The sequence below is a fragment of the Salmo salar genome, chromosome ssa04 (assembly GCF_905237065.1).
Source record: "Salmo salar chromosome ssa04, Ssal_v3.1, whole genome shotgun sequence".
Classification (NCBI taxonomy): domain Eukaryota; kingdom Metazoa; phylum Chordata; class Actinopteri; order Salmoniformes; family Salmonidae; genus Salmo; species Salmo salar.
In genome coordinates, this window is record NC_059445.1 from 53,261,048 (window position 1) to 53,325,416 (window position 64,369).

General features: G+C 41.9%; 1 protein-coding gene across 1 annotated transcript; it reads left to right on the forward strand.

Moving 5' to 3' along the window:
* Positions 1-18,025: 18,025 nt before the first annotated feature.
* Positions 18,026-58,391, forward strand: LOC106603560 (calmodulin regulator protein PCP4). Its single transcript, XM_014197412.2, has 3 exons — positions 18,026-18,292; positions 46,482-46,530; positions 57,217-58,391. Exons 1-3 carry the CDS (start codon positions 18,284-18,286, stop codon positions 57,354-57,356), a joined length of 198 nt encoding a protein of 65 aa, XP_014052887.2. The 5' UTR covers positions 18,026-18,283; the 3' UTR covers positions 57,357-58,391.
* Positions 58,392-64,369: the final 5,978 nt, after the last annotated feature.

The window sequence follows — 64,369 nt, forward strand, 5'->3', positions numbered from 1 at the left end:
TTCCCCCTCTGTGTCTAAAGATGAAAATCATATTAATAACCACTCGTGAATGCAAATGAATTCATCTCTGAAACATCATTTATGACATATTTTACGTACTACTTACAAAGCCGTCAGGGCTATGATTAAACATTCAGACTGTGCTTGACTGAGTATCATCAAGTCTACATTTTCTGCAATGCTGTTTAATACATAAATATAGCTGTTGTTTTCTCTAATGTTAATGCTCGGCGAGGGAAATAGAGGGTCTACAGAGTACGATTCATCATCAGCCACCAGGGACACTGGGACAACCAGGTCAACTTTTAAGAACATTTTACAAGTATTGTTTTTGATTGAAACGGTTTGATTTGAATTCGTAGTTGGACTTTTGTTGTTATTTTATCATGCCTCCGGGACACTCTGAACCTGCAAAATGATCCAAGTTATGACCTATTACTGTGGGCCAAGTACCAACTAGGCTTCTAATAAAAAGCTGATGTCTGTGCAAGATACTGTACAATATCCATCACTGGATCACACTGTGTAATATCTCCAGAGTATTCTGACTATACTTTAGCAAGTAATATTTTTCCCAGGAACATTTCCTTATGATGTGTGCACTCAGAACACCTCCCCATCCCTGTGGTGTGATTGGCAGGAGCAACAGGAGCATCTATAGTTCCGCATCTTAATTGTTCACTCTGTCATTACTCTGAAAGGCTGCATCAGGACACGTATCATGTGATGGACTGCAGTTCACTTTGGTGCAGTGTTGTCTTGACACAAGGAACATCTGACAGGACAGATTAGAGAACACATCCCACAATAGGTCACAGCCAGAAAGAGTCTAGTCAGCTTCATCTAGTAATGTTTTACTGGTGAATACATACAACCCTGTACAACATTGTAAGATAGATGTATAGCACTGAATTAGTTTTAGTATAATTAGCCTAATAGCCTCTAATAAGGATTGTTTTTATGAGCTTTCATGCGGTCTTATAAAATGAGAAGACCTATTTGACTTAAAAGCTTTGCACATATGTTGTAGCCTATGACTTAACTGCTCTCCTAGGAGATCTATAAGCACTAGTTAAAGATTTAGAGTCTAGGGGTCAAGCCATTTATAACCATAAATAGTGACTAGCCAATAGACACATGGAGATAGATTGGGGGTAAGGCCCTGCAATAGACTAGCGTCCTGTACAGGGGGTGTACTTGTACATCAAGCTGCCTCACGCTACAGAAACTGGAGATAGGCTACTGCTCTTTTGAGACGTTCTGGCTTCAACAAGCCAAGTCAAGACTTGTGCAAGGCTACAAATAGACACTCAATCTAGTGTTGTCATCACAAATACAAGTGTAACGGTTGTCGTCTGGAAAGGAGGACCAAAACGCAGCGGGTTGTATACTCATCTTCTTTTAATAGGATTAAGAAGGAAAACCAAACAAACACGTATACAAGAATAAAAAAATGATGAACAACGAAAATACAGTCTTGTCATGCATAGACACGCAAAACAAGAAACAATCTCCCACAAACACTAAACCAAACACATACCCATATATAGGACTCCCAATTAGAGGCAACGAGAAAACACCTGCCTCCAATTGAGAGTCCAACCCCAATAAACCAGACATAGAAATACAAAAGACCAGAGACCACATAGAAATACAAACATAGAACATTACCCAAAAACCCGGAAATAATAAATCAAACGCCCCACTAAATAAACCACCACCCCGAACCACATAAAACAAATACCCTCTGCCACGTCCTGACCAAACTACTATAACAAATAACCCTTATACTGGTCAGGACGTGACAACAAGTGTATCGTAATAATCCTGGATGATCTTTTGTTAGGTATAAGTCTGCAAAGATCTACACTTCTGTAATGTCCTCTGTTGTGACCCTTTCCCCTGTTTCTGAACTGCGTGTGAGCTCGGTGTGATATTTGTTCTCTGTTCTAACAAATAGGCCTATGTCCCACATGCTGTTTGTCCTCTAGAGGTTACAGAATGTTGTATAATCTTTCATTTTCTCCAGACGACACAGTTTTACAACTAATGACTTCAGACATTGATCGGTCTACAAAAAATGTTAGGGACAAACATTGATGATGAGAAACGCATAGGTACAGTGCATTCGGAAATTATTCAGACCCCTTGACTTTTTCTACATTTTGTTATGTTACAGCCTTATTCTGAAATTGATTTCATTTTTTTCCCCCTCATCAATTTACACACAATACCCCATAATGACACAGGATTTTTTTTTTTTTGAAAACATTTACATAAATATTCAGACCCTTTACTCAGTAGTTTGTTGAAGCACCTTTGGCAGAGATTACAGCATCGAGTCTTCTTGGGTATGACGCTACAAGCTTGGCACACCTATATTTGGGGAGTTTCTCCCATTCTTCTCTGCAGATCCTCTCAAGCTCTGTCAAATTGGATGGGGAGTGTCACAGCACAGCTATTTTCAGGTCTCTCCAGAGATGTTCGATTGGGTTCAAGTCCGGGCTCTGGCTGGGCCACTCAAGGACATTCAGAGACTTGTCCCGAAGCCACTCCTGTGTTGTCTTGGATGTGTGCTTAGGGCCGTTGTCCTGTTGGAAGGTGAACCTTCGCCCCAGTCTGAGGTCCGGAGCGCTCTGGATCAGATTTTCATCAAGGACCTCACTGTACTTTGCTCTGTTCATCTTTCCCTCAACCCTGACTAGTCTCCCAGTCCCTGCCTCTGAAAAACATCCCCACAGCATGATGCTGCCACCAACATGCTTCACCGTGATGGTGCCATGTTTCCTCCAGATGTGGTGCTTGACATTCAGGCCAAAGAGTTCAATCTTGATTTCATCAGACCAGAGAATCTTGTTTTCATGGTCTGAGAGTCCTTTAGGTTCCTTTTGGCAAACTCCAAGTGGGCTGTCATGTGCCTTTCTACCATAAAGCCCTGATTGGTGGAGTGCTGCAGAGATGGTTGTCCTTCTGAAAGGTTCTCCCATCTCCACAGAGGAACTCTCACAGTGACCTCTCTGACCAAGGAACTTCTCCCCTGATTGCTCAGTTTGGCCAAGCAGCCAACTCTAGGAAGAGTCTTGGTGGTTCCAAACTTCTTCCATATAAGAATGATGGAGGCCACTGTGTTCTTGGGGACCCTCAATGCTTCAGAAATGTTTTGGCACCCTTCCCCAGATCTGTGCCTCGACATAATCCTGTCTTGGAGCTCTACAGGCAATTCTTTCAACCTCATGGCTTGGTTTTTGCTCTGACATGCACTGTCAACTGTGTGACCTTGTATAGACAGGTCTGTGCCTTTCCAAATCATATCTAATATATTGAATTTACCACAGGTGGACTCCAATCAAGTTGTAGAAACATCTCAAAGATGATCAGTGTAAATAGGATGCATCTGTACTCAATTTCGAATCTCATAGCAAAGGTCTGAATAATTATGTAAATAAGATATTTCTGGTTTTATTTGTAATACATTTGCTAAAATGTCTAAAAACCTGTTTTCACTTTGTCATTATGGAGTATTGTGTGTAGATTGATCTGGATTTTTTAATTTATTTAATCAATTTTAGAATAAGGCTGTAATGTAACAAAATGTGGGAGAAGTCGAGGGGTCTGAATACTTTCCGAATGCACTGTATTTACTAGCCCTGCTTTCCCCAGCATAGGCAATCACAGGGAGAGTCGGAGCGATGGGAAATAATGAAAAGTGCTTTGGTAATGGGTATTGATAGGCCATCAGTAATGTGGCCTCTCAACTCCTCCAGGCTCTCAAAGCCCGGACTGGACTGCCTTGTGAGTGGGTCTGCTTCCCTAAGCAGTTCAGTTCCACCACATAAGGAATGGCCCTGAAAGTAATGATTAAGCAGACTTAATCATGAAATTGACTGCCTGGAGGAGGGAGTTGAGACTGTGTGCCTTGTGCTGGGAGAGATAATAGAACCCATGTTAGTTTGAGTCTTCATTGTGATAGTGCTCTACATGAAGCCATTTTGTATCTGCATGCAATTATTATATTGACAGTGAAATATAACTGCTTATCAGTCGGTGTATGTCCTGCACAGGAGGTTAGTAACACCTTTATTGGGGAGGATGGGCTTGTGGTAGTGACTGGAGCAGAATCAGTGAAATGGTATCAAATACATCAAACGCATGGTTTCCAGGTGTTTGATGCCATTCCATTTGCTCTGTACATTATTATGAGCCGTTCTCCCCTCAGCAGTGTCTACTGATGTCCTGATATATGTTGCAAAAGACTACCACAACTGAGAACACCACAAACGTTCACCATGAGATGGGTCTTGCATATACATACCTGACCTTAGCAATGGGAGACCAACATTGCTTTTGGGCTTGGTTTCTAATTTGTCAGACTGTTGGTGGATTGCTTGGGGAGACTGGATTGCACAGTGCAGCAGAAGGCATAGCTTGGGGAAATGTATAGGCTCGAGGGTCACCTCCAAGCATACCATCTAACAGGGTAGAACTGGTTGCCTTAGTTTGACGTGTCACACAATTAGTATTTATCAAAAGGAAGTACAGTCTGGTAAATTGATTGCAAAAACTGTGGTGTGTTGTCCCAGTCTCATATTCACTAGGCTATTGTATTTCTGTTCAGCTTACATGTGTGTGTAAATTCTGCGGCAACCCAAGGGCCAGCAGGGAGTTACCAAGGAAGGAGCAGGACCTTGGTCAGCTCCAGAGGGCTAGAGAGGCCAAGGAGAGTCAGCACCATGGACAGCTCTACAGGCACCAACTGGGGCTCGTGATTCAAAACCAACCAACTACCCAGTCCAGGTTCTACCACCAATTGGCACCTTGAATTGGTTCCACCTTTCCCGACTGCCGCCACCTGGGGCAAGTAGAGTGCATGTATTGAAACCCCAGACTCATCGCTCTCTCTCTCTGTTCTGTTCATTAACACAGGCGGTCCGAGGAGCCACCACGCCGGACACAGAGTGACCCATCCATTATCTGAGAGGCCTTTCAGTTGTATTTCTCCCCTCCCTGTTCTCCCCAACCTTTATTAAAGAACAACATTTGTTTGAGCACTGCAAAACGGTCTCCCACTGTCTTATTTTATTGTGACTTTTATTTCTGACTCACCTGGGCTGCCACAATACCAATAGCCACTATATTTTTTAAGTCGTTGTAGTAAATCTACCAATAATTACAGATTATCAAATATGAAATACTGTAGATAGTATAACAAATAATTTATTTGTTAGAACAACTCACTACAAAAATGAACCTTTGGACTAGTTGCTTCAACCCGTGGATAAAGGCCAATTAAACAGGCTGGTGAATCAGAAGAATTCATTTATTCGACAAATAGATTTACAGGAATTTGACTCTGAAATGGTGCTGCTATTGAGTTACAGACAGACAATAACAGACAGACAAACATGTATTTATTTATTTAAACAGACAGGTGATAGACAGAAAAGACAGACACAGTATATAGACACAGAATTTATACACTATGAGCTAAAAACAACTGACTATACTATCAACACTATAAGCAACATTACAACTGTATGTGTAGAGATGGATGAATAAAAAACAAATTAAGAGAACCAATTTAACAGGATGATATGCAATGGGGTAAATATATACAGTTGAAGTCGGAAGTTTACATACACCTTAGCCAAATACATTTAAACTCAGTTTTTCACAATTCCTGACATTTAATCCTAGTAAAAAATCTGTGTCTTAGGTCAGTTAGGATCACCACTTTATTTTAAGAATGTGAAATGTCAGAATAATAGTAGAGAGAATGATTTATTTCAGCTTTCATTTCTTTCATCACATTCCCAGTGGGTCAGAAGTTTACATACACTCAATTAGTATTTGGTAGCATTGTCTTTAAGTTGTTTAACTTGGGTCAAACGTTTCGGGAAGCCTTCCACAAGCTTCCCACAATAAGTTGGGTGAATTTTGGCCCCTTCCTGACAGAGCTGGTGTAACTGAGTCAGCTTCGTAGGCCTCCTTGCTCGCACACGCTTTTTCAGTTCTGCCCACACATTTTCTATAGGATTGAGATCAGGGCTTTGTGATGGCCACTCCAATACCTTGACTTTGTTGTCCTTAAGCCATTTTGCCACAAATTTGGAAGTATGCTTGGGGTCATTGTCCATTTAGAAGACCCATATGCGACCAAACTTTAACTTCCTGACTGATGTCTTGAGATGTTGCTTTAATACATCCACATAATTTTCCTCCTTCATGATGCCATCTATTTTGTGAAGTGCACCAGTCCCTCCTGCAGCAAAGCATCCCACAACATGATGCTGCCACCCTGTGTTTCACGGTTGGGATGGTGTTCTTCGGCTTGCAAGCCTCCCCCTTTTTCCTCCAAACATAGTGAAGGTCATTATGGCCAAACAGTTCTATTTTTGTTTCATCAGACCAGGGGATATTTCTCCAAAAAGTACGATTTTTTTTGTCCCCATGTGCAGTTGCAAACCATAGTCTGGCTTTTTTATGGCGGTTTTGGAGCAGTGGCTTCTTCCTCGCTAAGCAGCCTTTCAGGTTATGGCGATATAGGACTCGTTTTACTATGGATGTAGATACTTATGTACCTGTTTCCTCCAGCATCTTCACAAGGTAATTTGCTGATGTTCTGGGATTGATTTGCACTTTTCACACCAAAGTATGTTCATCTCTAGGAGACAGAACGCGTCTCCTTCCTGAGCGGTATGATGGCTACGTGGTCTCATGGTGTTTATACTTGTGTACTATTGTTTGTACAGATGAATGTGGTACCTTCAGGCGTTTGGAAATTGCTCCCAAGGATGAACCAGACTTGTGGAGGTCTATAATTTTTTTTCTGAGGTCTTGACTGATTTCTTTTGATTTTCCTGTGATGTCAAGCAAAGAGGCACTGAGTTTGAAGGTAGGCCTTGAAATACATCCAATGATGTCAATTAGCCTATCAGAAGCTTCTAAAGCCATGACATAATTTTCTGGAATTTTCCAAACTGTTTAAAGGCACAGTCAAGTTAGTGTATGTAAAGTTCTGACCCACTGGAATTGTGATACAGTGAATTATAAGTGAAATAATCTGTCTGTAAACAATTGTTGGAAAAATTACTTGTGTCATGCACAAAGTAGACGTCCTAACCGACTTGCCAAAAGTATAGTTTGTTAACAAAAAATTTGTGGAGTGGTTGAAAAACGAGTTTTAAAATGACTTCAACCTAAGTGTACATAAACTTCCTTCTTCAACTGTATGTGGGAGTCGGTCCGTGGCAGAGTGCAGTACAAAGCAATGTGCAGTCTGGGATGAAAGTGCAGGGTACGTAGTTCTTGGATTAATAATGTGGAGTTTAACGAACACATTATTACATTATTTGGTAAGGGCCAAAGCTGTTCAGGTGGCAGGAGATTTTGGTTGTGATTGACCTGAACCGTTTGCCAGTCTTTTGAAGAGGATGCAAGGGGTCGTGATGATCTTTCCTGCACGCTTCCTTGTCCTGGAGTCGTGCAGGACCTCAAACAACCAGCAGTGCCTGAAATAGGAACCTCTCACATTCTGTCAACAGCCTAACACTCCGTAAAACGCAGGGCTGGCTGGAGAACTTTCCCCGTTTAGGCAGGCAGCCATGCAGGCAGGCAGGCTGTCAACAGGCAGCTGTCTCTGTCTCTGCACACTGGCCACAGGCAGAGGAGAGACTACCAGGATTAGATGCCAGTCGCCAGCCTGACACACAAAAACACACAGAGGATCTTTCAGACCTTTCCCTTACTGCAATTTACAGAATGCATTACAGAGGGGAAGGGAAGGAAGAGAGAGGGGGAGGGAGAGAGAGGGAGAGAGGGGAGAGAGAGGGAGAGAAGGGAGAGCGAGAGGAGAGAGGGGAGAGGGGAGGGAGAGGGGAGAGAGAGGGAGAGAGAGAGGAGAGAGGGGAGAAAGAGGGAGAGAGGAGAGAGAGGATGGATATTATGAGTCTGATATGTAGGGAATGAGACAGGGACAGACAGAAATAGCTGTTTCTGTTATAGGTAGAATAAGAGTGTGTTTGTGTGTGTGCATGAGTATCAGGGTGTGTTTGTATGAGTGCGATAGGAGACTCAGTGTGTGAGTAAGTGTGGAGAATGAACACAGTAGAGAGAGAGAGAGAGTAGAGAGCCAGATGACCTGGAGCTGAATGGAAGGCCAAGTGTTGGTAATATGGGCAGGGACTCAGACACACTAACCCAGCAGTGTCTCTCTCAGGTGAGGTGAGCGGAGTCATAGGAGAGGGCCAGTGCTTGGCAGAGTATAATAGCCTTTAATTAAGGATCTGCACCTTTTTTTCAATTTTCGCCTAACATGACATACCCAAATCTAACTGCCTGTAGCTCAGGACCTTGTCATGACGTTGCCCTCTTTGTGTTTTCTATGCACCATCCCCCTACCTCTGTCTCCCACACCCAGGCTGCTGTGGTCAGAAGAGGTCGTAAATTCCTATGAGAAGATCCTGCCTCATGGCCCCAGTATAGAGAGAGAGTGAGTTTTCATAGACCAAACAAAGGAATTCTTCTACCTCACAGAACTTGACAACCGAACAATATTCAGGTTCTGGAGAAGGTCTAAAAGATCGGTGAAGAATCCAGCTACGAACTGGTCCATTTGGTACAATTTTGTGAAACTCATGAGAGACAATACGACCATATTACCATTGTGCTGTTTATATAATAGCCTCAGTTATGAGACTTACATCTAATGCTTGTATAAAATGAATGAATAAGGATGTAGCTATTTGGGATATGATGGGATGCTATGTAATGATGTTAATGTGAGAGAATTGTATTTCTGTTTAAAGTTTCACTAAGTCATTCGCGTGCCCCCATGAACAGACAGGACCTGGCGTCATGAGACAGCCTTTTTCTATGTCCCGAATAAAACCCCCACCTTGGTTTTCTATCACCAGACCGAGCTTACCTCAATTACGAGATGGCTAAAGGTTGGAGACCGAGCTTACCTCGATAACGAGAGGGCCAAGGTTTGAGACCATGCATTTCTCTGGCTGAACTTTTAACCTCTCTAGGGTATGTGGGACGAAATCGTCCCACCTACTCAACAGCCAGTGGAATCCCGTGGCGCGTTATTCAAATACCTTAGAAATGCTATTACTTCAATTTCTCAAACATATGACTATTTTACACCATTTTAAAGACAAGACTCTCGTTAATCTAACCACACTGTCCGATTTCAAAAAGGCTTTACAACGAAAGAAAAACATTAGATTATGTCAGCAGAGTACCCAGCCAGAAATAATCAGACACCCATTTTTCAAGCTAGCATATAATGTAACATAAACCCAAACCACAGCTAAATGCAGCACTAACCTTTGATGATCTTCATTAGATGACAATCCTAGGACATTATGTTATACAATACATGCATGTTTTGTTCAATCAAGTTCATATTTATATCAAAAACCAGCTTTTTACATTAGCATGTGACGTTCAGAACTAGCATACCCCCCGCAAACTTCCGGTGAATTTACTAAATTACTCACAATAAACGTTCACAAAAAACATAACAATTATTTTAAGAATTATAGATACAGACCTCCTTTATTAAATCGTTATGTCCGATTTTAAAATAGCTTTTCGGTGAAAGCACATTTTGCAATATTCTGAGTAGATAGCCCAGCCATCACGGGCTAGCTATTTAGACACCCACCAAGTTTAGCCCTCACCAAAGTCAGATTTACTATAAGAAAAATTTGATTACCTTTGCTGTTCTTCGTCAGAATGCACTCCCAGGACTTCTACTTCAATAACAAATGTTGGTTTGGTTCAAAATAATCCATAGTTATATTCAAATATCCTCTGTTTTGTTCGTGCGTTCAAGACACTATCCGAAGGGTGACGAAGGGTGACGCGCCCGACGCGTTTCGTGACAAAAAAATTCGAAATATTCCATTACCGTACTTCAAAGCATGTCAACCGCTGTTTAAAATCAATTTTTATGCTATTTTTCTCGTAAAAAAGCGATAATATTCCGACCGGGAAACCCTGTTTACGTTCAAAGACAGAGAAAATAAAAACATGGTGTCGCCTCGTGCACCTTGTGCGCCTCGTGCACCAATCTTCTCAGTCTCATTGTCCTCTGATCGACCACTTACCAAATGCGCTAATGTTTTTCAGCCAGGGGCTGCAAAGACATCATTCAGCTTTTTGCCGCCTTCTGAGAGCCTATGGGAGCCGTAGGAAGTGTCACATTACAGCAGAGATCCTCAGTTTTCAATAAAGAGAATGTAGAGCCCAAGAAATGGTCAGACAGGCCACTTCCTGTAAGGAATCTTCTCAGGTTTTTGCCTGCCATTTGAGTTCTGTTATACTCACAGACACCATTCAAACAGTTTTAGAAACTTTAGGGTGTTTTCTATCCAAAGCCAATAATTATATGCATATTCTAGTTTCTGGGCAGTAGTAATAACCAGATTAAATCGGGTACGTTTTTTTATCCGGCCGTGCAAATACTGCCCCCTACCCTAGAGAGGTTAACCATACCACGTGGTTAAACTCTTAGACTAACGATACCAACAGAATAAGAACAAGTCTTTGATATTAATTACTAGTCTGCAGCTAGGAATTCGGTATCATTGAACGCGAAGACCGACAACCGCCATTCTATAACGACATGAATGAATGTCACTCTGAACTATCCATCCTAACCACGAGAGAGAGAGAGAGAGAGAGAGAGACAGAGAGATAGAGAGAGAGATAGAGCGCGTGGACAAACTCTCCAACAGAAACAAACTTTTCAACAAAGATCCCGACGACACACTGAGCGTAAATATATATATTGATTACAATTATTCCCGAATGAGTGAGCGTTCATGTGCAAAGGATTAGCATTTCAATTGTTATAATTGTCAACTCTGTAGTGTCTTCTCAGCCTCCCCCACTCCCCTTTTGTCTAACAAGCCGCCATGCCAGTTTAGCCCACTAGGGCACATTCCTCTATCATTTCTTGTAACGATATCTACTGTTTGTTATGCATTTCTGTGAATTACTTAGTTAGTAAATAAATTATTTTAAGACAATTGATGTATGGATGACTCATAGTGAAGACTGGGTTCGTGCAGATAACCAACAATTTACGACGTTTAGAATGAGACTGACGTGAGGTAACTAATACGTCATTAATCAGAAGACTAATAGATCAGATATTATAATATCTGAAAGTTATATTAGGAAAATTATAACTTTGTAATCTGAATATTTTCCTTGGTGCCCGACCTCCTAGTTAATTACAGTTACACGATTAATCAGTTTAATCGCGTAATAATAATTACAGAGAGTTATTTGATAAATATGTCTTCAGTTTTAATGATGCCAAAGACACGACAACCTGAAGCAAGGATATTCATATTCTTGAAACCATTTGAAACGAAACACTTTGAAGTTTGTGGAAATTTGAAATGAATGTAGGAGAATATAACACATTAGATATGGTTAAAGATAATACAAACAAAAAAACATGTTGTTTTTTTTGTACCGTCATCTTTGAAATGCAAGAGAAAGGCCATAATGTATTATTCTAGCCCAGGTGCAATTTAGACTTTGGCCACTCAATGGCAGCAGTGTATGTGCAAAGTATTACACTGATCCAATGAACCATTGCATATCTGTTCAAAATATTGTATCAACACTGCCCAAATGTGCCTAATTGGTTTATTAATACATTTTCAGGTTCATAATTGTGCACTCTCCTCAAACAATAGCATGGTATTCAATAGCATGGTATTCTGTAATAGCTACTGTAAATCGGAGAGTGCAGTTAGATTAATAAGAATTTAAGCTTTCTGCCCATATCAGATATGTCTATGTCCTGGGAAATGTTCATGTTACTTACAACCTCATGCTAATCACATTAGCCTACGTTAGCTTAACCGTCCTGTGGGGGGGGATGGGACGGGACTGATCCTGTAGAGGTTAAAACAAGGCTGAGGTGAGGTTAGCTGGCATTTGGCTACACATACAAAGCCATGCATGTACATGCTGAATACTAAGCCTTCATTAACAGTGTCCTGATAACAGAATAACAGACAGACATTCTAGACAGCACCACGGTCTACCCTCCCCTGCACTGCCAGACCAAGAGTCACTAGCCTGGGCTGGGAGGTGGTTAGGAGTAGGGGGTGTCACAGAGTGCTATTTAATTGCCAGCTCCAATTAAGACACCTCTATTAAAAGCAATAATGTGACATGAAAAAGGAGAGCAGAGCGGTGACTCACAGCCTGACTTTAGCTGTCTGTGCTATTCCAAAGGCCAGAGCCACCATGAGACAGACAGACAGACAGGACAGTACAATGAAACAGCCAATCAGGCGGAAATCCTCCCTCTGTTTACACCACTGTTTTTAGGCGGCTATTTTAGTGCCTTGTTTCATCAGAGTCTATTCAAATATTCCCCACATCAAAGAGGTTTATTTTGCAGCATCTTGCTGGTCGGGGAGCGAATGTAACTCAATGACAGGGCTATTCACGTGTTGCCTCTTACCTCACACTAAGATATTTAGAGGTTATCAATTCGGGCTGTTTCAAGAGCACAATGATGGCATCCTGCCTGCATATGTAGTTTTGCAGAGTAAATGTTGTTCTTTTTTTTTTTTTTTTTCTCCCCAATTGGTAGTTACAGTCTTGTCCCATCGCTGCAACTCCGCTATGGACTCGGGAGAGGTGAAGGTCAAGAGCCATGCGTCGTCCAAAACATGACCCTGCCAAACTGCACTGCTTCTTGACACCACGCTGCTCGCTTAACCCGGACACCAGCCACAACAATGTAACGGAGGAAACACCGTCCAGCTGGCGACCGAAGTCAGCTTGCAGGTGCCCGGCCCGGCACAAGGAGTTGCTAGAGTGCTAAGGAAATCCCGACCGACCAAACACTCCCCAAACCCGGACGACGCTGGGCCAATTGTGCACCGCCTCATGGGTCTCCCGGTCACGGCCAGCTGTAACACAGCCTGGGATCGAACCCAGGTGTGTAGTTACAACTCAAACACTGCGGTGCAGTGCCTTAGACTGCTGCTCCACTCTTGAGGCCCCATAGATGTTGTTCTTGAATTAACTTCTACAGTATGCAGGCCTGCACCACTTCTTCCCACCAAACACCATTGGAGCTACTTCATCACCAGGAACTCACATTGTAAATTGTAACATTAATTAATCTCACATCGATTGCTCGTCATCTTGCTCTCCTAGTTTTAACTGTGTACGTGTGTGTGTGTGTGTGTGTGTGTGTGTGTGTGTGTGTGTGTGTGTGTGTGTGTGTGTGTGTGTGTGTGTGTGTGTGTGTGTGTGTGTGTGTGTGTGTGTGTGTGTATAATAGTAGAGTAGCAGGGCTTACTAATTTAATTCCTGGAGCTAGGAAGATTGGGTATGCTGTGTCCATAAGCAATCCAGTTAAATCTATGAGCAGAGTGACTGATGATCAATGGAAGGTAAAGCATATAGTGCTATTCCCCAATTCCCCCTGCCTGGCCCAGAAGGAGAAGGTGGGTCTGCTGGTTCTGATGCAGCTGGGTGCTCCAACTGGCTGTGATGGGGAACAGTGACTGATTGAGAGTTGCCAGTCATACCCTGATTAATTTATAGTACAAACACATACACACACGTGAGATGGCTTTTAATCAGAATAATTGATTATGGACTGAGCTACTATGCAAAGAAAAACATTAATCCTGGTAGCTCTCAAGGAAAAATAAATTCTGTATCCCATTTTACAGATAAGGACAACCAAAGTTGCCAAAATGGCTGCACTATGGAAGCTATATACCTCTAGACCTCAACAAACAACAAAGCAGGTCAGGGGACTTCAACCCCCTCAGAGACAGGAATCGTCCACAATACTATTCCATGCTGCACAGACAGGAAAACCCATTCATTTGTGGTAGTGGGTGATCCGGTACTACTGCAGTGAATCAGTTCGACTGTGTTTCTTGAAACAGGAAAAAATATGGACGTCTGGCTAATACTCTAACAGTGGACCAGCTTCACTCTGCTCTTGTATTAAAGATGAGATTGATTTCAAACTGCACTTAAATATGCTCCAAGAGCAGCTGCAGTCAGTGGACTCTCTTGAGAGAGAGAGAGAGAGAGAGAGAGAGAGAGAGAGAGAGAGAGAGAGAGAGCCCTACTCATTTAATCAAAACTCATCAATCTACACACAATACCTCATAATTAAAAAGTGAGAACAGGTTTTAGAAACTTTTGCAAATTTATTAAAAAAGAAAAACAGAAATACCTTATTCACATAAGTATTCAGACCCTTTGCTATGAGACTCGAAATTGAGCTCAGGTACATCCTGTTTCCATTGATCATCCTTGAGATGTTTCTACAACTTGTTTGTAGTCCACCTGTGGTAAATTCAAATGATTGGGCATGATTTGGAAAGATACACACCTGTCTATGTAAGCTCCCACAGCTCAGTGCATGTCAGAGCAAAATCCAAGACATGAGGTCGAAGTAATTGTCCGTAGAGCTCCGAGACATGATTGTTTCGAGGCACAGATCTAGGCAAGGGTACCAAACATTTCTGCAGCCTTGAAGGTCCCCGAGAACACAGTGGCCTCCATTTTTAAATGGAGGAAGTTTGGAACGCACCAAGACTCTTCCTAGAGCTGGCCCCCCGGCCCAAATGAGCAATCGGGGGAGAAGGGCCTTGGTCAGGGAGGTGACCAACAACCCGATGGTCACTCTGACAGAGCTCCAGAGTTCCTCTGTGAAGATGAGAGAACCTTCCAGAAGGACAACCATCTCTTCAATGGTCCATCAATCAGCCCTTTATGGTAGAGTCGCCAGACAGAAGCCACTCCTCAGTAAAAGGTACATGACAGCCCACTTGGAGTTTGCCAAAAGGCACCTAAAGGACTCTCAGACCATGAGAAATAAGATTCTCTGGTCTGATGAAACCAAGATTGAACTCTTTTGCCTGAATGCCAAGCGTCACATCTGGAGGCAACCTGGCACAATCCCTACAGTGAAGCATGGTGGTGGCAGCATCATGCTGAGTGGAGTTTTTCAGTGTCTGGGAGACTAGTCAGGATCGAGGAAAAGAAGAACGGAGCAAAGTACAGAGAGATCCTTGATGAAAACCTTCTCCAGAGTGCTCAGGATCTCAGACTGGGGAGACAGTTCACCTTCCAACAGGACAATGACCCTAAGCACATAGCCAAGACAAAGCAGGAGTGGCTTTGGGACAAATCTCTGAATGTCCTTGAGTGGGCCAGCCAGAGCCCGGACTTGAACCAGATCCAACTTCTCTGGAGAGACCTGAAAATAGCTGTACAGCGACGCTCCCCATCCAACCTGACAGAGCTTGAGAGGATCTGCAGAGAATGGGAGAAACTCCCCAAATACAGGTGTGCCAAGCTTGTAACGTCATTCCCAAGAAGACTCAAGGCTGTAATCTCTGCCAAAGGTGCTTCAACAAAGTACTGAGTAAAGGGTCTGAATACTTATGTAAATGTTATTTTTCTGGTATTGTTTTTTTGTTGTTGTAAAAATGTCTTAAAACCTGTTTTCCTTTGTCATTATGGGTTATTGTGTGTAGATTGACGAGGGAAAAAAACTATTTAATTCATTTCAGAATAAGGCTGTAACGTAACACAATGTCGAAAAAGTCAAGGTGTCTGAATTCTTTCCGAATTCACTGTATACTGTACATTGTCTAGTCATCTTGCAGTGCCAAATAACATTGGATGACATTATCCACTGGGCACACCACGTCATTTCAATGTGGATAATTGGGTAATATTTGGATAATTGGGTAATATTTGGTTGGGATGTTGATAAATGAGATTACAATCTATAGTATGTTCACCTACTCAAAAAGACAGCCAAAATGTTCATTGAATTTCCAAAGTGTTATCACTTTGCTTTCAACCTTTTAAAAGCACAACCATATTCCAATGTAAAAACAATGTCTGATTTTTGTTTAGTTGTCACCCAAATGTCTATGACTGCGCTTTCAACCATTTAAAAGTACAGCAAAGTTAAAATGGGAATACAAATTTTACATTTTAGCAAAGGTGTAAAGTACTTAAGTAACAATTCTTTAAAGTACTACATAAGTCGTTTTTTTACTTTTACTTCACTACATTCCTAAAGAAAATAAGGTACTTTTTACTCTATACATTTTCCCTGACACCCAAAAGTACTCGTTATATTTTGACAGGAAAATGGTCCAATTTACACACTTATCAAGAGAACATCCCTGGTCATCCCTACTGCCTCTGATCTGGTGGACTCACTAAACACAAATGCTTCGTTTGTAAATTATGTCTGAGTGTTGGAGTGTGCCCCTGGCTATCCGTCAATAAAAAATAAACAAGAAAATTGTGCTGTCTGGTTTGCTTAATATAAGGAATTTGGACTGGTTTATACTTGTACTTTTACTTTTTAAGTACATTTTAGGAATTCCATTGACTTTTAATACTTAAGTATATTTAAAACCAAACACTTTTACTCAAGTATTATTTTACTGGGTGACTTTCACTTTTCTCTGAAGGTATCTTTACTTTTACTCAAGCATGACAATTTAGTTATTTTCCACCACTGCATGTTAGTCATTTAGCAGACTCTATTATCCAGAGTGACTTACAGTAAAGTAATGAGTGCATAAATGTTCATACTGGTCCCCCATGGGAATCAAACCCACAACCCTGATGTTGCACACACCATGCACTACCAACTGAGATGTTGTGGCTTAGTACTACATTAAGAATAGACAAGTATCCACTCATCCCAGCTCAGCCATGCATTTGGTGTGGGCTAGTAGGTGAAGGGAAGGTCTTGATTGAATGGATTAGTTTACACACAGTTTTTTTGGGGATTGTTGTCAGAAGTGTTCTCCCTGGTATGAACAGCAGGGGGCTGTACTACAATAAATGAATGATTTATCACTGCACTTCATCTAATAGCAAAACCAGATGACCTGTATTACAGTTCAGTTTACATTATAAGTACATTGTGCTTTCAATGTAGTTCGAGATTCTGCAAAGATTATTATAGCAATTGTGAACGTATATGTTAAAGAGTAGGACTAAATCAAATCAAACTTTAAATGCACTTTAAATAAAGTTTGATTTGATTTAGTCCTATTCTTTAAACAACATTTTTTGGTTGAGATGGAGACGTGAATCCCACATATCAATTATTAAATTGTAGACAAGCTGGAATTAAAGCCAGACTAAGTCAGTGGTACCGATAGAACTATTCAAGCAGAAGATATCTCCTTCAAATGTTGATAATTGGTTGTGTTGACAATCAAACACAATTCAATATCACATAATTCAATTTGAAATCAACCACAGTTTAAAACCCTAGGTATTGTCTATTTTTAGTTTAATTATGGTTTAAATTGAAACAATTGCTGATCATGACCTTGCAAATGCTATATCATCATCATTGATGATATATGAGTGATGAAGTATGGTCACATTTCATTTGCTCTGGTAAACCTACCCTTTGGAATGACTTCAATAGCAACAGTGAATCTATTTAATTTATAAGTGGAGATCACTCAACAATCATTCTCACAATATTACATTGGTTATGGTCAGTGACAAATATCATAGCTAAGCAGGGCTTCGTTAAAACCATGGATGGGCGTCCAAATGGTACCTGTAGATACATCAATTATCCTGTAGAATGTCCTGCCCAGCCTAAAAAAAAATTCTGATAGTGGATATAACATGGAAGATCTGACCTTGTTGTAAAGGTACAAATTCAACATATTTTATACTAGGTTTGTTTATGTTGAAATGTGGTTACCACGGTGACAATCATGTGGTTGAAATTTCACACTCAAAACAACAGTTTACATTGATAACTTTTTTCACATCCATTTTAGGCTATTTTCCATGTAGATTCCAAATGGCGTTGAAACAACGTTGATTCAACCAGTTTGTGCCCAGTGGGGAGCTGCTTTGCATTACATAAAGCACACGTTGATGTGTAGTCTACACTGTGCTGTAGCAAAATAAGTTCTATTGGTTGGTTTAATATAACAATGAGCTGTGGCTATAACTTGATAAGTCTGTCTGCCTATATGTACGACTAGAATGAATATTTGAGCTCTTGAGTGGTGACTTGAGATAGGGATATACCGAAGACATTCCTATTGGTTTAATGGAAACGTGAGGAAATGAAAGGGTTACTCCACATACTATAAAACCTCCCCTCTATAACGGACCAAGGCATCGTGGACGGGAGGACTGCTTACGAGTGACAAGTGTACATCAAGTACTGGAATCATCGTAACTACAACACTTATAAATCATGAGTGAGGTAGGTGTACTTTATTTTTAAAAGCTTTCCTTTGATGTATAATTGTCGCTCACATCATACGGTAGGCTAATAAGTGTATCCATGGATAGTCTGCTGCTGCAACACTGCTAATTCCAGCGTTCAAGCGGAGCGCAACCAAATTGTTTCAAATGAGCCCATTAAAGCGTGAAATAAATTACATTTTTTGTAGTTTCGCCGATGGCAACGATATGAAACGATTTGCTACAATATAAGAAAGTGTCACTGACGTCCAGCAGGTCAACATTATTTATTAGGCTATCCAACTACCGGGCAACGAACCCCAAACGGTCCTCTCTGACCCCCCATTCGTGATTGTTGTCCTTAGATGTTTTTTTTTTGTAGAGATGGTTTGTACAATAATGTATGCTGCTGGTATGGACGGGAAGTAGCCTATAGAGAGCATAGCTTTGGAAATGTAGCCTGCATGCTTATTTGTGTAGCCTAGACATGGGCTATTGTGCAACCCTTACCCGCTGAGCACAGACTTAATTTCAAGATCTAGTTTTGACTAATATTTGGTTGAGTTGTCAACTAACGTGAAATCAACAACAAAAAAAGTCACCGTGTTATTGGATGTAGGTTAAAAGATGGGTGGAAAAAAATAAGAAATTCCCATAAGTTGATTTATTTTTTCAAATCCAAATACTTTTCCAAGTTGATTCAACGTGATCACACTGACTTATTTGTTTGAAATGACGTGGAAACAACGTTGATTCAACCAGGTTTTGCCCAGTGGGTAAAGTTATGTTAAAATAAACACAATTCCACATTGTTTTCTGGTGCGTTATGATTTTAACGTATTGCAACAAGGAATGTGCTAGAAAAACCATAAATCATCTGTCTAACTTTACACTTAAAAGTGAAGACATTAATTTATGTGGTTGCATAATAACTGAAGACTTTTGTTGAATGGATACAGTTTTGTGTGTCCTCTAATCTTCGGTTAAATCGGGCAGCAATCACAGGAGCAGTGGGGTTCTAGCTTGTATGGCTCCCTGGGCGAACCCCACCCCTTCAGCGCCCCCCGCCAAAATAAAAAAAAGCACCATTCTGCACTAACTGTAATTTTTATTCAGACATTTGGAACAACACAAATAAATAATCATAACATTTAAAACTATATAAATATAAAAATGTACATAAAAACAAGACTCAAATATCAAAAAGAAGTAACACAGACAAATAGAAACACATTTGTGTTGATTTGGCACTCGAGCATCAATACATTACCCATCCCCCAACACTGTCAACCAAGTGTCAAGACTAAACCAATTCACCTTGGTGGTGTGCAGACTGGTTTTATATTATTCTTAACGATTTCGCACAAACCAGAAAAAAATGCAACAATATGTCTGTGAAACTATATATTCACAGTATTATGAATGAATTGGGGTTTATTTGGTAACATTTCGTAGTGTGACTGATTTTACTAATTGCATTAGTACTGTACAAAGTAAGAGTCAAAGTGCGCTATTTGATAGATTCCCCCACTCCCCTTACCTCAGGCTTCCAGTGGGGAGACCTGAGGTCAACCTACCCCCGCCCCCCTCCCCATCTCATACTTCTGTGTGGGAGACCTTTCCAGGCAGTAGCCTGCCTAGCTCACAAACTAGAATCAGGGCACCCACTACAACAAGGTTAATTGACCCACAGTCCCACACGATGACATGGTATCATTGACGTGATGTGCAAATGAGCGATAGAAAACCGATCGGGCAAATGTCACCATTCCAAAAAATGTTGTGTGGGCACCCTGTGCCGCCCTCTGCCCATGTCGTCTATTAGAGGTCGACCGATTATGATTTTTCAACGCCGATACCGATTATTGGGGGCCCAAAACAGCTGATACCGATTAATCTGCCGATTATTTTATTTATTTATATGTATATATATACACACACACACACACACAGCTCTGAAGTGACAACGATACTGAAGAGTCTGCTTAGGAGACAAATACTCTCAACTGTTTGAATAATAAAAATAGAGTTTAAGTTACCTGTGATGAATGCTGAAAACAAAAACTGTAATTTCTATATGCAGGAAATCCTATTTTAATAATGGGCATGGTAAGAATTGACTACCAAAGTGCGAGTCATAATTCCCATGACACCTTCTAGCAAAATCTGAAAAGCAGTTCCTTCATTTATTCCATAGGATATTTTTAGATTAACTTAAAATAAGGTCTGTGTTTGGTTTAGGCTTACACCACCTTGCCAATTTTATAACTGTGTAGATATCCATAGGATATAACTCTGATCAATATAAGCGAAGATAATTTTTTTGTAGAGTGGATTTCTGAAAATATGTTGACAAACGTTACCTAGTGAGATTTACACGGGTATCAAAACGCCGAGGCGGTTTCAGCACAAAACACAGACCTTATTTGAAGTAGATCAAGACATTCTCTATGGAAGACATGAACGGTAAAATAACGAAGGAACCCCTTTCAAGTTCAGCCGCAAGTTATTACAGGAATTATGACGCGTCGACTATTTCTCTCTAGACCATATACCTTTGACTATTACGAGCCTGCTGCTGCCTACCACCACTTAGTCAGACTGCTCTATCAAATATCAAATCATAGACTTAACTATAATATAATAAACCTTAGGTCATTAATATGAAACTATCATCTCGAAAACATTATTCTTTCAGTGACATACGGAACCGTTCCGTATTCTATCTAACGGGTGGCATCCATAAGTCTAAATATTCCTGTTACATCGCACAACCTACAATGTTATTTCACAGTTCCATAAAATTCTGGCAAATTGGTTCGCATCGAGCCAGATTCTGTATACCCTGATTCTGCGTACAACGAACGCAAGAGAACTGACACAATTTCACCTGGTTAATATTGCCTGCTAACCTGGATTTCTTTTAGCTAAATATGCAGTTTTAAAAATATATACTTCTGTGTATTGATTTTAAGAAAGGCATTGATGTTTATGGTTAGGTACAGTCATGCAACGATTGTGCTTTTTTTCGCAAATGCGCTTTTGTTAACTCATCCCCGTTTGGCGAAGTCTGCTGTCTTTGTCTGGAAGAAATAGTCTTCACAGTTCGCAACAAGCCAGGCGGCCCAAACTGCTGCATATACCGTGACTCTGTTTGCAAGAGAAGTGACACATTTTCCCTAGTTAAAAGAAATTCATGTTAGCAGGCAATATTAACTAAATATGCAGGTTTCAAAATATATACTTGTGTATTGATTTTAAGAAAGACATTGATGTTTATGGTTAGGTACACGTCGGAGCAAAGACAGTCCTTTTTCGCAAATGCGCACCACATCGATTATATGCAAAGCAGGACAGGCTAGATAAACTAGTAATATCATCAACCATGTGTAGTTAACTAGTGTTTATGATTGATAGATTTTTTTTTCATAAGATAAGTTTAATGCTAGCTAGCAACTTACCTTGGCAACGTAAAGCAAGTGGTTGGAGCGTTGGGCTAGTTAACGTAAGGTTGCATCCCCAAGCTGACAAGGTAAAAATCTGTCGTTCTGCCCCTGAACAAGGCAGTTAACCCACCGTTCCTAAGCCGTCATTGAAAATAAGAATGTGTTCTTTAACTGACTTGCCTAGTTAAATAAAGGTTTAAAAAAAAAAAATCGGCAAATCGGTGGGCAAAAATACCGATTACCGATTTATGAAAACTTGAAATCGGCCCGAATTAATCGGCCATTCCGATTAATCGGTCGACCTCTATCGTCTATACCTAAATCCGCTACTGCACAGGAGAACACAAAATACAAATATTCTGGGAAATTGGAAACAAGTGGACTAATGGCGGTACATACATGTTTTATGCAGTCTTTATTTAACGGTTGTTGTCATACTGCAATGGCCTACTTGTTTTCATGTTTCAATTAAGTCGCCTGTGCATGTAGTCTTCTCATTTCACTATAAGAAGCAAACGTATTTTGCACATGATTTAGGCAGAACTACTTTATCAATTAAAAGTAACTACAGTGAATACGTTCGATTTTAGGCTTGAGTAATGATCTGGGCAGTATAGAGGGAGAAATGGAGAAAGAGAGAGAAAACAAGTGATAAGGAGAAAGGTGTGTGTGTGTGTGTGTGTGTGTGTGTGTGTGTGTGTGTGTGTGTGTGTGTGTGTGTGTGTGTGTGTGTGTGAGAGAGAGAGAGAGAGTATAGGTCTACATACAGGAATAGTCTACGTCCTTTGATAAACAAGATTGTTGAGCCATGACATTTGTAAGTTAATGTTTATTCCAGCATGAGCAGTTTATGTGTTAGCTGAAGCGGGGGTGATATTGACCTAGAGACACAAAGTCTGCCAATCAACTGAATGCACCAGTCAATTCAGTTAAGCCATAATAGCCATGTTTATAATCATCATGTCTTAGCTGAAGGCATTTGGGTTTCTGTGCTTATTACACTGCTAGAGAAAAACAGCACCAGCATCCCAGAATTCGCTATATGCAAACACTGCACTGAGTGTTGGCTGTCACTGAATAATTCAAGGCTGACCCACTGAAATAACACATTCTGTTCTGTCACTGCATGCATAGCGCAGGTGGGAATGGAAATAAATGAGGCCCCCAATCGGAGACCTTATCACTGTCTCTTTCCCTCAAAACAATGGGCCAATCTTGGAAACAATTGAGCTGCATTCTTTTCTGGTTGCTTGCCTGATGTATAGGCTAGTACAGTTGGGCCTTTCCATCAAAGTCAATGGATTCCAGCAGCAGTTGTTGTATGTTAGGCCGGTACAGGCAGAGAGAGAGACGGAGAATGAGAGAGGGAGAGAGAGAGAGACAGACAGACAGAGAAGCAGAGAGATAGACAGACTGGGCTGGCTGTGGTAGTGACAGATGGGGCCAGTCCTCTTAGCTCTACAGCAGTGCCCCCTCCCTTCTTCACAGCTGCCCCCTCTCTCTCCTAGCACGTCACTCTGCCTGGATAGGTGGTCCAATGGAGAGGCTTGGTCAGTGGCTGCCTCGGTGTATGGCTGAGGGAAACCTGCCCAGCCAACCCTACCCACTAAAACACATTACACACTATTTTAGGCTGTGTAGCTAAGTGTTACCTGTATTTAGTTAGTGCAACATTTTCCAACATCAACCAACATGTACTTGTGGAGGTTTGAGATCATACTGTATGTCACAGCGCACACATCTGACAATGATTTTCTCTGTTCATGGTTTATATAGGTTTCTACAGTACTGCATAAACAGGATTTTACAAGACAAATGTCCTGTGTGCTCTAGGATACAAAGTGGTATCTTACAGCACACAGGACATTAATTAGCTTCCCATCTCCATGATGCAGTTACAGTGCCTTCAGAAAGTATTCACACCCCTTGACTTTTTTCACATTTTGTTGCGTTACAGCCAGAACTTAAAATGAATAAAAAACATATTTTTCACTGGCCTACATACAATACCCTATAATGTTAAAGTGGAAGTATGTTTTTAGAAGTTTTACAACTTAATCAAAAATAAAAAGCTGAAATGTTTAAGTATTCAACCCCTTTCTTATGGCAAGCCTAAATAAATTCAGGACAAAAAATGTGCTTAACAACTCACAAAATAAGTTGCATAAGTTTTGTGCAATAATAGTTTTTAACATAATTTTTGAATGACTACCTCATCTCTGAGGTAGTCATTCGAGCAGTGAATTTCAAACACAGATTCAACCACAAAGACCAAGGAGGTTTTCCAATGCCTCGCAAAGAAGGGCACCTATTGGTAGATGGGAAAACGTAAAAGAAAGTAGACATTGAATATCCCTTTGAGCATGGTGAAGTTATTAATTACACTTTGGATTGTGTATCGATGCAGCTATTCACTACAACGATACAGGCGCCCTTCCTAACTAATTTGCTGGAGAGGAAGGAAACCACTCAGGGATTTCACTATGTGGCTAATGGCGACTTTAAAACAGTTACAGAGTCTGTGGTCTTGAAAAGAATCTCAGTAATATCTTAAGTATATGCCAGTGTATTATTGGTAAGCACATCTGTGTCAGGACAGCATTAGAACCAGGGCACAAAATCCACATATCTCCACATTTAGAGACAGCCACCGTCCCTCTGTCGGCAGGCTAGATTAGAATGCTCTCGTCAAACACGCAAATATTAAGCAGATTTGTTCAATACTTTTGTTGCTATGCAGGATTATGTAACTGCTCGAGTGGATATTTGGATCTGTCTGTAGTGCGATGTATCTATCCCCTGCTATCACTTACAGATTGAGATAGGTCAGACACATTCAACAGCTATGACATCTGTCTTCTTGATGAGACACTTGGGTTCAATTGAATTTGTCCTCTTCACAATGGCTGCAACACAACACTGTTTGTTCTCTTGCCTCCAAGTTTATCTTGGGGGGGAAATAAGCGTTTTAGTACCTGAAGCGTGATGTTATGTCAGTATGAAACATGATGTGATTCGACACTGCCTCCACAGTGATGGTGCAGTGTGGTTAAGATGATGGGTAGATGATGCGGAAGGCTCTATCCCTGTTCTGTAGAGCCTCGAGGGACCCAACCAACAGACGCTTAACCCTAACGTGCTGTAAATTAACCTAACCAATGTCTCTGAGTTAGTTGTCGATTGTGATCAGGCAGGCATATAGACAAGTAGATGTAGAGAGATGGGAATGGAAGGGAAGCAGGCAGATAGATAGACAGACAGACAGCAGTACAGTCAGTGTCGCCTCCAGGCTTTAAAACAGGGTGCAGTCAGCCTTGTCTGATTAGCATTGAGAGCATGGTCCAGTGGTTTGTTGTTTTCCATGTGGATAGAGATGGAAACAGAAACGCCTGAGTTTCAAAACAGGGAACATATATGACATAGAAGAACATAAAGTGTGAACAAACAAATAAACAATCACAACCATGTCCACATTGTGTGAACGTTGTGGTGATGAGCTGGAATGTCAGTCACTGTAGGTTAAGATGACAAGTACTGTAGTGTGCCATTCAAATGGAAATGCTTACAGTAAATGCAGAAGAATAAGGAAATGGTTCAATGTTTCAAAAACCACCAATCATGCATGCTTTGCTCAACTAACAGTGGTGCATTGCTGTGACTTGATATTTTTCACATTTTATTACATTGCTATGATATAAAACGTTAATCCATTCCATTCCATCCTTTTTCTGAAATTAGTATTTTTCAAATCTTAACATGCTCTGTTTAAGTAAAAGCACTGCATCAGATGAAGAGTCCAATATGGTGTTGCTACCACTAACTTATCATGGGACTTCACAGTGGCTTTGGTGTCTACTTAGCAGAGCCCTCTGTTTCACTCCAGCGTTTCTCTCTAGTATACATCAAATGGACAAGGAGAACTAGAGAGGGTTGCTACCAATTAGTGTAAAAAGGTCAGAGTAGTAGAAGGATGAGCAGTGTCTCTGTCTTTTTTTACCCTGTGTATCTACTGATTAAAGTCAGTGTGAGTAAATTATATTCAGCTCAGAAGTGCCTGTTGGACAGATTTGGAGATTAACTCAGTCAATGGAAGTCTGAGGAAATTAGCTAAACTAACTTTTTTGTTGTTTTAGCGTTTCTATTTTGAGTTGTTTTGCCTCGTCTCTGACCTGAACAAAGAATCTTTCACGGTTAATCTGTTAGTGGAAATGTCATATTAATTGGTGTGATCTCTTCTGAGTGACCAACTGATAGTGCATAAAGATTTATTTTTTTAAATCTTTGAATTGGCTTAAAATCCTCTCAAAATCAAATAAAAGTGTATTGGTTGCATACACATATTTGCAGGTGTTATTAGCAGGTGCAGCAAAATTATTACGTTAGTATCTCCAATAGTGCAGTAGAATGTCTAGCAAATGCAATACAAATATACAAATAATAATAACAAAATTTAAAAAAATCAAGAAATGTCAGAATGAGTCCACAATCCAAAGTAGATATGAAGTAGATATATTAGAGTGAGTAGTTTCATATTCCTGAACATTAATATGTGGTGTGTGTGTAGACAGTATACTGTATTTTTTGCAAAGAAAATGGTATGTACAGTAGAAGGTATATATTATTTACATAACCTTTATTTAACTAGGCAAATCAGTTAAGAACAAATTCTTATTTACAATTACAGCCTATCCCGGTCAAACCCTCTCCTAACCCAGACAACGCTGGGCCAATTGTGCACCGTCTTATGGGACTCCAGATCGCTACTGGTTGTGATACAGCCCGGGATCGAACCAGGGTCTGTATTGGTGCCTCTAGCACTGTGATGCAGTGCCTAAGACCGCTGTGCCATTCGGGAGCCCTCTTAGTTAGGATGGGCTATGTTGAGAATAAAGTATACAGTTGGGTCCAAAATTATTGACACCCTTGATAAAGATGAGCAATAATGACTGTATAAAATACATTATTCAAATACTGAGCTACACTGAGTGTACAAAACATTAGAAACACCTGCTCTTTCCATGACATAGACTGGCCAGGTGAATCCAGGTGAAAGCTATGATCCCTTATTGATGTCACTTGTTAAATCCACTTCAATCAGTGTAGATGAAGGGGAGGAGACAGGTTAAAGAATGATTTTTAGTATATGAACTGACCAGTGTTCAATGTCTTTATATACATGGGGCTTTATTCTCAAGGTGCAGGGCAGAGTACCGGGCAGGTAGCTGGATAGTGATGGCTGTTCAACAGTCTGATGGTTTGGGACCCTTTTTTCAAAAGTTATCTACAGTTGAAGTCGGAAATTTACATACACTTAGGTTGGAGTCATTAAAACTCGTTTTTCAACCACTCCACAAATTTCTTGTTAACAAACTATAGTTTTGGCAAGTCAGTTAGGACATCTACTTTGTGCATGACACAAGTCATTTTTCCAAGAATTGTTTACAGACAGATTATTTCACTTATAATTCACTGTATCACAATTCCAGTGGGTCAGAAGTTTACATGCACTAAGTTGACTGTGCCTTTAAACAGCTTGGAAAATTCCAGAAAATGATGTCATGACTTTGGAAGCTTCTGTTAGGCTAATTGACGTAATTTTAGTTATTTGGAGGTGTACCTGCGGATGTATTGCAAGGCCTACTTTCAAACTCAGTGCCTCTTTGTTTGACATCATGGGAAAATCAAAAGAAATTAGCCAAGACCTCAGAAAAAATATTGTAGATCATCACAAGTCTGGTTCATCCTTGGGAGCAATTTCCAAACGCCTGAAGGTACCACGTTCATCTGTACAAACAATAGTACGCAAGTATAAACACCATGGGACCACGCAGCCGTTATACCGCTCAAGAAGGAGACGCGTTCTATCTCCTAGAGTTGAATGTACTTTGGTGTGAAAAGTGCAAATCAATCCCAGAACAAGAGCAAAGGACCTTGTGAAGATGCTGGAGGAAGCAGGTACAAAACTATCTATATCCACAGTAAAACGAGTCCTATATCGACATAACCTGAAAGGCTGCTCAGCAAGGAAGAAGCCACTGCTCCAAAACCGTGCAGTAGTATCTAAAAAAGCCAGACTACGGTTTGCAACTGCACATGGGGACAAAGATGGTACTTTTTGGAGAAATGTCCTCTGGTCTGATGTAACAAAAATAGAACTGTTTGGCCATAATGACAATCGTTATGTTTGGAGGAAAAAGGGGGAGGCTTGCAAGCCGAAGAACACCATCCCAACCGTGAAGCACGGGGGTGGCAGCATCATGTTGTGGGGGTGCTTTGCTGCAGGAGGGACTGGTGCACTTCACAAAATAGATGGAATCATGAGGGAGGGAAATTATGTGGATATATTTAAGCAACATCTTAAGACATCAGTCAGGAAGTTAAAGCTTGGTCGCAAATGGGTCTTCCAAATGGACAATGACCCCAAGTATTCTTCCAAAGTTGTGGCAAAATGGCTTAAGGACAACAAAATCAAGGTATTGGAGTTTCCATCACAAAGCCCTGACCTCAGTCCTATAGAACATTTGTGGGCAGAACTGAAAAAGCATGTGCAAGCAAGGAGGCCTACAAATCTAACTCAGTTACACCAGCTCTGTCAGGAGGAATGGGCCAAAATTCACCCAACTTATTGTGGGAAGCTTGTGGAAGGCTACCCAAAATGTTTGACCCAAGTTAAATAATTTCAAGGCAATGCTACCAAATGCTAAATGAGTGTATGTAAACTTCTGACCCACTGGGAATGTGATGAAAGAAATAACAGCTGAAATAAATCATTCTCTCTACTATTATTCAGACATTTCACATTCTTAAAATAAAGTGGTGATCCTAACTAACCTAAGACAGGGATTTTTACTAGGATTAAATGTCAGGAATTGTGAAAAACTGAGTTTAAATGTATTTGGCTAAGGTGTATGTAAACTTCCGACTTCAACTGTATAATGCAAAAACAATTGCCTTTATTAGTGTGTATACTCCAAATTCATATAATCCTACATTTTTTGATTCTCTGAACAGCATATTGTTAGAATTAACTGAATTCCTACTGGTTATTGAGACACACATAAATGCCATTCTGGACATCTAACAAGACCAACTACAATCCACAGACAACCAAGGCTCTCCAACATATCTGATTACCACCTCAATGATCCTTGTAGGATGGAAATGTTGTTTGTTTATTAATAAAGGTACGTGGTGGAGCTTATGAGTGTGCGGCTCTATTTATTTTATATAGAAACTTTGACACAAATCAATTTTACCTCAGTAGATGGACTAACATCCCAGTTGCTTTAACCAGCAGAATATCTATTGTCAAAATGAATATATTACCACAGCTGAATTTCTGTAGTTCAATGCTTCTCTTGTCACCCCCTTCTGGCTATTGGGATAAAGTCCATAGTGTGGTATTGACCTCAATCTATAGAAAATGTGTGGGCAGAACTGAAAAAGCGTATGTGAGCAAGGAGGCCAACAAACCTGACTCAGTTTCACCAGCTCTGTCAGGAGGAATGGGCCAAAATTCACCCAACTTATTGTGGGAAGCTGGTGGAAGGCTATCTTAAACGTTTGACCCAAGTTAAACCATTTAAAGGTATTGCTACCAAGTACTAATTGAGTGTATGTAATCTTCTGAATGTGATGAAAGAAATAATAGCTGAAATAAATCATTCTCTCTCCTATTATTCTGACATTTCACATTTTTAAAATAAAGTGGTGATCCTAACTGACCTAAGACAGGGAATCTTTACTAGGATTAAATGTCAGGAATTATTAAACTGAGTTTAAATGTATTTGGCTAAGGTGTATGTAAACTTCCGACTTCAACTGTATCTGGATTTCTCTTATTGGATAGGATTAAATGCATAGAAATAAAATGAGTAGAACGGGAGTGATTTGTCCGTACTATTCATTCTATTTCTATGCATTTATTCCTAACCGATAGGCGAAATCCAGATAACTTTAAAAACGGGGTCCTGGTGATAGAAGCTGTTTCTCACTCTCTCGGTCCCGGTTCTGATGCATCTGTACCGTCCCTGTCTGTTAAATGGTAGAAACCGTGGCTTGGGTGGCTGAGGTCCTTAATGATCTTCTTGGCCTTCCTTTGACAACGGTGCTGTAAATGTCTTGGAGGGCAAGCAGCGTGCCCCCGGTGATGCGTTGTGCTGACCGCACCACCCTCTGAGGAGCCATGGAGTTGCCTGCATGGAGTTGCCTGACAGAATGCTCTCAATGGTGCATCTGTAGAAGTTTTTGGGTTATGTCAAATTTCTTCAGCCGCCTGAGGTTGAAGAAGTGCTAAGACCCCATTGTTTTTATGATGCTTTCGTAACACAGTCCGTGTGATGCCGAAGGATTTCACTTACTGTACAATAACCATTTAGCTACATATTGTCCTCAAGCTAGGACTGAGGGACAGGATTTACTGTATGGACTTACCGCTCATGTTGATTACTCATCCTCATAGAATGACAGTGTTGACAACAGCCTTCATGTGTTCTGGGCCTGTATTCATTAAGCGTCTCGGAGTAGGCGTGTGGATCCAGGATCAGCTCCCCCCTGTCCATTCATTATATTTTAAAAGGCAAAACTGATCCTAAAACAGCACTCCTACGCTGAGATGCTTTGTGAATACAGGCCCTGATGTCGAGCAGAAATGTGCTGCTGAAGGATGCAGTGAAGTTAGTTGGATGTGTGCTGAGAGCCCTGGAGTCTGGCTAATGCCGTGTTAATGTTTTATGAGGAAACCATGGTGTTGTATCATTAGTTTTGCTCAGATTATTCCAGCAGGGAGAAAAACTGTTACTTATTGCCTGCCTGTCTGATAATGAATACTGTAGTTAGAACACCACATAGACGTCAGTGAGGGAATGATGGTTCTGTTACCATGTCATGGAGGGGCATCCAGGGCAGATTGGATGCCAATGGAAGTACCTGACTAAATGCATGGAATGATAATGATCTTTATACAAAGACAGTAATATAGGAGATGAACCTTTCAGCAAGTATGGACGGAAAGACAAATATAAAGAATTTACATTATAGTTTGACAGTATCTTGTTATTGTCATTGGAATTTTCCATCAGTGTGCAGACTGAATGAAAAGGCAAAACTCTGCTCCCATAATCAAATCAAATCAAATTTTATTGGTCACATACACATATTTATCAGATGTTATAGCGGGTGTAGCGAAATGCTTGTGTTCCTAGCTCCCACAGTGCAGTAGTATCTAACAAAAAAAATTGTCCAGCGTAGTTCTTTGAGGGCCGTCATGGTATCGGCTTGAGGGGGAATATACACAGCTGTGACTACAACCGAAGAGAATTCTCTTGGGAGGTAATACGGTCGGCGTTTGATTGTGAGGTATTTTAGGTCCGGTGAACAAAAGGACTTCAGTTTATGTATGCTTTCACAATCACACCATGAGTAGTTAATCATGAAACATGCTGTCACGAAGATGAGGCCATCTCCGAACTGTCTTTCTTCACGGTCACTCCTACCACCAAGGTCATCCCCTAACTTTCCTTCTCTCAGGGGCATTTCATGGTCACTCCTACCACCAAGGTCATCCCCTAACTTTCCTTCTCTCAGGGGCATCACTGACCTAGGCTGTTTTTAATAATGATGATGTCAGGTTCAGTTTTAGGATGGACAAGTCAAACCAAGTTGAATGCCCTAACTGTGCCGTCCAACACCAGAGCCTTAATGCATGAGAGGATGACATTTTCCTTTACCCCATCCCATTCCAACATGGACTTCCTCTATCCTCTAAACATGGCTGCTGTGCGTCTGCTGAGTGAGCAGGTATTGTAGCGCTACTCGTCAAGTTAGATGGATACTTGACAGGATTCCAGAGACTAGTAGGCTAAGTAATACTTTCTGGATGCGCATGTAAGGAATGTTAGCACTGCTCCATCCAACTTTGCCAAGCCTGAACCTTTAAAGGTGGGTATCGTGCTGTAAACAGGTGGATATGGTGCTGCAAGTCAGAGTTATCTAATGTGTTGGCAGCTGCGCTGAGTACAACCTTGGCTCCCTTTCCTCCCATAGAGCTTGGGATAGTGACAGTAAAGTCCATCTCAGCTCAAAGCTCTTACTTGAAAGCATTAATTCAAAGGACACTTTCTTCTTGTGTCTCGTCTAGAACGTTGCTGTGTGATAATTGCTTTCGACACCTGGTAATGTAGTGAGGGAGGAGTTCTTCATAGGTTAATTTGAGGGTTCCATTGGTCACTGGTTAAAATGGTTCATTTGAATAATCTACATTTCCCCTAATCAGTCGGTTTATAGCTTGTTTCATTTACCAAGCAACAATTCAAATCACAATGGGGCCAATAGAAAAAAATGTAGGTAAACACATACAGTGCATTCGGAAAGTATTCAGACCCCTTCCCTTTTTCAACATTTTGTTACGTTACAGCCTCATTCTAAAATGGAGTAAATCCTTTTTTTCCCTCATCAATCTACACACAATACCCCATAATGACAAAGCAAAATCAAGTTTTTAGAAATTTGGGGAAATGTATTAAAAATAAAAAACAGAAATACCTTATTTACATAACTATTCAGACCCTTTGCTATGAGACTTGAAATTGAGCACAGGTGCATCCTCTTTCCATTGATCATCCTTGAGATGTTTCTACAACTTGATTGGAGTCCACCTGGAGTCCACCTGGTAAATTCAATTGATTGGACATGATTTGGAAAGGCACACACCTGTCTATATATGGTCCCACAGTTGACAGCACATGTCAGAGCAAAAACCAAGCCATGAGGTCGAAGGAATTGTCTTTAGAGCTCTGAGACAGGATTGTGTCAAGGCACAGATTTGGGGAAGGGTACCAAAAGAGCTCTGCAGCATTGAAGGTCCTCAAGAACACAGTGGCCTCCATCATTCTTAAATGGAAGAAGTTTGGAACCACCAAGACTTGGCCAAACTGAGAATTCAGGGGAGAAGGGTCTTGGTCAGGGAGGTGGCCAAGAACCCAATGGTCACTCTGACAGAGCTCCAGAGTTCCTCTGTGGAGATGAGAGAACTTTCCAGAAGGACAACCATCTCTGCAGCACTCCACCAATCAGGCCTTTATGGTAGAGTGGCCAGTAAAAGGCACATGACAGCCCTCTTGGAGTTTGCCAAAAAAGGACTCTCAGACCATGAGAAACAAGATTCTCTGGTCTGATGAAACCAAGATTGAACTCTTTGGCCTGAATACCAAGCGTCACATCTGGAGGAAACCTGGCACCATCCCTACGGTGAAGCATGGTGGTGGCAGCATCAGGCTGTGGGGATGTTTTTCAATGACAGGGACTGGGAGACTAGTCAGGATCGAGGGAAAGCTGAACGGCGCAAAGTACAGCGAGATCATTGAGAGCGCTCAGGACCTCAGACTGGGGTGGAGGTTCACATTCCAACAGGACAACGACCCTAAGCCAGAGCCCTGACTTGAACCGATAGAACATCGCTGGAGAGACCTGAAAATAGCTGTGCAGCGATGCTCCCCATGCAACCTGACAGAGCTTGAGAGGATTTGCAGAGAAGAATGGGAGAAACTCCCCAAATACTGGTGTGCCAAGCTTATAGCATCATACCCAAGAAGACTCGAGGCTGTAATCGCTGCAAAAGGTGCTTCAACAAAGTACTGAGTAAATAATCTGAATACTTATGTAAATGTGATATTTAAGTTTTTTATTTGTAATAAATGTACAAAAACAAATGTCATCTGTTTTTACTTTGTCATTATTGGGTATTGTGTGTAGATTGATTGAGGGGGGGGGGAAATGATTTAATCAATTTTAGAATAAGGCTGTAACGTAGCAAAATGTGGAAAAAGGGGTCTGAATACTTTCCGAATGCAACTGTAGATAAGCTTAGGTGAGCACACAACACTTAGGTGGATACAATTTCAGTGTCCATGTATATTACCAAATCACAATGGGGGCTAGACAGCAGAAAACCCACTAAGCTTGAGTGAACGTGTTTGGCTACACAACCAAACTATAGCTGTTATGGTCCGGTGTCTGAGTCACCCAGTGACCCTGTCTCAGCAGCCGGCTCCATCATACAAGCACCATGCTTCCCTTCTGCTCCCACCTCTCTCCTATCCCTTTGAGCTCCTGAGTCCCTTCCCCTGCACTCCCCACCACGCTGGGGTTGCTGAGGCGTTGTAATGTGTTGGTTGGGGCTGAGTTGCCGACATTGTCATCTGTGGCCTAGTTCGCCTAGCGTCTCCTCCTCTCCTTGTTGAATAGTTAATAGACACTCAGTGCAGTGTGGAGCCCCTCTGGAGAGACCAAGCTCACAGAAACACCCAAAATACCCCTAGAAACGGCCACAAGGATATATCATTTATTTATTTGGCTAATTCAACCCCCCAATACTACCACGGCATCCTTTGATCACATCACTGTGGGATGTGAGAGCGTGCTTTATATAAATGATATTAATGGTTGAACATACAGTACGTCTTTATCATCGAAGATCAGATCATCACTTACTCTATGTTTAGACTATATCAGAGATCTGACTCAGTTTAATCATGAGAGATGAGATGAATACATTAACTAAAGATGCAGTCCGGGATCTTAAGGTAGCCTCACCAAAAGTTTTGGTTCTGACATTTAGAACAACTTAAAGATCAGTGCCAGAAGATCTGAGGGGCCGACCGGGCACATACCTTAAAAGCATATCAGACATGTATTCGGATACCAGGCCATGTAGTGGTTTAAAAATCAACAAAGCAATTTTTAAATAAACTCTAAAACTAAAATGCAATGAGTAGAGGACGTGACTTTGGGTGGCAATGCCAGGCAGGCATACAGGCTGAAGAGTCAGACTGAATGGCTGTGGAGTGCTGAGTGCAGACCTCTAGGTGGCACCAGGTTAAACGCACTGCGCTGTGGTGTGTGCCAAGCTCTACAATGGGATATAGGACCAGACTGGGCTGGGCATGCCCAGGGGGATTACTGACACACCAGAACCACAGCTCTTTATGCTGTGTTATCTACCAGCTGTGAGAGCTGTGTGCTTACTATATCCTATGACTCAACCATGTAAGGAAAAACAAGCCTTATGTGCTGAAAACATCATCATTACTACTATCACCATCATCACCGTCGTCCCATGAGTTAATCTCCCTCTCCAGCTCCAACATATGGGACTGGGAGCAGGCAAACATCTTGTCTTCTCTGGGGGGAGTGTGACGTGACAAGCAGCGCCTTAGCGCCTCAGTCCAAGCTGTGCCCATGATGCCTGTCAGCTGGGAATTGACTGAACTGAATGAATGCCATGGACTCATTATCTTTTCACTTCCTGCAGTTACTGTGCCCACTCACTGTTTAACTGGCCATGTTACAGCCTGAGTCTCGGTGAAAGACTCTATGCTATGGACTCAGTGGACCATGGCCGCTGTTGTTGTTCCTCTTTCTCCTATCTCCTACTCCTAATGAGTGGCATTTCTGGAAATGGCTGTGCTGTGCTGCTTGGTGGCCCAGAAGGAGAATCTGTTGTTTTGGTTGTTGTTTTGGCTTGTGTTTATATATATATATATATATATATATATATATATATATATATATATATATATATATATACTGCTCAAAAAAATAAAGGGAACACTTAAACAACACATCCTAGATCTGAATGAAAGAAATAATCTTATTAAATACTTTTTTCTTTACATAGTTGAATGTGCTGACAACAAAATCACACAAAAATAATCAATGGAAATCCAATTTATCAACCCATGGAGGTCTGGATTTGGAGTCACACTCAAAATTAAAGTGGAAAACCACACTACAGGCTGATCCAACTTTGATGTAATGTCCTTAAAACAAGTCAAAATGAGGCTCAGTAGTGTGTGTGGCCTCCATGTGCCTGTATGACCTCCCTACAACGCCTGGGCATGCTCCTGATGAGGTGGCGGATGGTGTCCTGAAGGATCTCCTCCCAGACCTGGACTAAAGCATCCGCCAACTCCTGGACAGTCTGTGGTGCAACGTGGCGTTGGTGGATGGAGCGAGACATGATGTCCCAGATGTGCTGAATTGGATTCAGGTCTGGGGAACGGGCGGGCCAGTCCATAGCATCAATGCCTTCCTCTTGCAGGAACTGCTGACACACTCCAGCCACATGAGGTCTAGCATTGTCTTGCATTAGGAGGAACCCAGGGCCAACCGCACCAGCATATGGTCTCACAAGGGGTCTGAGGATCTCATCTCGGTACCTAATGGCAGTCAGGCTACCTCTGGCGAGCACATGGAGGGCTGTGCGGCCCCCCAAAGAAATGCCACCCCACACCATGACTGACCCACCGCCAAACCGGTCATGCTGGAGGATGTTGCAGGCAGCAGAACGTTCTCCACGGCATCTCCAGACTCTGTCACGTCTGTCACGTGCTCAGTGTGAACCTGCTTTCATCTGTGAAGAACCCATGGGCGCCAGTGGCGAATTTGCCAATCTTGGTATTCTCTGGCAAATGCCAAACGTCCTGCACGGTGTTGGGCTGTAAGCACAACCCCCACCTGTGGACGTCGGGCCCTCATACCACCCTCATGGAGTCTGTTTCTGACCGTTTGAGCAGACACATGCACATTTGTGGCCTGCTGGAGGTCATTTTGCAGGGCTCTGGCAGTGCTCCTCCTGCTCCTCCTTGCACAAAGGCGGAGGTAGCGGTCCTGCTGCTGGGTTGATGCCCTCCTATGGCCTCCTCCACGTCTCCTGATGTACTGGCCTGTCTCCTGGTAGCGCCTCCATGCTCTGGACACTACGCTGACAGACACAGCAAACCTTCTTGCCACAGCTCGCATTGATGTGCCATCCTGGATGAGCTGCACTACCTGAGCCACTTGTGTGGGTTGTAGACTCCGTCTCATGCTACCACTAGAGTGAAAGCACCGCCAGCATTCAAAAGTGACCAAAACATCAGCCAGGAAGCATAGAAACTGAGAAGTGGTCTGTGGTCACCACCTGCTGAACCACTCCTTTATTGGGGGTGTCTTGCTTATTGCCTATAATTTCCACCTGTTGTCTATTCCATTTGCACAACAGCATGTGAAATTTATTGTCAATCAGTGTTGCTTCCTAAGTGGACAGTTTGATTTCACAGAAGTGTGATTGACTTGGAGTTACATTGTGTTGTTTAAGTGTTCCCTTTATTTTTTTGAGCAGTGTATATATATATATATATATATATATATATATATATATATATTATGCCTTTGCCTGCATGCAGTGTAAAATTCTAAATGGCGAGCTGGTGTGTTCAGTGTGAGTCTGACATAATGTTGTGACAGATGTCTCAATGTGTCTGCACGGCACTCCTGAATGACCATCAGCACAACATGGTCAGGGAGTGTGACCCACAACCACAAGTGTTCACCATAGAATGCCCGGCCACTGAGTTCAGGAGCTGGCCGCAAGCTCTTCCTCTGTAACCCAGAACGGGCGAAGACTGTTCACATTGATGCCTCAGCATCACTAAGCATTTTGTAAATCTGCCCCTCACCCCTGCTCTGCTCCGCTACCTTTCAGGGATGCTGAGGTTTGAGATTTCATATTTTCAGGACCACATAGGGAAAGGAAAGGGGATACCTAGTCAGTTGTCCAAATGAATGTATTCATATACCAAGCTTATGCGACAGGGAAAAGTGTAGAGTAGATCCAGTAAAACATGCTCTAACTATTTATATTTTTCTACTCCTTCTTTTAATCTTTATTTGTCCTCTCATTTTAATGTGCAAAAGGTGTCGTAGTGTAAAAGCTTTGTTAGACTGGCTCTTGGTGCTGTATTCCTAAGTGTTTCACCGTATCACCTTTCATTCATTACTCTGATGGGGGGTCATGACTCCAGTCTCCTCCAGTCATGACTCTCTGTGTCCAAGGCTTTCATGTCATGAACATCTCTATCAGTGAAGATGAGATGAGGGGTAGACAAGGTCATTCTTTATGATACAGTGGGGGGAAAAAGTATTTGATCCCCTGCTGATTTTGTACGTTTGCCCACTTACAAAGAAATGATCAGTCTATAATTTTAATAGTACGTTTATTTGAACAGTGAGAGACAGAATAACAACAAAAAAATCCAGAAAAACGCATGTCAAAAATGTTATAAAATGATTAGCATTTTAATGAGGGAAATAAGTATTTGACCCCTCTGCAAAACATGACTTAGTACTTGGTGGCAAAACCCTTGTTGGCAATCACAGAGGTCAGATGTTTCTTGTAGTTGGCCACCAGGTTTGCACACATCTCAGGAGGGATTTTGTCCCACTCCTCTTTGCAGATCTTCTCCAAGTCATTAAGGTTTCGAGGCTGACGTTTGGCAACTCGAACCTTCAGCTCCCTCCACAGATTTTCTATGGGATTAAGGTCTGGAGACTGGCTAGGCCACAATTGTTTTCTTGGTGACTATGGTCCCAGCTGCCTTGAGATTATTGACAAGATCCTCCCGTGTAGTTCTGGGCTGATTCCTCACCGTTCTCATGATCATTGCAACTCCACGAGGTGAGACCTTGCATGGAGCCCCAGGCCGAGGGATATTGACAGTTCTTTTGTGTTTCTTCCATTTGCGAATAATCGCACCAAATGTTGTCACCTCCTCACCAAGCTGCTTGGCGATGGTCTTGTAGCCCATTCCAGCCTTGTGTAGGTCTACAATCTTGTCCCTGTCATCCTTGGAGAGCTCTTTGGTCTTGGCCATGGTGGAGAGTTTGGAATCTGATTGATTGCTTCTGTGGACAGGTGTCTTTTTTACAGGTTACAAGCTGCGGTTAGGAGCACTCCCTTTAAGAGTGTGCTCCTAATCTCAGCTCGTTACCTGTATAAAAGACGCCTGGGAGCCAGAAATCTTTCTGATTGAGAGGGGTTTAAATACTTATTTCCCTCATTAAAATGCAAATCAATTTATAACATTTTTGACATGCGTTTTTCTGGATATTTTTGTTGTTATTCTGTCTCTCACTGTTCAAATAAACCTACTATTAAAATTATAGACTGATCATTTCTTTGTAAGTGGGCAAACGTACAAACATCAGCAGGGGATCAAATACTTTTTTCCCCCACTGTAGGTATGTTGGTTAATGCAGTTAAACACAGTGGAGGTGAGAGGAGGGAGAGCGGAGGAGAGGGACAAAAGAGGAGAGGAGAGCAGATAGGAAAGGGAGAGGAGAGGAAGAGAGGAGAGGGAGAGGAAGAGAGCAGTGGAGGAGGTGTGCGTGGTGTGTGTGTGTGTGTGTGTGTGTGTGTGTGTGTGGATGCTGGGTCTACCAGGGACAGGGTTTCAGGTGCTGGTCTCCCCTCAGTACCAAACTGCCAGTGCACATTGTGACATACATTTTAATTTAAGCTCTCCCCCATGAGACAAAATGCTAATAGCAGTCATACGTTTGTACGGATCATGTCAATGTCTCCTCTTGTATTGTGGTGAGGCTCTTGCCAGTCACAAATTAACGTGTGTGGGTATTTGATTATTGGCTAGAAAATGCAAAAGCTGCTATTTTGCATGAGTTTCACACAAAAAGAAAAGGCAGTTTGTATCTCCCCAAACCCTGAAGCACCAAATATTCAGGATCTACTGCTTTCTCTCCACTTTGATGGAAGATGTCACAAAACATTTTTCCTGCTTACAAGTTCAGGCTGCCCATCTCTTTTCTCATGCCTCTTTATTGGTGGACTAATGATGCCAATCCACAGAGGTACAACAAAGAAACAACCACAAAAGAGCCCAACTGACCAGGTTGTTATGTTAAAGGGGAATTTCACCCTGGCTCTGCCACGGCATATAGTCAATACTATATTAACAACATTATATTTTTATCATAAACATCACAATTATCCAAACCACAAGCTACAACTAGCACATTTTCATTTCACTGGTAGAATCGGGAAGTTTCAACTCCCTGTGTATTCGTCTGCTCATAGTGAACAGCAGTCTGGCATTCATAGCGAACGCTGATATCTCCCGCTAGGAAGAGGGGGGTGTGAATAATGGAGTTCTTTACTTAGAACAACCAACACATAGTAATCTCTGAACTTCTCTAGACAATTTTTTGGTTGAAAAGGTTTGTTTTTTCTGTAATTTTTGTCATCATGTCCATGTGGTGTTCTGTGCCTGGCTTGGGCTAATTACAAACATGCGTGAAAATGTGTTACCTTTCACCGTTCTACCTACCAGAGATTCACCCCAACTCTGCTGGTGGCTTGGGCTATCAAGAATGATGCCGTGACCAACGATTATCAGAGGGATTTTCAGGCTGAACTGATGGGCAATCCATTTTGATGACAGCTGAGAAGTGATGCGATACCATCGATTTGTTTCCTTCACAACAAAACAGGTAACCTAACGTTAGCTAGCTTGCACGTTAGCACATGGAAACCATGTGTTTGATGTATTTGGTACAATTCCACTCCAGCCATTACCACAAGCCCGTCCTCCTCAATTAAGGTGCCACCAACCTCCTGTGGTAGAACAGGGGTCTCTAACCCGGTTCCTGGAGAGCTACCCTCCTGTAGGTTTTCACTCCAATCGCAGTTGTAACTAACCTGGTTCAGCTTATTATCCAGCTAATAATTAGAATCAGGTGTGCTAGATTAGGGTTGGAGTGAACATACAGGACAATAGCTCTCCAGGAACATGGTTGGAGAGCCCTGATTTATAACCACAATAAAATAAATATGGATATTTTCTATCAATCTTTGAAAATTGTCTGCCTTTATGGATACACTGAATATATTTATATAAGCTGTACAGGGCTCTGTAGCATCATGCCATGCAGCACTTTGGGGTGGACACCCACCTGTCTCGATCAGTGAGTGAGAAGACTTGAAATAGACACGATGGCGGTGCACATATTGTTGGATAACTTTATGGACCAAAAAAGGTTTTTATGAGACTCCTGTTTCCCTGAATTGAGGACGAAGGTTGGTCAAATTCTCTGTGTTACACAAAACAGTACCTATCCTGTAACTGCCAGTAATGGATACGTCAAATATAGTTAAATGACATTATCTGGTGTAACAATCTGTTGTTAAAATAACTGGTGATCCGCAGATGATGGGAGAGGTGGTCATTATGAAATGGCCATTCCAAAGAAACGTACAGTAAATTCAAGGAATATTTGTAAATCTGTGGGGGGAGTGTGGTCATGATCAAACTGCCATTCAGCTCCTCATGAGTCATCTGCTTGAAATCGAGCATAATGTATAATCCTTCGAGAGGGATACAGTTCTGCTACAATGACACACGCAACCAAATGAATTCTGTTTTTGTATCTAGAATCCACTCCAGGAAAAAGCCCAGCCATCTTGTATTTTCTGTAAGACAATAAACAATGATACTCTATTGTACAGTTTGAAAAACAGTGGAACTGTGCCAGCATAACATCAACATTAGCGTAGACTAGTTGAACATGCATGCATGTGCACAGGCATTACATTCACAATATCTAGCCTTATAGAAGGAAATATGGCATAACATTCAAACTTTGCACAGTGACCAGACTGTACAAATGGTAGGTAGGTAGGCAGACAATATTGACCTGCAGCCATGTCTATCAGGCATGCTTAGGCAAATATTTTTTATAGTAAAACCAGCTTCAGTTTCAGAGATTTACAACAGTAAATTGTTGTATTATTGTTTATCCTTACTATTTGCTAGTTAACCTAGCTAGCTAGCTTGCTGGATATGCAATACTTGTTATTTACATCTGTTTGGAATCCTATCTTGCATCATGCCTAACATTTTGTGAGATTAAAGGGGAAAACACTCAGTTCTGCCTCCAGGACAAGACCTGCGAGGAAAAAAAACAGAGGGAAAAGAAGTCAGAGGGTGTATGAGGATGTATTTTGTTGTGTGCCCACTTAAAGGGATTGTAGTGGTTCCTGGTACAGAATCCAGTATTTACCCCTACAGTAGTAGAGTGGCTCAGATAGGGACTGCGCCCCACATGTAACTCCATTTATTCTGGACAACAGAGTGATACAGACTCATCACTTCATCTGACAGCGGCCCACACTTCGTTGCGCCTGTGTTTGGTATAGTGAAATGGTAATGTGTGGAAAGCCGCCACAACACAATGAGTATGTGATCCATAATTATGTACTATATAGAATACATAATGAGGATTTGAATGGTTTGTTGATGATGTTGCTGGCAGGACTTTGACAAAAGTTGGCATGAGCAAGGGAACAATAATCATCAAGGAGCTAAGCCGAAGTGAGCGAAGAGAATGTGAAAATCAAGGAGCTGTGACAAATGTTTCATTTGAAATTCAGTCATGTCGTCTAAATACACATTTTAAAAAAAATTACACATTTATTAGGCGCTGTTTAACAAAAATAGAGCTGAAAGAGGGAGAGATAAGAGCCTCACTGGAGAGAAATTAATTTAGAAGAAAGAGGAATAATGTGGGGAAAATGTGCCAGTCTGTTCAGAGTAATCCTCTTGAACATTATGACCAGCCTGGTTATGTAAGTTCTAACCGTATCCAGGCAGATAGAGGGATCACAGAGAGGGGGAGGAGGAAGGGAGGGAGGGTGTAGAGATTGGGGCATGCTCAAAAAGCTGATGCAATCCTGAATCAGAGATTCACCTCAAACTGATGTAGAGTAAGAGAAACCATCCTTTATGGTGATGGATTTCAGCACAGCTGCTGCCTATAACATCTGTTGGCCGCTGGTTGCGTGTGATTAAAGAGAAAACAAACAAACTATTACAGGGTCACCAATGACAATGAGCAACAACAGGGTTAGAGCAGATTAGATAGCGATGACTGTTTCTTTATTAACCTCTAACCACTCTATATGTGTTGAGCAGCTCTACTGTAAATCACAACAGCACCAGTGGAAAAAGCAATAAAAGTATCCTCTCCAGTTGTGAAATGTGACTGACCGGCTCGATCTTATGTAGCAAAATTTGAATTGTGTTTTTTACATTGGATAAAAGTAGAGACTCGGAGCTAGAAAATTATATACAGTTGAAGTCGGAAGTTTACATACACCTTAGCCAAATACATTTAAACTCAGTTTTTCACAATTCCTGACATTTAGTCTTAGTAAAAATTCCTGTCTTAGGTCAGTTAGGATCACCACCTTATTTTAAGAATGTGAAATGTCAGAATATTTGTAGAGAGAATGATTTATTTCAGCTTTTATTTCTTTCGTCACATTCCCAGTGGGTCAGAAGTTTACATACACACAATTAGTATTTGGTAGCATTACCTTTAAATTGTTTAACTTGGGTCAAAGGTTTCGGGTAGCCTTCCACAAGCTTCCCACAATAAGTTGGGTGAATTTTGGCCCGTTCCTCCTGACAGAGCTGGTGTAACTGAGTCAGGTTTGAAGGCCTCCTTGCTCGCACACCCCTTTTCAGTTCTACCCACACATTTTCTATAGGATTGAGATCAGGGCTTTGTGATGGCCACTCCAATAACTTGACTTTGTTTTCCTTTTTGTCACAACTTTGGAAGTAAGCTTGGGGTCATTGTCCATTTGGAAGACCCATTTGCGACCAAGCTTTAACTTCCTGACTGATGTCTTGAGATGTTGTTTCAATACATCCACATATTTTCCCCTCCTCATGATGCCATCTATTTTGTGAAGTGCACCAGTCCCTCCTGCAGCAAAGCACCCCCACAACATGATGCTGCCACCCCCGTTCTTCACGGTTGGGATGGTGTTCTTCGGCTTACAAGCGTCCCCCTTTTTCCTCCAAACATAACGATGATCATTATGGCCAAACAGTTCCATTTTTGTTTCATCAGACCAGAGGGCATTTCTCCAAAAAGTACCATCTTTGTCCCCATGTGCAGTTGCAAACCGTAGTCTGGCTTTTTTTATGGCGGTTTTGGAGCAGTGGCTTCTTCCTTGCTGAGCAGCCTTTCAGGTTATGTCAATATAGGACTCGTTTTACTGTGGATATAGATACTTTTGTACCTGTTTCGTCCAGCATCTTCACAAGGTCCTTTGATGTTGTTCTGGGATTGATTTGCACTTCTCGCACCAAAGTACGTTCATCTCTAGGAGACAGAACGCGTCTCCTTCTTGAGCGGTATGACAGCTGCGTGGTCCCATGGTGTTTATACTTGCATACTATTGTTTGTACAGATGAACGTGGTACCTTCAGGCGTTTGGAAATTGCTCCCAAGGATGAACCAGGCTTGTGGCGGTCTACAATTTTTTTTTATGGGTCTTGGCTGATTTCTTTTGATTTTCCCATGATGTCAAGCAAAGAGGCACTGAGTTTGAAGGTAGGCCTTGAAATACATCCACAGGTGCACCTCCAATTGACTCAAATGATGTCAATTAGCCTATCAGAAGCTTCTAAAGCCATGACATACTTTTCTGGAATTTTCCAAGCTGTTTAAAGGCACATTCAACTTGGTGTATGTAAACTTCTGACCCACTGGAATTGTGATTAAGTGAAATCTGTCTGTTAACAATTGTTGGAAAAATGACTTGTGTCATGCACAAGTCCTAAACGACTTGCCAAAACTATAGTTTGTTAACAAGAAATTTGTGGAGTGGTTGAAAAACTAGTTTTAATGACTCCAACCTAAGTGTATGTAAACTTCCACCTTCATCTGTATCATACACTACATTTGAGGAGACAATGGGAAAGTAATTCTGCTTTGAATTTTGATAAACTTGCTACCCCACTTTTGAGAAAATGGCCCTTGAATGATTTGGTACACCTACTGGAGAGCTCTTCTTTGGCTACACCCATTCAGCATGGTTCATATCCTCTTTAGCCTTAGCCCCACCCATCTCTTTAATGATTCACATGTGAGGTCATGTGCTAAACAGTGAGTACGGTAATGTACTAAACAACCAAAGATTTCAAGACTAAAGGCTGGTTTATACTACGTCTATCGACATGTCTGTATACAGTTGTTGCAGTGACATCATGAACATTCTATTGTCGTCCAACAGCAAACTTGTCATTGTCGTTATGAAAAAGTATAAACAAAAAAATCAGCAGCTTGTTGTTCCAAAGTAGCATAACTGGTCTATTTTAACACCAATAAACCCATCCGTTTAAAAACAAATGTATACATTTTTCAATCTAGCAAACCAGGCAACTAAAAGCAACTTTCTAAACAATGTTTTGGGTCAATTCTAGCTTGTTAGCTAGCTAGTTAACGTTAAGTTAGTTGGCTAGCCAGTTCAAATAATTACCATATCATATAGCTGTCAACATATTAACTTCAGCTAATTTGTATTCATTATTACAGGAAAATAAACTCACAACAAGAACCTTATTTACAAGTGATTGGCGAGCTAATTTGTTCTGCGTGTGACTAAATAAAAGCAGGGCATTCTACTGGAGAACTTGGACAGTGTCTCGTTGGCCTAACGTTATATCCTAATTTGACTTTGGTGTTCTTCACATTACCGTCTCTGGTAAACACACACTATATTAAATAAAATCAACGTTTATTTGTCACATGCACAGGATACAGAAGGTGTAAACGGGACAGTGAAATGGTTACTTGCATAGTGGAGTCTTTTGTTTTGACATGTAGCTAGCTAAACAATGAACCATAATTCCAACTCATAACGTTACTACCCTGCATGAATTTACATGTAGTTAAATCTAACCAACTAGGTTCAATGTTAGCTAGGCTATACATTAGGCTATACATAGTAATGCAAATGGCTCGGAGATATGAATAATATTACTACATATCATAGACGTAACGTTAGCTAGCTAACAGTACGCTTTAACTTGCAATGATAACGACTTTCTGACTAAATTGGAAACATATAACATCTGAAAATGTACTTAGACTCTCTTAGCTAGACTGTCTTACCCAAATACATGGATGAACCCTTCTCCCTCTCTATCATGGATGCCATGGTTGTCCATCGTTTGAAGATGCAATCCGGGACAGGTGTTTTATACAACAGCCTGTGTTCTCTTTTTGACTCCCTTAGCATTTGCAATCAATTGTCTGAATTTTCTCCTTAGCTATCATACTCTGCTTCCACTGAGCATTCCACAGATTTCAAAACTTGGTCCTCCAGAAAGTGGAGAGCCTTAGCAACATTTTTGCAGTTATTCACGATATCTTTCAAAACCGAGCAGCTCATGTTACAGATAGGAAGAGACTGGAAGATAGAAAAGTGGAGAGAGAAAGAGGGGGAGAGGAAAACAGAGGTAAAAATGGAGTGAGGGGGAAAGGACAAGAGATTGAGAGAGTAGGGGGGTGTTAGTAGCATCACCATAGGGTGGTAGTAGCCTATGGTGAGCCACAGTATCAATCTCAGACCATGTGACAGAATATAACACAGATAGATGAGACCCAACAAGGAAGCTATCTCAACACCCCAGTGAATCTTTGTGATTTTTTTTCCCACACTAACAGTGTGACAGATGGCAAAGCCTCGAAATGAGTGTTCCTTCCTCTGGCTTCTATACGAGAACTGAAGAAATTATTTGTTGTGTTTTCTCTCCTCAGCAGCCTGCCTAACTTCAAAGCTGAGCTGCTGTGTTTGAAATTCATTGAAAGCCATGGATTAATAATTCAGGTAGTGATGGGCAGGATGGGGAGGGTGTTCCTCCGCAGAGCAGTAGGATCTGCTGCTCAGCTGCTACTGTAGAACACACTCTTTCTCATGTACGGTAGTTGAAGCTCACACATGTATGCATGTATGTGTTCAATTCCCACTTTTGAACCAGCTACCTTCTGGCTACTGGTCTACTTAAAAGTTTTGCCCTTTATGTAAAGTGTTGAAGGAGGAATATTGATAACTTTCTTTATCTTTCTTTGCAGAGACAAGGATCTGGAGCCATGAGTGGAAACAGCAAACCTTCTGGACAAGGTGGGTAAAGGATTTATATAGGACAAATATTACAAAATACACAACATACTGTACAACCATACATCACGTAGACCTTCTGTACTGTATAACTACTATCCTGCTTTCAAAAAGTGTCTTGTGAAATTCATGACTGAAAACTCCATTCATGTTGGTACATATGAACACATAGAGTGAGAGTTATAGAACACATTGAGTGAGAGTCCACAGTCTCCACTTCTACTCATGGAGAACCTAATGTCCAAAAACAGCAAAAACTGAGAAGCAGAGATGTCTCAGAACTTGACAGATAATGTCTTGACTATCTCTCTTTTGTGTTTTTTAATGAAAGAAAAGACGCCATGATTAAATAATAAATAAAGTATTTCGATCTACCTTGGGCACATTCAAGCCTGGGATTCACAGAAATAACTACTTTCAAAACTAGGGCATGGTATTGTTGTCATGATAATGTCATTCAAATCCCTGGAGTTAGAGACAGCAAAATTAGACTTGCAGGATGCTTGGCAGGATACTCTGATATCCAGAAATGACATTAAATGTAGAATTCAGCTATCCGGGTAAAGCGAATGTGAGTAGATGAGAAATTGAATTAAAAGTCACACTTCAAATAGATTTTGGACCAAATAATTTACATTTTTCTCATTACCGCTGAAGTTTATCTTTACAGTAATGGAGATTAGATAAATGTGATTAATTTAGTTATATATAATATATATATTATATAACTTTCTGATAGGAGCATAGGGTTGAAAAATTCCAAAGAAATGTATAAAGTCCCATACATACTATCCATCAGCTGTGCCCTAAGTGTCTTTAATGATTGAATAATCTATCCAGTTACCATAGTTGTAGTTGATTGAATGTGTGACTTTGATTGAGGTGTGAAGTACATTTATTTGGCATTTGTCAAGTTCTAATTTCTTTGTTTTAACCGTTTAAATGTTTTAGTAACCTAAGCAACTAGAATTGTCCCACTATGGTCATATTTCAATGCCTAAATTGAAGTAGATAGAACACATGTACAATACATTTACCATAGGGAATTACATTGACTATGTTTTATTGTAGTCCATTGCAAGTTAGATCAAATTTGGTGGATTATATACGTGGTAGTGAGGATTTCATGTAGTCTGGATTGCAGCTATACCCCTCTATACCGAATGCTCTCACCTAGGTGTTCTGAGACTAGACCTTCATCAATCATTGTCCCAGTGTCCCTGAGCAGCATAAATCTCAGTCACCAGCTCCAACCAGTGGCATCAGTTCAGCTAAACCTAGGGTATGGCAAAGTGGAGTGTGAATTCCAAGGATTGAAGCTCATTTACTGCATTTCTACACATCTCAAACAAAACAACGAAAACAAACAAGAAAAATAAATACAAATAATGACTCCAGCCATCAATTATCACTGCAATATTAGCTTTAAAAGTCTGTGGAACAGCATATACAATGTCAACCACTACTTAACTTCATCATAAATTGACTCATTTACTTGTGGAATGGTGCATACAGTGCAGCGTGAAATAGATGCATAATACACGCTATCAAGTCACAACATGGACGACTTCAAATGCCGACATCCATTTTAGGCTATATGACTGGAGACATAAGCAACATATTTTTTAATATGATACAAATTAGACACCTACTCTGCTGACACTGACAACCCACTGGGCACACACTGGTTGAATCAACGTCATTTCAATGAAATTACGTTGAACCAACATGGAATAGTCTTTGAATTGACGTCTATGCCCAGTGGGAAACAAATCAATAAAAATGAATTACGAAAAGGGGAGACACAAATTGTACAATATGACTTCCATCTTTTTTTTTTAACTAGGCAAGTCAGTTAAGAACAAATTATTATTTACAATGACTGCCTACCCCGGCCAAACCTGCACCAATTGTGCACCGCCCTATGGGACTCCCAATCACAGCCGGATATGAACTGCAGTGATGACTCTTGCACTGAGATGCAGTGCCTTAGACCACTGCCCCACTCGGGAGCCCATCTAGCCTGGAGGAAATTATTGTCACCCCAAAAAACTTTCCAGTGGTACTGATCCAAGAATGCGCACTCACTGGGGATATGGCCGATGCGCTCCGCTGGTGACGAGGGGGAACGCTGCCATTCATTGTAGCCATTGGCGCTCTGTAGAGTTGCTGTTTTCTCGTGTCAATTAACTTGTGACATTCTTGAATGAGTCATTTTACTAATAAAGTCAGATTTTATAAACAAATATGATAGTCAATTTAAAAAAGGTTAAGGGTACAAGACTGTATACAAATCTGGCTGTGTTGGGTATATCACTACAAATCCCATCGAGCCAAGCGGGGAGAGGTCACATTTCCAAGACCAGTCAGAAGCTTCCAGCTAACCCTAAGCCAATGAATCTCAAAACTGAACTTGGATCGGTGTTAAGTAGCAATGATATCCTTCGCCACCGTTGTGTTACGACATGACAGATAGCTCGAACCAGTCATGACTATTCAACAAATCAATCAATAATTTTCTGGTTTCTTTCCAGTGAATTTCTTAGTTACATGATTGTATAACTACATGAAACAAAGATAAATATTTAAGGAGAGCATTTCAGTCAATTCATGAATTGAAAACTGTAAAAAAAAAAAAATTATGCAAGGATGAAATGGAGTGACTCCAATTGTGGTAGACACACCCATTCAGTTTGACTCCCCAGTTGCTCTATGCTATAATGGTGCCGGAGGGGAAGGCTGGCATTTTACGGGCTCCTTACCAACTGTCCTATTGTGTTTGTTTTTTCGCATTGTTTAAGCTGTAGACCACACTATCTACCAAGAGAGTTCTCATCTACTGTATTTTATTCATACCAGTCTATTTACCACCACAAACCAATGCTGGCACTAAGACCAGAAGCGGCGCTCCTAGTGGCTGGGGACTTTAATGCAGGAAAACTTAAATCCGTTTTACCTCATTTCTACCAGCATGTCAGAGTAAAAAAAAACTCTAGACCACCTTTACTCCACACACAGAGAAGCATTCAAAGCTCTCCCTTGCCCTAAATGAGAAAATTCTGACCATAATTCTATTCTCCTGATTCCTGCTTACAAGCAAAAACAAAAGCAGGAAGTACCAGTGACTCGCTCATTACGGAAGTGGTTAGATGACGCGGATGCTACCCTACAGGGATGTTTTGCTAGCACAGACTGGAATATGTTCCGGGATTCATCCAATGGCATTGAGGAGTACGACGTCATCCCCACAGTGACCGTACGTACATTTCCCAACCAGAAGCCATGGATTACAGGCAACATCCACACCGAGCTCAAGGCTGGAGCTGCCACTTTCAAGGAGCTTATAAGAAATCCCACTATGTCTTCAGAAAAACCATCAAACAGGCAAATTGTCAATACTGGACTAAGATTGAATCCTACTACACTGGCTCTGACGCTCGTTCGATGTTTATTTTTTATTTATTTTATTTCACCTTTATTTAACCAGGTAGGCTAGTTGAGAACAAGTTCTCATTTGCAACTGCGACCTGGCAAGATATTATCTCAGCTCACTGGTCACCGTAGCAGCACCCACCTGTAGCATGCGCTTCAGCAGGTATATCTCTCTTGTCACCCCCAAAGCCAATTCCTCCTTTGGCCGTCTCTCCTTACAGTTCTCTGCTGTCAATGACTGGAACGAACTACAAAAATCTCTGAAACTGGAAACACTTATCTCCCTCACTAGCTTTAAGCACCAGTTGTCAGAGCAGCTCACAGATCACTGCACCTGTACATAGCCCATCTATAATTTAGCCCAAACAACTACCTCTTCCCCTACTGTATTTATTTATTTTGCTCCTTTGCACCCCATTATTTCTATTTCTACTTTGCACTTTCTTCCACTACAAATCTACCATTCCAGTGTTTTACTTGCTATATTGTATTTACTTTGCCGCCATGGTCTTTTTTGCCTTTACCTCCCTTATCTCACCTCATTTGCCCACATTGTATGTAGACTTATTTTTCTACTGTATTATTGACTGTATGTTTGTTTTACTCCACGTGTAACTCTGTGTTGTTGTATGTGTCGAACTGCTTTGCTTTATCTTGGCCAGGTTGGCAATTGTAAATGAGAACTTGTTCACAACTTGCCTACCTGGTTAAATAAAGGTGAAATAAAAAATAAATCAAATAAATAAAGCATAGCAATTCGACACATACAACAACACAGTTACACATGGAATAAACAAAACATACAGTCAATAATAGAGTAGAACAAAAGAAAACAAAAAGTCTATATACAGTGAGTGCAAATGAGGTAAGTTAAGGCAATAAATAGGCCATGGTGGCGAAGTAATTACAATATAGCAATTAAACACTGGAATGGTAGATGTGCAGAAGATGAATGTGCAAGTAGAGATACTGGGGTGCAAAGGAGAAGAAAGAAATATACACAGTATGGGAATGAGGTATGTAGATAGATGGGCTATTTACAAATGGGCTATGTACAGGTGCAGTGATCTGTGAGCTGCTCTGACAGCTGGTGCTTAAAGCTAGTGAGGGAGATATGAGTCTATAGCTTCAGAGATTTTTGCAGTTCGTTCCAAAGAACTGGAAGGAAAGGCGGCCAGAGGAGGAATTGGCTTTGGGGGTGACCAGTGAGATATACCTGCTGGAGCGCATGCTACGAGTTGGTGCTGCTATTGTGACCAGTGAGCTGAGATAAGGCGGGGCTTTACCTAGCAGAGACTTGTAGATAACCTGTAGCCAGTGGGTTTGGCGACGATTATGAAGCGATGGCCGACCAACGAGAGCGTACAGGTCGCAATGGTGGGTAGTGTATGGGGCTTTGGTGACACAACGGATGGCACTGTGATAGACTGTATCCAGTTTGTTGAGTAGAGTGTTGGAGGCTATTTTATAGATGACATCACCGAAGTCGAGGATCGGTAGGATGGTCAGTTTTACGAGGGTGTGTTTGGCAGCATGAGTGAAGGATGCTTTGTTGCGATATAGGAAGCCGATTCTAGATTTAATTTTGGATTGGAGATGCTTAATGTGAGTCTGGAAGGAGAGTTTACAGTCTAACCAGACACCCAGGTATTTGTAGTTGTCCACGGATTCTAAGTCAGAGCCATCCAGAGTAGTGATGCTGGACGGGTGAGCAGGTGCTGGCAGTGATCGACTGAATAGCATACATTTAGTTTTACCTGCGTTTAAGAGCAGTTGGAGGCCACGGAAGGAGAGTTGTATGGCATTGAAGCTCGTCTGGAGGTTAGTTAACACAGTGTCCAAAGAGGGGCCAGAAGTATACAGAATGGTGTCGTCTGCGTAGAGGTGGATCAGAGAATCACCAGCAGCAAGAGCAACATCATCGATGTATACAGAGAAGAGAGTCGGCCTGAGAATTGAACCCTGTGGCACACCCATAGAGACTGCCAGAGGTCCGGACAACAGGCCCTCCGATTTGACACATTGAACTCTATCAGAGAAGTAGTTGGTAAACCAGGCGAGGCAATCATTTCAGAAACCAAGGCTGTCGAGTCTGCCAATAAGAATGTGGTGATTGACAGAGTCGAAAGCCTTGGCCAGGTCGATGAATATGGCTGCACAGTATTGTCTCTTATCGATGGCGGTTATGATGTCGTTTAGGACCTTGAGCGTGGCTGAGGTGCACCCATGACCAGCTCTGAAACCAGATTGCATAGCGGAGAAGGTACGGTGGGATTCGAAATGGTCGGTAATCTGTTTGTTAACTTGGCTTTTGAAGACCTAGAAAGACAGGGTAGGATAGATATAGGTCTGTAGCAGTTTGGGTCTAGAGTGTCACCCCCTTTGAAGAGGAGGATGACCGGGGCAGCTTTCCAATCTTTGGGAATCTCAGACGATACGAAAGAGAGGTTGAACAGGCTAGTAATAGGGGTTGCAACAATTTCGGCAGATAATTTTAGAAAGAGAGGGTCCAGATTGTCTAGCCCGGCTGATTTGTATGGGTCCAGATTTTGCAGCTCTTTCAGAACATCAGCTATCTGGATTTGGGTGAAGGAGAAATGGTGGGGGCTTGGCAGGTTGCTGTGGAGGTTGCCGGGCAGTTGACCGGGGTAGGGTTAGCCAGGTGGAAATCATGGTCAGCCGTAGAGAAATGCTTATTGAAATTCTCAATTATAGTGGATTTATCGGTGGTAACCGTGTTTCCTAGCCTCAGAGCAGTGTGCAGCTGGGAGGAGGTGCTCTTATTCTCCATGGACTTTACAGTACCCCAGAACATTTTTGAGTTAGTACTACAGGATGCAAATTTCTGTTTGAAAAAGCTAGTCTTAGCTTTTCTAACTGCCTGTGTATATTTGTTCCTAACTTCCCTGAAAAGTTGCATATCACGGGGGCTATTCGATGCTAATGCAGAACGCCACAGGATGTTTTTGTGCTGGTCAAGGGCAGACAGGTCTGGAGTGAACCAAGGACTATATCTATTCCTACTTCTACATTTTTTGAGTGGGGCATGCTTATTTAAGATGGTGAGGAAGGCACTTTTAAAGAATAGCCAGGCATCATCTACTGACGGGATGAGGTCAATGTCATTCCAGGATACCCCGGCCAGGTCGATTAGAAAGGCCTGCTCGCAGAAGTGTTTTAGGGAGCGTTTGACAGTGATGAGGGGTGGTCGTTTGGTCGCAGACCCATTACGGATGCAGGCAATGAGGCAGTGATCGCTGAGATCTTGATTGAAAACAGCAGAGGTGTATTTGGAGTGCAAGTTAGTTAGGATGATATCTATGAGGATGCCCGTGTTTACGGATTTGGGGTTGTACCTAGTAGGTTCATTGATAATTTGTGTGAGATTGAGGGCATCAAGCTTAGATTGTAGGATGGCTGGGGTGTTAAGCATGTCCCAGTTTAGATCACCTAGTAGCATGAGCTCAGAAGATAGATGGGGGGCAATCAATTCACATATGGTATCGAGGGCACAGCTGGGGGCAGAGGGAGGTCTATAGCAAGCGGCAACAGTGAGAGACTTGTTTCTGGAAAGATGAATTTTTAGAAGTAGAAGCTCGAATTGTTTGGGTACAGACCTGGATAGTAATACAGAACTCTGCAGGCTATCTTTGCAGTAGATTGCAACTCTGCCCCCTTTGGCAGTTCTATCTTGGCGGAAAATGTTATCGTTAGCGATGGAGATTTCAGGGTTTTTGGTGGTTTTCCTAAGCCAGGATTCAGACACGGCTAAGTCATCTGGGTTGGCAGAGTGTGCTAAAGCAGTCAGTAAAACAAACTTAGGGAGTAGGCTTCTAATGTTAACATGCATGAAACCACGGCTTTTACGGTTACAGAAGTCAACAAATGAGAGCACCTGGGGAGTGGGAGTGGAGCAAGACACTGCAGGATCTGGATTAACCTCCACATCACCAGAGGAACAGAGGAGAAGTAGGATAAGGGTACGGCTAAAGGCTATGTGGCAGGGCTTGAAAAATATTCTGGACTACAAAGGGAAACCCAGCCACAAGCTGCCCAGTGACGCAAGACTACCAGATGAGCTAAATGCCTTTTATGTTCGCTTTGAGGCAAGCAACACTAAAGTATGCATGAGAGCACCAGCTGTTCCGGACGACTGTGTGATTACGCTCTCCGTAGCCGATGTGAGCATTCACCAAGCGCGGGCCAGACTGATTACCAATATGTGTACTCAAAGCATGTGCGAACCAACTGGCAAGTGTCTTCACTGACCTTTTCAATCTCTCCCTGACCGAGTCTGTAATACTTACATGTTTCGAGCAGACCACCATTGTCCCTGTGCCCAAGAAAGCGAAGGTATCCTGCCTAAATGATTACCGCCCTGTAGCACTCATGTCAGTAGCCATGAAGTGCTTTGAAAAGCTGGTCATGGCTCACATCAACACCATGACGGAAACCTACACCCACTCCAATTTGCATTCCGCCCCAACAGATCCACAGATGACGCAATCTCATTCTCACTCCACACTGCCCTTTCCCACCTGAACAAAAGGAAAACCTATGTGAGAATGCTGTTCATTGACTACAGCTCAGCGTTCAACACCATACTGCCCACAAAGCTCATCACTAAGCTAAGGACCCTGGGACTAAACACCTCCCTCTGCATCTGAATCCTGGACTTCCTGATGGGCCGCCCCCAGGTGGTAAGGGTAGGCAACAACACATTTGCCACGCTGATCTTCAACACTGGGGCCCCTCAGGGGTGCTTAATCTTAAACGATATCATAACCGCCATCGACAATACTGTGCAGCCGTATTCATTGACCTGGCCAAGGCTTTCGACTCAGTCAATCACCGCATTTTTATTGGCAGACTCAACAGCCTTGGTTTGTCAAATGACTGCCTTGCCTGGTTCATCAACTACTTCTCAGACAGAGTTCAGTGTGTCAAATCGGAGGGCCTGTTGTCCGGATCTCTGGTAGTCTCTATGGGAGTGCCACAGGGTTCAATTCTCAGGCCGACTCTTTTCTCTGTATACATCAATGATGTCGCGCTTGCTGCTGGTGATTCTCTGATCCACCTCTACGCAGACGACACCATTCTGTATACTTCTGGCCCTTCTTTGGACACTGTGTTAACAAACCTCCAAACAAGCTTAAATGCCATACAACACTCCTTTCATGGCCTCCAACTGCTCTTAAATGCAAGTAAAACTAAATGCATGCTTTTCAACTGATCACTGCCCGCACCTGCTAGCATCACTACTCTGGACAGTTCTGACTTAGAATATGTGGACATCTACAAATACCTGGGTGTCTGGTTAGCCTGTAAACACTCCTTCCAGACTCACATTAAGCATCTCCAATCCAAAATTAAATCTAGAATCAGCTTCCTATTTCGCAACAAAGCGAAATAGGAAGCCTTGACTTCTGCAAGGTCATTTACAAAATAGCCTCCAACACTCTACTCAGCAAATTGGATGCAGTCTATCACAGTGCCATTAGTTTTGTCACCAAAGCCCCATATACTACCCACCACTGCGACCTGTATGCTCTCATTGGCTGACCCTCGCTTCATATTCGTCGCCAAACCCACTGGCTCCAGGTCATCTATAAGTCTTTGCTAGGTAAAGCTCACTGGTCACCATAGCAACACCCACCAGCAGGTATATTTCCCTGGTCACTCCCAAAGCCAATTCCTCCTTTGGCCGCCTTTCTTCCAGTTCTCTGCTGCCATTGACTGGAACGAATTGCAAAAATCACTGAAGCTGGAGACTCATATCTCCCTCACTAACTTTAAGCATCAGTTGTCAGAGCAGCTTACAGATCATTGCACCTGTACATAGCCCACCCAACTACCTCATCCCCACATTGTTATTTGTTGTTTGCCCCTTTGCACCCCAGTATCTGTACTTGCACATTCATCTTCTGCACATCTATCACTCCAGTGTTTAATTGCTAAATTGCAATTATTTCGCCTCTATGGCCTATTTATTGCCTTACCTCCCTAATCTCACTTCATTTGCACACACTGTATATAGACTTTTCTATTGTGTATTGACTGTACGTTTGTTTATTCCATGTGTAACTCTGTGTTGTTGTCCGTGTCACACTGCTTTGCTTTATCTCGGCCAGGTCACAGTTGTAAATGAGAACTTGTTCTCAACTGGCCTACCTGGTTAAATAAAGTTGAAAAAAAATACCCTCCTGTTCTCCCTGTTCACCCACGACTGCGTGGCCAAGCACGACTCCAACACCATCATTAAGTTTGCTGACGACACAACAGTGGTAGGCCTGATCATCGACAACGATGAGACAGCCTATAGGGAGGAGGTCAGACAACAACTTCTCCCTTAATTTGAGCAAGACAAAGGAGCTGATCGTGGACTATTGGAAAAGGAGGGCCAAACAGGCCCCCATTAACATCGACAGCGCTGAAGTGGAGCGGGTCGAGAGTTTCAAGTTTCTTGGTGTCCCATCACCAACAAACTGTCATGGTTCCAAATACAGCAGGACAGTTGTGAAGAGGGCATGGGTCCCCAGATCCTCAAAGTTCTACAGCTGCACCATCGAAAGCATCCTGGCCGGTTCCATCACTGCTTGGTATGTTAACTGCTCGGCATCTGACTGTAAGGCGCTTCAGAGGGTAGTGCATACGGCCCAGTACATCACTAGAGCCAAGCTTCCTGACATCCAGGACCTATATACTAGGTGGTGTCAGAGGAAGGCCCAAAAAATTGTCGAAGACTCCAGTCACCCAAGTCATTGACTGTTCTCTCTGCTACCGCACGGCAAGCGGTACCAGAGCGCTAAGTCTCGGATCAAAAGGCTCCTTAACAGCTTCTACCCCCAAGCCATAAGACTGCTGAACAATTAATCAAATGGCAACCCAGACTATTTACATTGACCCCCCCCCCTTGTTTTTACACTGCTGCTACTCGCTGTTCATTATCTATACATAGTCACTTTACAAATTACCTCGACTAACTTGTACCCCCGCACATTGACTCAGTACCGGTACCCCCTATATATAGCCTCAGTATTGTTATGTAATTTTCTTGTGTCACTTTTTTAAAAACTTTAGTTTATCTAGTTAATATTTTCTTAACTCTATTTCGTGAACTGCATTGTTGGTTAAGGGCTTGTAAGTAAGCATTTCACGGTAAGCTTTACACCTGTTGTATTCGGCGCATGTGACAATACAATTTTATTTGAATTGATTTTCTGTTGTAGTCTCACCATCTCTCCTCCCTTCCCACAGATGACTCCAAGAAGGATGCTCCTGAGGAGGACTTTGCGGATATCGACATGAAGGCCCCTGAGACGGAGAAGGCTGCTGTGGCGATCCAATCACAGTTCAGGAAGTTCCAGAGCAAGAAGAAGCAGGAAGTGAAGTCCTAGAGTGGGCAGGACAGGGCCAGGCAGCTCTGTCTCCTATAAGCTGGGACTGCACCAATTGGGGGCTTGGTCTTGCATGTCAATCAAACCACACTGTTATGGACTCAACGGCGGGGGGGCCTGGAGGGAGGGTTTGGGGTTAAAGAATCAAGGGATCACTGATATCTTTGTGAAATTATTATGTGTAACTTATTATTAATTGCTGTGTCCATAAATTATGATTAAGTTCTGGATATATCTTGATCTTTCCTATGATTTAGCTTTTGTTGTGTTTTATTGATACTGTTATACTCTCTATATTGTCCAGCTATAGCAGTCCAAACCCTTAGTAGTACTCTCATGTCTCATGTCATGTATGCTATAATATACACATTTGAACAGTAAAAAGCTGCTTAATAAGTAGGTTCCCTCGTAAAGCTATTAAGGAACTGGAACTAGGGTTTTATCACCCTCAGGAGGAACATGTATTCGTGATGATTGATCGTCAGATTCCAGTCATGATTGCATTGGCATTCTTTTCAGCTATGGCATCATAAATCGAAAGATTTTATTTTCCTATGAGGTCTGTTAATGGTGTTTACCTCTCTCTGTGGAGTGTTTCCAGACAATACAGCTTGTTTTGTTTGATCCCTCCCAGCTAGCGCAGCGCCCATTGTCTTTCATACCTTATGACTGAAGCATTTAGAATTGAATCAATGGGTCTAATTTGCTTTCCATTCTCCGATATCTCTCTGCAACTTGGCAACTAAATCTAGGGCTTATTCCATTATTCATGTGAAAATTGTGGATCTTTTATTTTTTCCTTGCTTCCCTTTAACATCAACGTCAATAGAAAATGTTCTTTTATCTTTCTGTTTTTGACTTTTTTTTTACATTTGTTGTTTTTGATTGTGTTTCTATTGATCTTGTGATTTGAATCCCCATTGTTTCCTTTGAAGTCATTGCTCAAAACCAAATGAGTAGAATATACTGTACAATACCATCATCCTTCAGTAGACACCTTCAAATAATATATACTTAATAAATATCCCAAAGAGGTAAACATTGTGTCAGAAGTTATTTCTTAATATTGTGTTTGTTTATGGTCCCATATTGACATGTTATTAATTATTGTCGTGTTTGATTATGTGGTGTCTGGGAGTGGGATCACTCGGTTGTAGAATAAAAAAGGATTTTCAACATGTCCTTATGGTAAGATAAGATAATACCAGATAAGATGAGATGCATGTTTTAAATTATTTAGGACCTTACATAAATTCTAATTACTTTTAAAGTACACTATATAAAGAGCCTTCGGAAAGTATTCACACCCCATCACTTGTTCCGCATTTTGTTACGTTACAGTCTTATTCTAAAATTGATTAAATCGTTTTTTCCCCCCATCAATCTACACACAATACCCCATAATGACAAAGCAAATACAGATTTGTAGAAATTATTGCAAAAAAATTAATATAATAATAACTGAAATATCACATTTATGTAAGTATTCAGACCCTTTACTCAGTACTTTGTTGAAGCACATTTGGCAGCGATTACAGCCTTGAGTGTTCTTGGGTATGACGCTACAAGATTGGCACACCTGTATTTGGGGAGTTTCTCCCATTCTTCTCTGCAGATCCTCTCAAGCTCTGTCAGGTTGGATGGGGAGCGTCGCTGCACAGCCATTTTCAGGTCTCTCCAGAGATGTTCGATCGGCTTCAAGTCTGGGCTCTGGCTGGGTCACTCAAGGACATTCAGAGACTTGTCCCGAAGCCATTCCTGCGTTGTCTTGACTGTGTGCTTAGGGTCGTTGTCCTGTTGGAAGGTGAACCTTCACCCCAGTCTAAAGTCCTGAGTGCTCTGGAGCAGGTTTTCATCAAAGATCTCTCTGTACTTTGCTCCGCTCTTTCCCTCGATCCTGATCCTTTTGACAAACTCCAAATGTCATGTGCTAATTACTGAGGAGTGGCTTCCATCTGGTCGCTCTACCATATTGGCCTGATCGGTGGAGTGCTGCAGAGCCGTTTGTCCTTCTGGAAGCTTCTCCCATCTCCACAGAGGAACTCTGGAGCTCTGTTAGAGTGACCATCGGGTTCTTGGTCACCTCCCTGACCAAGGCCTTTCTCCCCTGATGACTCAGTTTGGCTAGGCAGCCAGCTCTAAGAAGAGTCTTGAGTGGTTCCAAACTTCTTCAATTTAAGAATGATGGAGGCCACTGGGTTCTTGGGGACCTTCAATGCTGCAGAAATGTTTTGGTACCCTTCCCCAGATCTGTGCCACGACAAAATACTGTCTCAGAGCTCTATGGACAATTATTTCAACCTCATGGCTTGATTTTTTTCTCGGACATGCATTGTCAATTGTTGGACCTAATATAAACAGGTGTGTGCCTCTCCAAATCATGTCCAATCAATTGAATTTAGGTGGACAGGTGGACTCCAAGGAAGTTGTATAAACATCTCAAGGATGAACAATTGGAACAGGATACACCTGAGCTCAATTCCGAGTCTCATAGCAAAGGGTCTGGATACTTATGTCAATAAGGTATTTCAGTTTTTTATTTGTAATAAATTTGCAAACCTTTCAAACATTTTTTTATTTAATCAATTTTAGAATAAGGGTGTAACGTAACAAAATGTGGAAAAAGTGAAGGGGTCTGAATACTTTCTGAAGTATGTGGACACCCCTGCTTTGCTGGCAGGATTATAAAATAAAGCACACAGCCATGACATCTTCATAGACAGATATTGGCAGTAGAATGGCCTTACTGAACAGCTCAATGACTTTCAACGTTGCACCGTCATAGGATGCCAACATTCCAACAAGTCAGTTCGTCAAATTTCTGCCCTGCTAAAACTGCAAGTGCTGTTATTGTGAAGTTGAAACGTCTATGAACAACAACGGCTCAGCCATGAAGCTCTCAGAATGGGACCGCCGAGTGCTGATGCGTGTAGCGTGTAAAAATCGCCCGTCCACGGTTGCAATACCGAGTTCCAAACTACCTCTGGAAGCAACATCAGCACAAGAACTGTTCATAGGAGCTTCATGAAATGGGTTTCCATGTTCAAGCAGCCGTACACAAGCATAATATCACCATGCGCAATGCCATGCGTCGGTTGGAGTGGTGTAAAGCTCACCGCCATTGGACTCTGGAGCATTGGAAACTCGTACTCTGGAGTGATGAATCACGCTTCACCATCTGGCAGTCCGACGGACAATCTGGGTTTGGCGGATGGCAGGAGAACGCTAATTGCTGAATGCATAGTTGCGCCTGTAAAGTTTGGTGGAGGATTAATAATGGTCTGGGGCTGTTTTTCATGGTTCGGGCTAGGCCCCTTAGTTCCAGTAAAGGGAATTCTTAATGCTACAGAATACAATGACATTCTAGACGATTCTGTGCTTCCAACTTTGTGGCAACAGTTTGGGGAAGGCCCTTTCCTGTTTCAGCAAGATAATGCCCCCATGCCCAAAGCGATGTCCATACAGAAATTGTTTGTTGAGATCGGTGTGGAATATCTTGACTGGCCGGCACAGAGCCCTGACCTCAACCCCATCGAACACCTTTAGGATGAATTTGAACACCGACTGCGAGCCAGGCCTAATTGCCCAACATCAGTTCCTGACCTCACTAATCTCTTGTGGCTGAATGAAAGCAAGACCCCGCAGCAATGTTCCAACATCTAGTGGAAATCCTTCCCAGAACAGTGAAGGTTGTTATAGTAGCAAATGCCCATGATTTTGTAATGAGATGTTGAACGAGCAGGTGTCAGCATATTTTTGGTCATGTAGTGTATCTTAAAAACAAAACTATATCATATAGGACTTGTGGTGGGCAGAAAGTGTTGAGAGATGAAGTCAGCTTGATAGGTAAGGTGTGTGCATGGACCGTTAACTTTTTGATGCTAAATATCATTACACTGAAGGCTTCTAGGATTACTTAGATTGATATTTCTTTCTGAGCTTGCAATAAACTCAGAGTCTGAACTTGACTGCATTGATCGATCTAGGGGATTTACTAGATGGCTTTAAAGCCAATAATGATGCAGTAGTCAACTGAGACCATTTAATCTCTCTATGCACTGAAAACTTGCTGATCAAATGCCTTTAAACGTACAATGGATATGCCTACGTAATGGGATTCTCAAACATTTCCCATACACCTCAATATCCCTTACATAGTATGGTCTCCATGCCAAACTCACAGCAATAACCTGTTATCAATAACAGTGGATTTGGTTTTGAGATCTGTGTGATATGTTCCTATTATATCCATGGATGGATAGAATAGGAACGAGAGTGTACACATTGACCCTATTCCCTAATAGAGAAAATAGTTTATATAAGTAAAAAATGTGGCTTCGTCAGTAACATCGAGGCCATCAGCAGCAATCCATATAACACTTCCATCCTAGGACAAGACAACTACTGTGAGAGCTGACGCTAAGGGGAGGAAGTTGCCATTTTGGCTGGAAAAAAGGAAAAGAAACAACTTTCCATGAAAACCAAATCATGTCTTATCTATGAAATGCTTGAGTCTCCGTTATCACCTCATTTATCATCTGATTTACTTAACAAAAGTAACAAAATCCACTGTTATTTTAGAATGGCGCCGGAGAGAATGGCTGACGTTTTACGTGCTCCTAACCAACTGTGCTATTTTGTTCGTTTTTTATGTGTTGTTTGTAACTTATTTTGTATGTAATGTTGCTGCTACTGTCTCTTATGACCGAAAATAACTTCTGGTCATCAGAACAGCAATTTCTCACCTCGAACTAGAAGAAGCTTTTTCCTTTAACGAGTCCGACGCGAAGGATATACTGCTTTCTCGGGAACTAGCACAAAACCCCGTCATTTGCGTGAAGAAAAGACTGAGAAAAAGGGGGCGGAGGTCGGGCTTCCTTCTGAGAATTCGTAGGCGAGCGAGTAAACCCCCACTGCCATCCGTTCTACTGGCCAACATTCAATCATAGGAAAATAAAATCGATGACCTACGATCAAGATTATCCTACCAGCGGGACATTAAAAACTGTAAAATTCACTGAGTCGTGGCTGAACGACAACACAGATAACATAGTGCTGGCGGGACTTTCCATGCACCGGCAGGACAGTTTAGCTACGTTTGGTAAGACGAGGGGTGGGTGTGTGTGTCTATTTGTCAATAACAGCTGGTGCGCAATGTCTAATATTAAAGAAGTCTTGAGGTATTGCTCGACTGAGGTAGAGTACCTTATGATAAGCTGTAGACCACACTATCTACCAAGAGAGTTCTCATCTATATTATTCGTAGCCGTCTATTCACCACCCCAAACCGATGCTGGCACTAAGACCTGACTCAACCAACTGTATAAGGCCATAAGCAAACAAGAAAATGCTCATCCAGAAGCGGCGCTCCGAGTGGCCAGGAACTTTAAAGCAGGCAAACTTAAATCTGTTTTACCTAATTTCTACCAGCATGTCACATGTGCAACCAGAGGGAAAAAAACTCTAGACCAACTTTACTCCACACAGAGATGCATACAAAGCTCACGCCGCCCTCCATTTGGCAAATCTGACCATAATGCTATCCTCTGATTCCTGCTTACAAGCAAAAACTAAAGCAGGAAGTACCAGTGACTCGCTCAATACGGAAGTGGTCAGATGACGCGGATGCTATGCTACAGGACTGTTTTGCTAGCACAGACTGGAAAATGTTCCGGGATTCATCCAATGGCATTGAGGAGTATACCACCTCAGTCATTGGCTTCATCAATAAGTGCACCGATGACGTTGTCCCCACAGTGACCATACGTACATATCCAAGCCAGAAGCCATTGGTTTACAGGCAACGTCCACATCGAGCAAAAGGCAAGAGCTGCCACTCTCAAGGAGCGGGTCACTAATCCAGACTCTTATAAGAAATCCCACTTTGCCCTCAGATGATCCATCAAACAAGCAAAGCATCAATACAGGATTAAGATTGAATCCTACTACACCGGCTCTGATGCTCGTCGGATGTGGCAGTGCTTAAAAACTATTATAGACTACAAAGGGAAACCCAGACGCGAGTTGTCCAGTGACGCGACCCTACCAGACGAGTGAAAATGCTTTTTATGCTCGCTTCGAGGCAAGAAACACTGAAGCATGCATGAGAGCACCAGCTGGAAGCTGATGTAAGCAAGACTACCAGGACGTGTACGCAAAGCATGCGCAGACCAACTGGCAAGTGTCTTCAATGACACTCCCTGACCGAGTCTGTAATACTTATATGTTTCAAGCAGACCACCATAGTCCCTGTGCCCAAGGAAGTGAAGGTAACCTGCCTAAATGATTACCGCCCCATAGCCCTCACGTCTAGACCCACTCCGATTCGCATACCGCCCCAACAGATCCACAGATGACACAATCTCAATTTCACTCCACACTGCCCTTTCCCACCTGGACAAAAGGAACACCTATGTGAGAATGCTGTTCATTGACTTCAGCTCAACGTTCAACACCACAAAGCTCATCACTAAGCTAAGGACCCTGGGACTAAACACCTCCCTCTGCAACTGGTTGCTCAACTAAATGTTTTGCGATTATGCTACGGGACTTAGAGGTAATTTGTGGTTTAGTACGGTACCCTGCGTCACTACTTCATTTTCTAGACCAGAGCAAGGGTGCGTAAGAGCACTGATTATGCTTTTGGGTCCCAAGCGCTACTGTGTCTCTAACTGACACTTATTTTTTACTACTAGTCAGTATTACTTACTAAAACTGTTGTTACACTAAGGTTTTTATTCTAAGAGAAACTTAGACCATAATTAGGGAGTGGAAATGTTAGGATTATTTTGCTCTTACTGTTGTACTGTAGCCTACTCCCAACTGGTCACATTGTACAGCGCCCGAGAGGCCCAGCGGTCTGAGACATTGCAGTGCAAACTGTGTTGCTACAGATGCTGATTCAATACCATGCCGGCTGCGACCGGGAGACCCATGAGGTGATGGTAGGCTTTTGATTTCTCTCCCTTATATATTAGTAACAATGTCTCATCCCATGTTCAAGAATGGCCTTT

Excerpts from the sequence above, each read along its gene's own strand:
- LOC106603560 (XM_014197412.2), top strand. Across the intron at positions 46,531-57,216 it reads CAGCAAACCTTCTGGACAAG|ATGACTCCAAGAAGGATGCT; the intron begins GTGGGTAAAGGA and ends CCCTTCCCACAG.